The 72,089-nt window shown below is 34.0% G+C and overlaps 2 protein-coding genes and 3 pseudogenes across 2 annotated transcripts; 2 read left to right on the forward strand and 3 right to left on the reverse strand.

The window, feature by feature from the left end:
* Positions 1-4,484: 4,484 nt before the first annotated feature.
* LOC132305275 (uncharacterized mitochondrial protein AtMg00810-like) lies at positions 4,485-5,690 on the reverse strand (annotated as a pseudogene).
* Positions 5,691-12,889: 7,199 nt separating this feature from the next.
* On the forward strand, positions 12,890-17,473 carry LOC132302298 (cytochrome P450 736A117-like). The gene is made up of 2 exons (XM_059799140.1): positions 12,890-13,872; positions 16,620-17,473. The coding sequence occupies exons 1-2, from the start codon at positions 12,937-12,939 to the stop codon at positions 17,232-17,234; spliced, it is 1,551 nt and encodes a 516-aa protein (XP_059655123.1). The 5' UTR covers positions 12,890-12,936; the 3' UTR covers positions 17,235-17,473.
* Positions 17,474-20,453: 2,980 nt separating this feature from the next.
* On the forward strand, positions 20,454-23,831 carry LOC132305276 (cytochrome P450 736A117-like). Its single transcript, XM_059802943.1, has 2 exons — positions 20,454-21,473; positions 23,202-23,831. The coding sequence occupies exons 1-2, from the start codon at positions 20,454-20,456 to the stop codon at positions 23,829-23,831; spliced, it is 1,650 nt and encodes a 549-aa protein (XP_059658926.1).
* Positions 23,832-33,037: 9,206 nt separating this feature from the next.
* On the reverse strand, positions 33,038-35,079 carry LOC132302299 (cytochrome P450 736A117-like; annotated as a pseudogene).
* A 26,540-nt stretch (positions 35,080-61,619) lies between these two features.
* LOC132305654 (small nucleolar RNA R71) lies at positions 61,620-61,718 on the reverse strand (annotated as a pseudogene).
* Between the last annotated feature and the right edge of the window lie 10,371 nt (positions 61,719-72,089).

Raw genomic sequence — 72,089 nt, forward strand, 5'->3', positions numbered from 1 at the left:
TGTTATTTTTATGTTATACTTTATGCTATAAGTAATAATAAGATCTTTATTGTAATAATACGAATCTCTATTTTTACAAAAATGAAAACTTGGATGATAAATTCCCAGCATGACTTTTCAATACTCTCTATTCCTCTTTTAATCTTCTCTTTTCAATACTCTCTATTCCTCTTTTAATCTTCTCTACACGTTAAAAGAATCCTAGTCCAAATTGTATAACACTATAACCTCTCCCTTCCAAATGAGGGTTAAGGTCCCATTAAGGACACGTAGGATATGAGTGTGTGTGCTTGCTTTAAAAAAATTATTTGCCTTGTTACTCTGAAAAAAAAAAGAGAAAGGAACTGAACAAATATGTTATTTCACCACTTTTTTAGAAATATTAATTACAATTTCAATTCCAATTTCAATAGTTGGAGTGTTTTATTGGTGGAAAAGGTGATTCTTATACTCCTGTAATGATGAAGGTCAATTTTGTTAGGTTTTATGTTATTTTTATTTTTACTTTTTTATAATTTTTAGAGAGTTTAATTTTAAGTTTCCTTTTACCATTAATTTCTTTATAATTTTAGTTTACTTAAGCAATTAGTTTCTTTTTGTTACTAATTTCCTTTATAGTTTTAGGGTTTTATTTATTATAAATAAGCATGTATGTAAGAGTAGGATAATCAATCAATTTTGTCAATAATATATCAATCTGTGAATTTTCTTCTAATTTGTGGGTTCAAACTATCTATCTTGTGGATTAAAGATAACGCCGTTCATTGTGAACATTTATCGCTTCTGTCCTATAATCATTTTGTTTCAATACAGAAAAGTAAGAAATTATTTTTATTTTTCTTTTATTTTTTTCATTGAAGTAATTTCAGAAACAAAATTTAGGTTAAAAAAAAATTAAGAATAACTTTTTAATAGAAATGTATTTCAAGAATATAGATAACTCTCTTAATATAAAGATACATCTGAGTACGTTGCTGTTGTCTTTTTTTTTTGGCATTATTATGAAATCCATTGCATATAACAAGTTTTCATAATTTATGTTACATCGATAATGTGAACTGCCAAAAATATGTTATATCTATAATGTTATTATATCTATATACTTCATAAGGCTTAAACAGATTAACTAAGACATTGTGAATGTTTAACAAACTTTGATTTGTAGTAAAATAAAAATATTAATTTTTTAATTTTTACTTTAGTATTCTCTATAGATTTTTAATTACCTGCTTTTTTACTTAGTACTTTATAAAAATAAAAATTTTTCTTTGATACCCGCAATCACACCAAAAAATACTAAATTTAGATGAAATGATCATAATTATTACATTGTTGATTTAAAAATTTTGCATTAACAATTTAATGTTATTGCATTGTTAATTTATAATTGTTACGTGGTAATTTTAAATGCACAAAAAGGACAAAAAAAGGAAAAAGGACAAGTTTGTAATCCATTTAGCCGACCCTAGAAGTAGAAACTACATACTCCCTCCGTCCAAATATACATGTCGTGAATGGAGAATCTAATATTTTATGGTAGTGGAATTTTAATAGTTTTTTTTTTTATTATATTGATAGGAGTGAATTCTCAAATATGTTCTTATTAAAAGACAAAATAGTGCTCTATAATCACTACAGTTGTTTAGTTAAAAGGATAATTTGAAAATGTTATAAAAAATAATATATTTAATTTTGGAATCGGAGATGTCAAAATAAAAAAATGAACAACTATTTTAGGAGGAAGGAAAACAACTATTTTAGGAGGAAGGGCATATAAGTCTTAAGTCGATGACTTGTTTGATCTTAAGTAAAGATCTAGCTAGGATTAGTTGCACAAAAAGGACAAAAAAGGATGAAGGACAAGTTCCTAATCCATGCATTTAGCCGACCCTAGAAGTAGTGAGTCTAAGTAGATGACTTGTTCGATCTTAAGTAAATATCAAGGTTAACTTTTTAATAGAAATATATTTAAAAATATAGATAACTCTCTTAATATGAAGGTACACTTGAGTACCTTTTTTTTTACTTACATTATTATGAAGTCCATTACGTACAGCAAGTTTTCATAATTTATGTTGTATCGATAATGTTAAATGCCAAAAATATGTTATATCAATATACTTTTAATAGCAACTTATTCATAAGGCTTAAACAGATTAACTAAGACATTGTGAATGTTTAACAAACTTTGCTTTGTAGCAAAATAAAAATATTGATTTTTTAATTTTTTACTTTAGTATTCTTTATAGAATTTTAATCATGTGCATTTTTACTTAGTAAGTTATAAAAATGAAAAATTTTCTTTGATATACGCAATCACACCAAAAAAATACTAGATTTAGATGAAAGGATCATAATTATAAGATTTAATATATGAGGAATGCTAATGACAGTTGCTTCATTTCATAATAGCTCTTCTCATTGGCTACTTTAAGTTTCATTAATTACTTTTTCTCTATTCTCAAGGAACATGAAAAATATAACCTATTTCCAAACAAAACTCACATTTTAAAGACAAAACTACCCTTTAAATCCTTTTTCATTATCTTTCTTGTATCTTATCCCTCAATCCATATACATGTATTATATATATATATATATATTTTACTACCTTTATTTATTTCTTTTTTATTTCAATTGTAGCCACTACTTATTTTTTTTCCTTCCTTTTTTTCTTTATTCCCCCCCCCCCCCCCCCCCCCCCCGCCCTTTTTTCTAAATTGTTGCCATTAGCCTTTTTTTTTCCGTCCTTCCTTTCATTTTTTTTTTTTCTTATTTTTTTTCTAAATTGTTCTGGTTTAATAACAAATTTGGTGAACATTCCCTTGTTCTTAAATTATTTTTCCTAAATTTGGTGAACATTCCCCGTTCTTATTTGTTCTGATTTAAAATTTAATAATAATTTGGTTTAATAAATTTTTTTCTAAATTTGGTGAACATTCCCCAATTCTTATTTGTTCTGTTTTTTTTTTTTTTTTAAATAATAATAATGAAATGAAGGACGGAAAAAAGGCTAATGGCAACAATTTAGATTAAAAAAAAGGGAAATAGAGAAAAAAAAAAAGGAAGGAAAAAAATAATTAGTGGCAACAATTGAAATTAAAAGGAAAGAAATAAAGACAGTAAAAAATATATATATACTACACGTATATGGATTGAGAGAGGAGATACAAGAAAGGTAATGAAAAAGAATTTAAAAGATAGTTTTGTCTTTAAAATGTAAGTTTTGTTTTGAGGTAGGTTATATTTTTTACGTGACTGTAAAATGACAGTCCTTGACACACGGATTGAGAGAGGAGATACAAGAAAGGTAATGAAAAAGAATTTAAAGGATAGTTTTGTCTTTAAAATGTAAGTTTTGTTTTGAAGTAGGTTATATTTTTCACGTGACTGTAAAATGACAGTCCTTGACACACACACAAAAATAATTTAAAGTTAGTGCATTGCTAATAATAATTTAAAGTTAGTGCATTGCTAATTTATTTATATATATATTTTTTTCTAGTTGGTACTTACATACAAATGTCTTTTCTAAGACTTGAACCTCTGATTTTTTTTGACGAATAAAAGGTCGATATCGTTAGGCCATTAATAAATTAGTAATTACATTGTTAATTTATTATTGTTACTTTATTGATTTAAGAACAAAAGGGACAAAAAAAAGGAAAAAAGACAAGTTCCTAATCCATGCATTTTGCCCACTCTAGAAGTAGAAACTATATATATGTCTAAGTAGTTGACTTGTTCGATCTTTAAGTAAATATAATGCAGAACATTAATTAATATACGTGGAGTCCATGATATTATATATATAATTGGACAAAGTATAAAAAATTTCCCTCGACTTGTAACCTTTTTCAGTAAACTATTTTGTCTAATTTTTTATCAAAGAATTCCCCTGGACTTGTAACCTTTTTCCAATAAATTCCCCTTATCTAATTTTTTTATCAAAGAACCCCTCTCAACTATCAATGTGGTAAAAAGAGTTGATATTTGGACCAAAATATCATTTTATTTAAATTTTAATTTTTTTGAATTTCAAAAATTAATATCTAACAAACCGTACATCCATATATTGCAAATAATATATGAACGAAAAGCTTATAAAACAAGGGTTCCAGAAATATAAGATTTGTTTAACAAAATTTTATAACCAGAGAGAAATAGACAATCTAAAAATTTACTGCAATAATCTTATTTTATTTTATTTTTTTATAAAATACTTGGGTTATTTGTAAGAATTTTTTTTATTAATTATCAGAAATAGAGAGATAAAAAGAGAGCCAGAGATATATGAAATGTAGATATTCTGTATATTGAAGTGTTTATAATACATGTACAAGGAGAGATATATATAGGCTAGAGATCACCAACGGCTATACAACAATTATAGTAATTATCTAGACTAAGGCTATAATAATGCAATTATGGTAGTAATATAAACAACGGCTATATTCTAATTATGTTAACATCCCCCCTCAAACTCAAGATGGTAAAGCAGAAACCAACTTGAGTTTGGAAACTAATTCCCGAAATCTGCCTGGCGGATGAGCTTTGGTAAAAATGTCAGCGGTTTGATCAGCGGAAGTTACAGAATGAAGGCGTACAGTGCCCCGTGCAACATGTTGACGCACAATATGACAATCGATTTCAATATGTTTGGTGCGTTCATGGAAGACATCATTATGAGCAATGTAAATAGCACTTCGATTATCACAATAGAGAACAGTGCCAGTGGAGTGAGAAATACCCATATCTGTTAAAAGCCATCGAAGCCAAATAAGTTATTGTGTGGAATCAGCAAGGGCACGGTATTCGGCCTCTGTACTGGATCTGGAGACAATAGATTGTTTTTTACTGCACCAAGAAATGAGAGAGTTCCCAAGGAAGAAGCAGTAGCCAGTAGTGAAACGTCGATCAGTCGGATCACCTGCCCAATCAGCATCAGAGTAGGCACGTAACTCAAGTGAAGAATGAGAAGAAAAATGAAGGCCTTGAAACATAGTCCCTTTAATGTATCGAAGGATGCGTAATACAGCAGTATAATGAGTAGATCGAGGTGCAGATAAGAACTGGCTAACAAGATGCACGGCATAAGCGATGTCAGGTCGAGTAACAGTAAGGTATACTAAACTGCCAACCAACTGTCGATACAATGTAGCATTACTGAGGAGTGTACCATCTAGAGGAGTGAGCTTGACATTGGTCTCAAGTGGAGTGGGAGCTGTTTTGCAATCCGTGAGTCCAGCACGAGCAAGAATGTCAGAGGAATACTTGGCTTGGGAGAGATAGTAGCCATCCGAATCAGAGAGAATCTCTAAGCCAAGGAAATAACTGAGGTGCCCAAGATCATTCATATCAAAATGATGACTAAGAAAAATTTTGAGTGCAGAGATACCTGCAAGATCATTTCCAGTAATTATCATGTCATCAACATAAAGTAAAAGAAGAGTAATACCAAAGTCAGTCTTGCGGATGAAAAGACTGGAATCATATGAGCTTGAAGTAAATCCAAAATCTCCAATTGTAGCACTGAATTTTGCAAACCACGCCCTTGGAGCTTGTTTAAGACCATATAGTGCTCGACAGAGTTTACAAACTTGGTGTGGAGAATGGTTATATCCTGGAGGGGGTTTCATATATACTTTTTCAGTGAGATCGCCATTGAGAAATGCATTTTTCACATTCATTTAAAACAATGTCCATTTGCGAGCTGCTGCCACAGCCAATAGGCTACGGACAGAAGTAAGTCGAGCAATAGGGGCAAATGTTTCCTCATAGTCAATGCCATATTCTTGGGTGAAACCCTTTGCAACAAGACGAGCTTTGTATCGTTCCACAGAACCATCAGAATGAGTTTTGATTTTGTAAACCCATTTACAGCCAACAACAGTTTTGTCATAGGGAGGAGCAACCATGTCCCAGGTCTGAGCTTGTGCGAGAGCCTGTAATTCTTCTGCCATAGCTTGCTGCCAAAGGGGGTTAGAACTAGCCCCGCGGTAGGATTGAGGCTTATGATGAGACATGATAGTAGAAAAACACTGGAAATCACGTAAATGACTAGGAGGTTTTCTTACCCGATGAGGAGGTTTAGCAGTAGTGATGATATCTGATGAAGAAGATTCAGTAACAAGACCATCAGATGAAACAGATTCGTTAGGTAAGGCCATTTGTGGGAGGTCAGATAGAGATTCAGTAGCATGAACATCAGATGAAGCATATTCATCAAGTAAAGCCATTTGTGGGAGCTCAGATGGAGACGTTGTATCAGGAGTAGTGGTTGGGATCTCAAATGAGGATATGTTATCTGTGTCGACTGGGAAAAGTTCAACTGAAGAATTGGTAAAAAAAGAAGGAGTAGAAGATGAAGATAGATGGAATTTGGAGAGAGAAGAGAACATTTTGTGTTCCCAAAAGATGACATGACGAGAGATACGAAGACGTTTGGAAATGGGATCCCAACATCTGTATCCTTTGTATTTAATTCCATCCCAAAAAACAACATAAACAAGCCCGAGGCTCTAATTTGGTGCGTTCATGAGGTTGAAGTAAGACAAAACAGGCGCATCCAAAAACTTTAAGTAGGTTATAAGCCGGAAGGATCCTATATAAGCGTTCATAGGGAGATTGATTGCCAATAATATGCATTGGAACACGGTTAATGGTGTATACAGCAGTGAGAGCTGCTTCCTCCCAAAAACGCTCAGGACAGGAACTGGATATGAGAAGAGAATGAACAGTGTCTAAGATATGTCGATGTTTACGTACAGCCCGCCCATTTTGTTGGGATGTGCCAGGACAAGAAGAGTGAGAGATCGTGCCATGTTGGCGAAGAAATTTTAGAAAATTTGTTTCATTGTATTCCATAGCATTATCAGCGCGGAAGATCTTGATGGATCGGGAAAACTGGGTTTTGACCATGTTTGAAAAATCATAGTAGAGTTGGGGTAATTCAGAGCGATTTTTCATGAGATATAGCCAAATAAATCGTGAGTAATCATCAATGAAAATAACAAAGTATTTGGATCCTCCCATTGTAGTGTGAGGAGAAGGTCCCCATATATCAGATTGAATTAGGTCAAAAGGAGCAGAAGTAATAGATGTGCTTTTATTAAAAGGTAAAGCAGGTTGTTTTGCAAGTTGACATGGTAAACAAGTTACATCATCAATTTTAACTGAACCTAATTGACCAGTTGACACTAAGGAGCGTAAACGCCCAACAGACATATGACTTAATCGGGAATGCCATAGGCTAAGTGAGGGAGTAGAGGTTGCTGAAGCAACGGTGGAAACTGTAGAGAGCCGATGAGAAGGAATGCGTAGATGGATGAGCTCAAAGAGACGTCCCACTTTACGGCCTATCCCAAAGGTCTGTCTGTGGATCATGTACATGACAACCAGAATTAGAAAAAATGACATTAAGTCCAAGTTCACATATTTGACCAACAGAGATAAGATTGATTGTAAGTTTTGGTATATGGAAGGTATTTGAGAGTGAGACATTGGGGGTGAAAATTTGACCAATGTGATTGACATGTAAGTGAGATCCATCAGCTGTATGAATTGTAGGTGTATTGATAGCAGGATTATGTTTAGAAAACATTGTAGAATCAGAGGTCATATGATTACAGTAGCCAGAATCAAAAAACCAAGAATTACCTGAGGTAACTGACATAGTAGTGGAAGGAGGAGTACCATTATTAGAGAGAATCTGCTTAAGAAGAGCCTCGATATCATTGGTAGACATCGTTGTGACTGTAGGAGCTGGAGGACAGGACCCCTCAGCAGTGACCGCAGTGAAGGATGAAGATGGGTGTCGTGGCTAGATGAAGTACCTCTGGAAGAATTGGTGCGAGATTGCCAATTCTTGGGACAATCACTCTGGTAGTGACCTGGGCCTTTCTTGTGACAAAACTTGCAGATTCTGGTGGGACAGATTAATAAAGCGTGATCTGTGTTGTGACAGTAGGTACACTCCTTGGGAGAGGAGAAGGATGAAGCTGGTTTCTTTCTGGGATAATGAGTAGCAAGAGCTGCATCGATAACCTGAGGTTGAGATGTATTTAGACGAGTTTCTTCTGAAAGAAGTTCAGTTATAGCATCTTCTAAGGTAGGCAGAGGATGCCGATGAAGGAGAGAGGCTCGAACGGGTTCAAATGAGGGTTGAAGAGCCATAAGAAACATGATGACACGTTAACGATCTCGATAGGTAGTAAACTTTGTACCATCAGTAGCACACGACCAAGTAGGTTCAGAAAGAGATAGTTGATCCCAAATAGCATGTATTTCAGAGACAAAGGTACTGATAGATTGACCAGGCTGTTGAGTTTTGCTGTGAAGATTGGTCAGAAGTTGATATTGATGGGCGAGATCAGTAGTGGTGTAACGGTGCTTTAAGAAATCCCAGATGGATTTTGTAGAATTAAACCGGCCAAATTCAATACTAATGGATGAAATACAAGTGTTGCGAAACCAAGTAATAATTTGATGATTTTTGCTATCCCATTCTTGAAGACGATCACCATATTTTTCTTTTGTTTCTGTTTCGACTTGCACTGGCTCAAAGAGATCACCGGTAATAATGCGCCATAACTTCTTACCTTTAAGAAAACTAGACATAGCTTGAGACCAAAGAATGTAATTTGAGCAACCCTCCAAGGTAGTGCCAATAGGATGAGAAATTTCAGACCGGTCCATAACTTGAAAATATATGAGACTGTGTACCTGGTGAATAGTTTTGATTACTACCCCCAAGAGCTCTGACTGCAGCCCCTAAAATAAGTTTGATTTAGGTCCAATAGCTCAATTGCCCCCATAAACATAATATATTATAAATATATATAATATTTATGGAGAGAGATTTAGGATTTTGTTTTTCTGGGGGAGATAAAATATATATAATATATTTTAGGTAAAGATATTATATATATATATATATATATATATATATATATATATTATGGATATATATAATATTATATATTCTGGGTAAGGTAAAAGATAAAGATATAATATATAATATATTATATATATATACATATATATATATTATATAAATATATATATAGAGAGAGAGAACACAGTCACGGCAGAGAAATATATACAGAGGAACACGGCTGAAGCCAGCGACGGCAGAGGGGCAGCGGCAGAACACGACTGAACGCTGCGGAACACGGCTGAAGTCAGTGATACCGGTTGAGATCCATTCGGTGATGGCGAAAGAATCCGGCTGAGATCGTGAACCCGAATTGGAATAGCGGCGGACCGAATTGGAGCAGCGGCTAAGATCGCGAACCTGAACTGGAACAGCGGCTGAGATCGCGAACCCGAATTGGAATAGCCGGCGATGAAAAACTGAAAGATATGGGTGTTGATGTAGGTAATCGGTTTTGTATAAATTGTTGCAGAGAGTGTGGCAGAGAGGAAGAACTTCTGAAATATATGGGTTTTGTAGATTTTGTAGTTTGCAGTTGCAGAGAGCAGTGCCGGCAGTGAGGTTAGGTGGTGTTGTTCAGATTAAAAATATATATATAAAGATAAAAAAAGATAATAATAATTCATGGCTCTGATACCATGTTAATTATCAAAAATAGAGAGATAAAGAGAGAGCCAGAGATATATGAAATGTAGATATTCTTTATATTGAAGTGTTTGTAATACATGTACAAGGAGAGATATATATAGGCTAGAGATCACCAACGGCTATACAACAATTATAGTAATTATCTAGACTAAGGCTATAATAATGCAATTATGGTAGTAATATAAACAACGGCTATATTCTAATTATGTTAACATTTTAAAAATTATTCATTTTCATATGGAGCATAACATATAAAAAAATTAGCCCCAATAGAAACCGAATATTCATTTCTATTTTATTTTTAAATGGTGAGTCTGTAAAAGAATGAAAATGCTTTGACGCAAAGTATGATATCTCATGAAATCGATCTCTGTTGGCATTAAATTTTTTTTATATATTCGACTCCATATGTAAATGAATGATCATGAAAATTTTCTTACAAATATCTCGAGTATTTTATTTTTTTAAAATAAAATAAGATTATTGGAGTAGATTTTTAGATTGCTTATTTTTCTCTGGTTATGAAGGTTTATTATACAAATTTTATATTTTTAGAATCCTTATCTTATAAGCTTTCCGTGCATATATTATTTATAATTTTTAAATGTACTGTTTGTGATATATGAATTTTTAAAATTCGAAAGAATTAAGATTTAAATAAAAAGGTATTTTGGTCTAAATACCAACTCTTTTACCCCTTTTAAATAGTTGAGAAGAGTTATTTAGTAAAAAATTAGACAAGAAAAATTTATTAAAAAAAAAATACAAGTCAAAATGAATTCTTTGATACAAAAAATAGACAAAGAAATTTTGTTAAAAAAAGACTAAAAGTTGCCCTATATAATATATAATATTATGCTACAATAAGGGAAACATGTGTGGGGTTTAAGAAAGAAGGTGAAGTCTGTATTGGGAATGGGAATTCAGCGAGAAAAGGAGCACGGATATGTATGATAGCGCGGAAAACAAGGAAGATTTTTGTGTGGAAATAGTTGGGCCCATCTTTGGAAATGAAGCATGGAGTCGAACTGAAGCCGTCAATGAAGACTTGTGATGGAAAATTCCTCCGTAGTCTTACTTTTGAAGTTGTAAGACAATTAAGTCTTAAATTTTTTTTTTTAGGATAAATAAATTATATTTTTATAATTTATTTTTAAATAAATTCAAAACAATCTATTTTTTTTTTTTTTCAACATTACCCTTAATTTTGCTTGCTTTCTCTATTTTTCGCTCTCTTCTCTCCTCTCTTCTCTGTTTCAAACTCTCACGCCATACAACCCATAAAGTAGCCATTGTGCTACTTAGAAAATCCATAATCACTATGCCAATAATGACAGGACTAATTAGAGTACATTTCAATCCCAATGGCAAGATCTGTCACATCCCAAACCCCATAATCCAAAACTAAAATGTTTAACTAAGCATTGGAGGTGTTGCTTGTGTTGGGAAACGTGCTAGTTTTAAAAACTTTTCGAGGGATTTAAATTCATAGATCTTGATTCATCACATAGACACAAGTTTTATGCAAAAAAATAAAATAAAATATGATGTATTATTCAACTAAAAGATTGAATACTTACATCAAAGTTTGAGTAAACCTCAGATCTCTCCTCTAAAGTGAATGTTCTCACTTATTGTAGATCCCTTTTACTAGACATCTTTTCCATGGATCTCCATCTTCTTGGTAATGGTCTTGCCTTTAGGATTCACTCATAAGCCTCCTTGAATGACCTTGGAAAACTAGGCTTGTGGGAGCCTCCATTAGATGAGAACATAAACCCTAATTTTCTAGAGAGAGAAAATTTATTCCTTTTTCCTTCTCATAAAAATCACCCCCTAAAATATACATAGACCATGTATATTTATAGGCAACATAAAAATAAAGAAAAGGAAACAACAAATCCTTCTCCATCTCTAATTCATATGTCTCAAATCTAATATGATTCCAATATCAAGTTGGGCTATGAGTGAGAATCCATTGGGCCTATTATTTTATTGGCTACAATGAATTAATAATTGGCCCGGTCCATGGACCCAATTCAATTAATTCATAAATTAATTTCTACTCCACTAAAAGAAATTAATTGAACTCCAATTAAATAATAAATATTGCACTTTGACCCCTCTATGCATAATTAGTTATCGGATAAATATAGCCATCAATTCGACTACTTAATTAATATATTTATTTTGGTACCTTTGATTATTTCTGGCTCGATCACAATAAAACATTTGTTTGACAAAAATAATAATTTAAATAAATAAATATATAATAAATCATTTTGTCTAAAAACACACGAAGGCCTTCGAATTTACTTTGTGATCAACCATAATCAATACAAAATAAATACAAGTAGCAATGATGCAAATATTGAAAATATAACCCTCTAACTATTAATTACATAACTACCCAAAGTGTCGGTCTAAGGATCCCGAAGAATCCGCCGAACAAATCAAAGTAATTATTAATTAATAAAAGAGTCTATACTTTTCTCATGCTTAAGAGTCAAATGCCATGACGGTGATAGGGAGTAATTGCATACGACGGCTCTCGCAATATATCTCAACCTAACGCGGATCCAGTTCAAGTCTTAATTAATTATGAGTCCATCCATAATTACCGACTATGAACAATTTATAATTACTATTTATATATCATGCATTGATTGTCATCACATACATATATATAAATATTTCTTGTAATTAACTGGACACTATCAATTTCATAGTGAATTGAAACATAATACATTGAATTCACCAATTATATAAATCATAAATATTTCAGATATGTCAGGAACATATGTCAATACAATCCAGATAGGAATTTGCTATGTCAGGGCATATAAATCCCAACAGCTTGGTCCAAAAAGGTCGTCGAGGCATCGCTGGAGTCATGCAAGAAGAACAATTCTACCGGATTCTGAGCTCGTCGTTGAAGAGAGATCGGGAGGAAAGAAAAAAAGGAAAAAGCAAGGGTAATGTTGGAAAAATATATTAATTTGAACTAATTTGAAAAAAAATTACAAAAATAGGACTTATTTGTCCCAAAAAAAAATTTTAGGACTTGATTGTCTTTTTATTTCAAAAATATGACTATTTAGGAAATTTTCCTAAATTAAATGCTCAGAAGAAAAACAAGGTTTTTCCAATCCATAGGGCCGCTACCAAATGACTTTTTTAAAGATGCAAGTGCACGAAATTTCTATATATAATGAGAATTGCAAAATGAAATTAACCAACTCAAGTATTCTTTTAGAGCTTTTGCTCTCTGTTATTTCAGTGAGATTTATTTTTCTTTCGCTTCCGCCACATTAAAATATCTAGCTAGGATTAGCTATCCAGAGCAAGAAGTTATGTTGTTCTTATTGCATCTTCCATTTTACTCTCTCCTCCCATTGTTCTTCTCCATATTCTTCCTTTTAAAATGGTTGTCCACTTCAAAAACCCAAAAAAATCTACCTCCTTCTCCACCAAAACTCCCAATTATCGGAAACCTCCACCAACTTGGTGTGTTCCCTCATCGTTCCCTCCAACCATTAGCTCAACAATATGGCCCAATCATGCTGCTTCACTTTGGGGGCAAGCCAGTTGTCATCGCCTCCTCTGTTGATGCAGCTCACGAGATCATGAAAACCCATGATCTCATCTTCTCGAATAGACCTAAATCAATGTCAAGCATTGGCAAAAGAGTTTTCTATGATAAGGACATCATATTCACTTCTTATGGAGAGTACTGGAGGCAAGTAAAAAGCATCTGTGTGCTCAACCTTCTGAGTAATAGGCGAGTTAAGTCTTTCGGTAGAGTGAGAGAAGAAGAAACAGCTCTTTTGATCCAGAAGATCAAACGGGCTTCCTCATCTTCTTCTTCTTCATTGGTGAATTTGAGTGAAATGTTTTCTTCACTTACGAATGATGTGGTGTGTCGGATAGTCTTGGGGAGGAAGTACAGTGACAGCTCAAAAAGTGGTAGAAAATTTAAGGAGCTTATGGGGGATATCGGGGAACTAGCGGGTGCTTTCAATGTGGGGGACTACATTCCTTGGCTTTGGTGGTTGAATAAAATTAGGGGTATTGATGCTAAAGTGGAGAAAGTTGGTGAAGAGCTCGATGAATTCTTGGAGGTTGTGATTGAAGATCATGTGGATAAGAAGAAAAAAGAGAGCAATGGTGGTGGAAGTGTTGATCAAGCTAAAACACAACAGGACTTCGTGGATGTTTTGCTCGAAATTCAAACACAGAACACGGATGACTTCTCTTTTGACAGAGACACCATCAAAGCACTCATCTTGGTAATTCTATCTATTTATTTATTTATTTTCCGTTGTTGGTAAATAACCTTGTCTTTCACATGAGAAATAGTCATTTGCGATGAACATGATAGTAATTGAAAGGCTTAAATTACAAACTACTAAAGTGACCTTTTTTTTTTTAAGGTACTTATTGACATTTAAAAAATGTCACTACAGGAAATATAAAATATTTTAAACAACATGGTTTATGATCGCTTGAGAAGTAAAATAGGATGAGTTTCCAATGACATAAACTTGATGGTAGGTCTGAACAAATTTATAAAAAGGATGAGATTCCAATGAAATACTGTTCTTGCATAGTTAAAGCTTTGACAGAGAGCCTAGAAAATTACTGAAAGTTGGTAATTCTTTCACGACGGTATCATTGAGGCAATTTGTACTGCTTGGACCTAATTTCTTTTATTTGAAATTACTCCTCAAGAAACTATACTGACTTATTGATATCCTTCATTAAATATTTTAACAAGATTAATGACATTTTAATCTTTTTTAAGCATTAAATTTTTAAGTGTTCATGCTTAGGAAGGAAATGAATGATAGCTTTTAACACCTTACCTGTAGAGTCCCTTAGAGCATCCACGGCCAGGGCTCGGGAAAGACCCTTTTCACGAGCCAAACCGACCAGTAGCACTCTACCAGCTTAGTGGAAAATGGACGGGCCCACAAGGGCTAGCGAGCTAGGGCCCAATATTCCGCCAGCCTAAGCCAATCGCTGTAATTTCATTTTATTTTTTTATTTTTGTCTTATTCTCTATTAAAATGGCGTCCTTTTTGAAAGAGTGTTTTTCTTTTATTTTGAAATCTGCCAGCAACGATCAATTAATAATGCCTTGGTTGCAAGTATTTTTGGATAAAAAGCCCAAAAATGGGTTATTAATTTTGAGCTTTTAAAAAAAAAAAAAAAAAATTCATGAATAAAAAATATATTGTCTAGGCACTATTTGTCTAAAAGAAAATGATTTGGGCCAAAAAAAAAAAATTAAAAATCTTTTACTCCCTCTGTTTTAAAAAAAATGTCATGTTTTCTTTTTTGGTCGGTCTAAAAATAATTGTCATTTTTTTTTTCAAATAATATATTTTATATATTTTCATATATATCTTTGTAGTTTAAAATTTTAGACTTGTATATTTAAAATTTAAAAAGATAAATTAATAACTTTTTAAAAAAACAAAACATAAAAAATAAGACATGTTTCATATATTTTCTTAAAAATTTTTAACTCTTAAAAAATGATATCTAAAGAGAATGAGTATTCATGTACAAAACACATCAACATCAATTTGACCACTGCTTAGAGTTAATTAACATCACCTTTGGGCGCATTTGGAGGCAGGATCATATTTTAAAGAAAATTTCATTTTGGAAAGGTCTACAAAATTTGGGGTGGAGATTCGTTGAATATGACAGACATGGGCGAAATGGTTGCCACGCCTTTTGACTTCTTTTTCTCACTTATGGGATTGTCTGCCACCTTGACATTTGTGGCTCCAAATTGCTTTTTCTGGGCTCTTTGTCCCTTCTGTCAGAGACTGTTTTCTGACAAAATTTATTTGGGGCGTGTCTAATAACATGAATGATTCTTAATTTCTACTTTTAATTTTTTAAAATAAGAAATAAAAATAAAAATTATATTTATTAATATAATTTTATTTTTTATATTTAAAAAAATATTTAACACTTAATGAAGAAAAGAAAAAGGAAAAATTTGTTACTTTTTTTACTTTCTACATTATTCATAAGAATTACTTTCGCCATACCTCCTCCACACCATGGCCACCAACACCAAAATTACGTATCACCATGACCTCCACCCATCTCCTCCTCACCATAGCCACTGCCATAACCATCTCTCTCCTCTCCCATACACATCAAAACCCATCAATAATATACTCAAATCAACTTAAACCAGTCACATAAAGACGAATCAGAGAAGATGAAGTCGACTCTCCATCATCGGCGGCAAGCTGTTTTCACGTGGTTTCTCAACGAATTCCAGACATACTCTCTGAGACCCAATAAGCAATTTATCGCTGAATTGAAAAACCCATCGTTGAAGGCTAATTTGATCTTGTTAGCTCAGAGATAGCTTCTTGACTAAGTCGTTTTTGCCGGAGCTGTAACTGAGGTTCATCCATCAATTGGGTCTTCTGTAACTGAGGTTCATCAATTGGGGGGTCTTCGTGATGTAGACCAGTGACCAAGCTTATCACTACTCCTCCTCTCTTATATATATATATATATACACACGCGCATACATACTCTGTATTCATCCTCATCAAACCCAGATAAAAATATATATATATTAGAGGGAGAAAGATAAAAAGAATTTAGAGGGAAAGATAATAGGGAAAACAAAATAATAATCAAAATTATTAAACTTACTTTTTATTTTTTTGCTTTCAAAATATTAAAAATAAAATCTTCTTATTCAACGTCATTTTCCTTTTTTATTTCAGTGCAAGGAATGAAAATTATAATTTTACTTTCGGAGAAAGTAAAAATAAGAAAGTGAAAGCGTTAGTAAATGGGCCGAACAGTGCATAAGGATTAAAGACTTCTCTGAATGTTGCACCAGATTTGGGCTGAGGGAATTATTGAGGGAGTTAATGCGTGGAAGCCTAATTTCTCCTATAAAAGGAGACGCATCGAAAGCCAGAGAAAATGAGAAGATATGTTTTTTGGCTTCGATCGAGTAAACTCTATAATCTATCTTTTTTTCTTGTAGGATATGTTTGCTGCTGGAACTGATACTACATCCACTGCTCTAGAGTGGACAATGACAGAGCTCTTGAGACATCCAAAAGTCATGAAAGAGCTACAAAATGAGGTGCAAGGAATAGCTAGAGGCAAGCCTGAAATAACCGAGGATGATCTAGAGAAAATGCAATACTTGAAAGCAGTGATCAAAGAGTCTTTGCGATTACATCCTCCAGTGCCATTACTAATTCCGAGGGAATTAGCCCAAGATGTCAAAGTAATGGGCTACGACATTGCAGCTGGCACACAAGTGTTAATCAATTTTTCGGCAATTGGGAGAGACCCATTGTTGTGGGAAGAAGCTGAAGATTTCCGGCCAGAGAGGTTCTTGAATGCTTCAATAGATCTCAAAGGGCATGACTTCAAGTTCATTCCATTTGGAGCTGGCCGGAGGGGTTGTCCGGGTATCCAATTTGCCACAGCTGTCTATGAGCTTGCATTAGCAAATATTGTTAGTAAGTTTGATTTTGCATCGCCGGGTGGGACACGAGAAGAGGATTTTGACATAACCGAAGCTCCTGGTATAACCATCCGCAAAAAATTTCCTCTACTTGCTGTTGCAACTCCATGTTCTCTTGATTAGTAATTTAGTGTGCTTGCCGAATAAATGGTTTGAAATTGCACTCGGTAAACCTTTATGACGTGTAGAAAAAATAAGTGCTTAAATAAACAATTAGGAAAAAAAAAAAATAAATTTACAATATTTTATTTTATTTTATAAATAATGCAAGAATTAGAACATAAATAAAGGTCATTCTGCCCTCACAAGATTTACATTGCTCGTGACACATGTCCCTCGGTGTAGGGACGAAGCAGTATAGGCTCGTAAGGAGAGGGGGGAGTGGAGTACACCCAAGTCAAAATTTACGCGAAATACTAAACTATTGAAGCATTTTGCTAATACATATATATTGGTAAGTTTAAAAAATAGGGAAAATTACATATAAATGGAGTCAAAGTTTCATATTTACTTAGAGACGGAGTCAAAGTTCCATATTTCTCTAAAATGGATTGCTGAGGTGGCACATGATTTTTTACTGTTTAAAAAATTGTGATGCCTAAAATGCCCTTCCCTAATAAAAAAGTAGTATCTTCAGTTCAAAAAAGTAGTACCTTCAGTTCAAAAAAGTAGTACCTTCGGAGAAAAAGTAGTACCTTCGCGAGTGTTTAAAAAACATGGTACCTGGACGCCAAAAAGTAGTACCTTCAGTTCAAAAAAGTAGTACTTTCGAAGAAAAAGTAGTACCTTCGCGGAAGGGTATTTTAGGCATCACAATTTCTAAACAGTAAAAAATCATGTGCCACCTCAGCAATCCATTTTAGAGAAATATGGAACTTTGACTCAGCCTCTAAGTAAATATGGAACTTTAACTCCATTTATATGTAATTTTCCCTAAAAAATATCTCTTATATATATATTTTTTGTTTATTCTTTCTCTTTTGATTTCTTTGACTCCCTTTTAAAAAAAAATAAAATGAGCAATATGTTCTTTCATCCTATTCTAATTTTTTTGCCTTCAAAGTTCTCTTAATTTTTCTTATTATTATAATTTTTTTTGGGTTAGATTTTTTTTTTTTATTATTATAATTTTTTTTTTTGGTAAAATGCAAGAAACTTCATCTTATATAAAAATCTGCATCAACTCCTTGTCTATTTAGTATGATCATATAACTTCTCAATATTTGAAAAATGTGTACAAATTGCTCCTTCAATCTTGAGATCCTGAAAAAATACTACGTATTCATTGAGGTTAAATTATGGCATAAAAATTTCATTAAATACCCCAAAATACCCTTTTATATATTTTAACACACTCTACAACCTGTTTAGATCTCTCTTCTTATTCTCTCTCTCTCTCTCAGTTTTTCACCTTCTACTCTCTTCTATCTCCCTTTTCTCTCTTCTCTCACTCTTTCTCTTAAGCAAAAATGGTAGGAAGGCTAACTTTTGATTTGAGGAAGGCCATCTTGGGCCACTTCACCAAAGAATCTCATCACAACAACTTAATGACTCAACCTTTGATTGCAAGACCAAAGTAAGCTCCTTCATCACATGTTCCACATGGTCCTTCCCAGATGCTCTCACCATTCTCATTCCTGCTCTACATCAAACCATTAGCCTCCCGATCCCATGCCCTCACAGAGAAGACAGATACAAATGGGGACCCTCTCTATCTGGGGAATTTTCAATAGCAAATACTATGAAGTTCCTAAACCATCATATACCTTCACTTCCGTGGCCTCATCTGCTGAGATGGTCCAAACCCTCAATTCCTAAACACTCATTTACCTTATGGGTAGCGGTTAAGCTTAGACAGCCCACCTTGAATAGACTTGTACTTCACACTTGAACACATTACTCTGTGTTCTCTGCAATACGAATCGTGAATCACATGAGTCACATGGCCATCTTTTTTTTTTCAAATGTTCCTTTGTTGTTCCCATGTGGACATCTCATCGCTTCATGTACATTGCAGATTCTATGTACTCCAACATTCTTGGATAGAGTTAATAGCTTGATGTGCTCACCACTGAAGAGGGAATAACCTGAATCATGATTTCTCTATATCTAGACTTGCTCTCGCTTCATTAGTCTGTGAGATATAAATTTGTAATTAGAAATTTTTGTTGTCAAGCGTGTATATCTCTCTCCACAATATGTCACACACGTCATGACACACTAGGGTTGATACAGAACCCAATATTTATTAACAACTTACCCCACAAGTTTAGAGCTTTTTGGAAACAAATCGATCTTCAATTTGGGAAACAAATATTGCAGCTTCTTATTTACGTCGATCAAACTAGCTATGGTTTCAATCGATCAAAAGAAGTCAAGTTCCAGCGAGATTTTTCTTGCTCTCAGGATTTCAAAGATAATTCTGTCGATTCAAGTGGGGCTTAGGTCGATCCATCAAAACTTCGATTGAGACAATAATACTTGCATCAAAACTTGTGATTTAGGCTCCACAACCTCAACATTATTTGTATCGCAATAAAATTTAAACTTTACTAAGAGCCAATTTGAAATCTAGTTCTATGTCCCAAGTTATCAAATTTAAAATGTATTTCTATATCTGAATTTTAAAATGTGTTGTTTATGGATATTTTTCTTTTAGAATGTTTATCTTCCAACGATTTCAAAATTATTCTATGAAGTTGCAACAAACTTAAGTATCTTTCAACCTAGAAAGTACCACTAAACTACCTTTCTAGCTCTTTCTAATTTATTTGAATCATCCCGCATTCATCTCTTATATTTAGGGGTCCTGTACCACCACATCCATTGGGAGAATCCAGGAAGTATTTTAGAATTTTTCAACTTGAGAATTTTACAATATTTTGAAGGTGCCCTACCAGAATCTCCCTTGGTAGATAAGAATCCTTTTCCCATTTTCCAGTAATATGAGGTAAATGTTCCGTTGGACCCCACTTTTTCTTTGGTAATGACTCTCACATAATAAGACCACCTGTAGATTTGTCTTCAAAATTTTGGATGGTTCTCAAAGTTTGTGTTCTCTAGCTTTTAAGATTTTGTTTGTTTAGGCTAATTTTTCCTTTGTCTCATCATTCATGTGCATAGTCATTGTCTCTACATGTAAAAACAAATGGAAAAACACCAATTAGAATATGCCATGATTACATTTTTCTAAATTTTACCACTTGCCAAATGCCTTCATCCAAGATAAAAAACCAATTATCATATGTGACGATTAGAATTGATTTTCTAAATGTTATCGCTTGCCAAATGCATTCATCCAAGAGAAGATATAAATAGGGCCCACTTATCCCAGATATAAATATGCCCATTCATCCCATTCCAGTAGTAGAAACTATACACCGAGTAGATTGCTTTGTTCATAAGAGATCCTTTAGATTTAGCTCTCCAGAGGAACAAGTTATGCTGCTCTTATTGCAAACTCTATTTTACTATGTCCCTCCATTGTTGTTCTCCATATTCTTCCTCTTCAAATGGTTGTCCACTGCAAAAACCAAAAGAAATCTGCCACCTTCTCCACCAAAGCTCCCAATTATCGGAAACCTCCACCAACTTGGTGTGTTCCCTCATCGCTCCCTCCGATCATTAGCTCAACAATATGGCCCACTCATACTGCTTCACTTCGGCAGCAAGCCAGTTCTTTTTGTCTCCTCCGCTGATGCAGCTCGCGAGATTATGAAAACCCATGATCTCATCTTCTCAAACAGACCTAAATCAAGCATTCTACGGAGAGTTTTCTATGATAAGGACGTTGCGTTCACTCCTTATGGAGAGTATTGGAGGCAAGTAAAAAGCATTTGTGTGCTCAACCTTTTGAGTAATAGGAGGGTTCAGTCTTTTCATAGAGTGAGAGAAGAAGAAACAGCCCTTTTGATCGAGAAGATCAAACATGCTGCTTCTTCTTCACCGGTGGATTTGAGTGAAATGATTGTTTCACTTACGAATGATGTAGTGTGTCGGGTAGCCCTAGGGAGGAAGTACAGTCGAATATCAAAAAGTGGTAGAAAGTTTAAGGATCTTTTGAGAGATATTGGGGAACTAATGGGTGAATTCAATTTGGGGGACTATATTCTTTGGCTTGCGTGGTTGAATCAAATCAACGGTTTAAATGCTAGAGTCGAGAAAATTGCTAAAGAGCTCGATGAATTTTTAGAGGGTGTAATTGAAGATCATATTGATAGTAAGAAAAAAGAGAGCAATGGTGGTGGGAGTGGTGATCAAGATAAAAAACAGCAGGACTTCGTGGATGTCTTGCTTGAGATTCAAAGAGAGAACACGGATGGCTTTCTTCTTCAAAGAGACAGCATCAAAGCTCTCATCTTGGTAAGTTTACTACCTCGCTTCTTCAAAATTTAATCAACGAAAACATTTTGATTACAGGATGTCACGTACACAACATATAACTAGTCCACGTTCATGAGAAGTAGTCACATGTCATGAACTACTCAATTGACATTTTCTATGGTTATTACTTGCAAGAAATAAAAAATAATTCTCTATGGTTATTGACATTTAAAAAATGTCACTGCACAAATTATAAAATTTATGAAACATATTTTTTAATCGTTTGAGAATTTAAATAGATAAAGTTTTCATGCACAGAGAATGGCGAAAATTATCTCCATCATATAGAGTAGGATTCACGCTGTTTGTGAATAGCACACCTTATGTAAAGGTGATCTCCACCTATACCATGCCATGCATACTATAAAACTAATAACCACGTTAGTATGAAACTAAACTCTGTCCCACATTTATATATCTAATGGTCAGCGCTCTTTAGATTTTTTATTTTGGTTGGTTCTTTCAGGCAGAGCCTGGTTAGATAAAACTATTAAAAAAAGAAATAAAATAAAAAATATAAAAACAAGTGAAGTAAATGAAAAGAAAAGTAACCAACAAGTAGTGGTCTAGCGGTATCAGGCCCCTATTGTTCAAAGGGAGGTTAGAGGTTCGAGTCTCAGTGGAGACATATGTGTTTGAGTACCAACTAGAAAAAAAAAAAAATTATTGATTCTTTATTTTTAATGTCTATTTCATGTAATAAGGTCCATGAATAGAAATGTATACAAGTTGAGTCGTTTTATATTTTAATAATTTTATAAATGAATGAATTTGAATATAATGCTATCAATAACAAAAAAAAATTAATTATTAATAATATATATATATATATATATATATATATATATATATCTATAAAGGATGGACTTTTTAAGTTAATACAGACCCAACAAACTACTCTTTATTCGATTTTCATATCAAACGAAAAACAATTATTCGTAAGAAAAGGAAGTCCTTGTTGGTGTGCAGTTCTTTTAAACCCAATAAAACAAAAAAAGAAGTTGTTGGGTAAATTTTGGAAGCTAGAAAATAATCCCTCCTTTTATTTGAAAATTTTATTTTGGTGTGTTTTGTGCAGAAACCTTTTGGAAAAAAATAGTCAGTTGCGAAAATATTAGTTTCCTTCAAATTTTTCTTTTGAGGCCAAGCAAAATCTTAATAATTTTTGTTTTTTCCTATTTATTTTCTTTTATTTTCTACCTACTTCACACCAACCAAAGGAACCCTTAGGGAACATACTTAGCACGTACGACACGATGAACAATGTTATTGGATTAGACCTACTAGTTTAACGAAATAGTCTAGATGATTTTTTTCCCTCTAGTCATCTAGATGAAAGTTTTAAACGCATTGAATAAGATTAAAGTTTTTGCCATTTCCAATACATTCAATTGATAAGATTTTTTGGGCTAGTCTCTCTTCAATTATACTGTTAAGTCTAAGAATCATTGTCCTAAAACAATTTGTGCTCACTACACATAAGATTATTCTTTGTAATTACTCTTATTCAATAATTTATAGGGACTTTTTGTTTCCCTTTCAAAAATATTTTCACAAGCTTAATGACATATTAAACTTTTATAAGCAATAATTTTTTAAGTGTCCGTGTATACCGGGAAAAAGAAAAAGAAAGAAAAACTCCAAATATTTTGCTCTTTTTTTTCTTTGTCAATTAACCTCTGTTATCTATCTTTTGTTTTTTTGTAGGATATGTTTGCGGCTGGAACTGATACTACATTCACAGCTCTAGAGTGGACGATGACAGAGCTCTTGAAACATCCGAAAGCCATGAACGAACTGCAACACGAGGTGCGAGTAATTGCCAGAGGCAAGCTAGAAATAACGGAGGATGATGTAGAGAAAATGCAATACTTGAAAGCAGTGATCAAGGAGTCTATAAGGTTACATCCTCCAACCCCATTACTAGTTCCCAGGGAATCAACCCAAGATGTCAAAGTAATGGGCTACGACATTGCAGCTGGCACACAAGTATTTATCAATGCGTGGGCAATTGCGAGAGACCCATTGTTGTGGAAAGACGCTGAAGATTTCAGGCCAGAGAGGTTCTTGAATAAATCTATAGATTTTAAAGGGCATGACTTCAAGTTTATTCCATTTGGAGCTGGCCGTAGGGGTTGTCCGGGCATCCAATTTACCACAAGTGTCAATGAGCTTGCATTAGCAAATCTTGTTCATAAGTTTGATTTTGCATTGCCAGATGGGGCAACAGAAGAGGATTTTGACATCACTGAAGCCCCTGGTATAAGTGTCCACAAAAAATATCCTCTACTTGTTGTTGCAACGCCATGTTCTCTTGTTAGTGTACTTGCTACATGATGGATCGAAATTGTACTTGGTAAAGCTTTATGACCTGTATAAAAAATAAGTGTTTAAATAAAATGATAAATTAAGAAAAAAATACCTTTACAATTTTTATTTATTTATAAACAATGCAAGAATTAAAACAAAAAAGGGCATTCCCCTTCCCCAATCAAATTCTAATTTTTTTTCCCTCAAGGTTCCCTGATTTTTCTCTCTCCTCATCCTCCTCCTTTTTTTCTGTTCTTAAATTTATTCTTCTTGCACTCATGTATTATGTATGTATTGTACCATTTTTTTTTCTCTTCTTGCACTCATGTACGATGTATGTCATGTACCAAAATTTTAATTTCAATTTCTTTTTACTATAATTTTTGCGACTAAGGACATACTATTTAAATGTCGATTAATGTATCATTACTGCACTACTATTTTTTTTTTTTTGGCTTGCTGCCTTGTTCCACAGTTAGTTGAACAAAAAATTAAGTTTATCATGTTCAATATTTCCGTTGAAATATTAACTTCATCCAACCAACTCTTGGCCTTTCTCTTTCATCATACACAGCAGAAACATCATTATCATATTATCACATAAACATATATGGAGATAAAAAATCATACATACACAAGACAATATTTTACATGATTCATCTAACTCTAGGGTTTTGTTCTCATAGAGAGAGAAGTTTCACTATTATGTATCAAAGAAGAAAATATACAAACATAGATGTCAAAACCTCACATATTACTTATGCACTCACTCATTCACCTTTTCCGGGCTACATCCACAGAAATTACATGCATTCTTTCATCACCTCACAACATTGATCCTTTCAAACCCTACATCTTTCCCCACTCTCTCATTCTCTTCTCTTAATCCCATTGCTTTATCTCTCCACTTCAAAGTCTAATAGGAGCTTTCGACCCAAACTCAATAGGTAGCCTTTTTCTCAACAAAGAGTTCAGCAAATTTCAATTTTTTCGTTTCTTTTCATGCTGAATATATATATATATATCTTTTTTAAATTTTCATGCTCATATATTTTTTTTAACAATAACTTCTATAGCATTTATGAGAAATATAACATAGTCAACATTTCAATGATTTTCAATTAATTTTCTCAGAGATGGACTAGTGTGCAAAAAGATATAGACAGATTCAAATCTAAAATTCACATAATTAATGCAAATTGTTTTTCATTGTATATATTACAAACCAAGAATCTATTTTTATCAAATCATCATGTGTCACAATTTGCATTCACAAACAGATCATAAATTCACCTGAAAGAATTTTTCACATATATCATCATGAACAAAAAAAAGGATCAAATTTTCCTCAAAACCATAACCAAACCCTAGATTCTCAAAAGCTGATCCAATGGAAACAAATTTTTAATCAACACATTCCATGATCACTCAACCATCCTAGGACTTTGTTTGAAGGTTTTGCACCTAATGACCTTTCGGAAACTAGTTCTATAGAATCAATTGGTACATAATTGACTAACTCCTCTTTCTTGATCCACACAGTCTTCACTTTCAATTTTTGAAAAGATTTTTCAGATTTGACTTTCTTATTAGGCAAATTTCTAACCTTAGAATTATTTTGTGACGTAAAACTCTGATTCTTCTTAGTATGCACCTTATTCAAAGATGAGACCCTTGAGAATGAATGTTAGTAAAACTTTTCTTTTTCTTGCGAAAACAAGAACGTTGGTTATGTCTAATTTTCCCACAGAAAGTGTAACGCAACACATTAGACACATAGGACATATTAGAATGCAAAGAATCAACCAAAATAGAATCAGACACATTTTTTTTTTTTGTTAAAGATCAGACACATTTTGATTAACAGGTTTCACAAAAACTGTATTACCCTGATTATTCGATGAGCCCTTAACAAATCCTAAACCTATTTTATCTGTTGGAGTTATGTGTTTCAAATTTATTAGTTATTAATTACTAAAACTCCAACTAATTCTTAAAGAAGTTTTAGTGAAGTTATAGTGAAGTTTTAATAAACTTTTCTACACTGATGTATTAACGTAGTCTAGTTAATATGTTATTTATGAACATACTAAGTATAGGTTCATTAATGTTATGTTAATTACATCCCCACTTATACTAGTATAAATAAAATACCTACGTAGCCTATGATTGACACACTCTCAATACAAGTAAGGGAGAAAAGGAGATTTGAAAAAGTATTTTCAAACTATTGAGTTTGATTGTGTGAGTTTCATACTTTCAGTTGATCAGACGGAGATAAATACATAGGTTCATGAAGAGAAGTGCAACCTTCATGAACATACAGATTTGATATCTGGGCTTAGTTAAATCCCGGAGATAGTACTGTCATTTGGCTTCTATTGCACGTGGAAGAGGCTTCAACTATCTTCAAGAAGCGATTACACGCCTCTAAACCTCGTTACTCACTGTTTTAATATATTGGTTCCAATAATTTGAAAATAGTTTTCTCTCCTATGACTTCATCTTCGTTGTTATCCAATGGTGTTTCAATCGAATATCGAGGTTTTATATGGTTAAAAAAAAAAAATTTAACAACTATGTGGAAAAGGAAAATGAAATTGCACTGACTAAGTCATGTCCAACTGCTCATGGGTGACAAAACACTATCTAATCAAGTTTTAATTTGATCAATGAGAAGGTCACAAAGTGGATTGAATTGGCATCTCTACCTAATAAAGGGATCAAAATTCTTCCATACCTATTAATTAGTGGGGGAATAGTGCAACCCAATATCCCTATATTGAGAGGCACACAGGCAATTGGATGAAATTGCGTTTCTAGTGTGGCTTCAAGATTATCTTTGAATTTGGTATGTTCTTTGAAATAAACATTTCATTAAGGTATTTCTAAACTTATAAAATACTATATGTTTATATTGATAAGTTTATTAATTTATAGCATGTTATAAACTTAATCAATGAACGTACTGAATCCTTTTATCAATGGATCTGTTAGGGATTGATTGAAAGGTTATGGCAAAACCTATATGGATATAGGTAGCATATGAAAATTTATTGGTCTTTCATCTATGTTGAAAGAAAAGTGATATCTTAGAGTTGATCCCTCCTCGTACTTTTGAAATAAACCTAGTATTTTAACATAAAGTGCTACCTCCTCACTTTATTGATGATCATTTTGAATATATTTATGTTTATTTCTTGAAAGTGGAAAGCTCTAGTAGGTCACTTTCCGACTGATTAGATCATATTTTGTGATGAATAAAGAGATCACATAAGAAGTTTATTGTCTTTCTGGACTTGTGCCATCGGTGGATTGAAACTAGAGCATCTCTCCACATTACAATTAGTCAAAATCATACAAGATCTATGACTAATAGGGGGATCAAATAACAATATAGGAGGAGGACTCTTCAACTTCTAAAGTGGCATGCACAAGCATAATTTCTGATAAGTGATACATCTAAATGAGGCTTTTAGATTTGCAAATAATGGCCTCGAGGTGAGTTTTAAATTCATCAATTTTTCATCTAAAATTCGTATAATTGTCGAAATGAGCCACTCTATTAACGATATGCTTTCCAGTTATAAAACTGATTTTTGGTTATTATAAATTTCTTAATTTATGGCATGTCATATACTTGATTACATGAGTTTAAATTCATTAATCAAAAGGATAACCAATGGTAAGATTCGTGTGGATCAAAGCATTACATGTAGTATATAAACTTTTATTGATGTGTTGTAAAGACAATAATACTGAAAATTTGATCCATTTTGACATGTTATCATTTTATTGATGATACTAATTTTTATCCTTGAAAGCTCAATTTTTAAAACTCTTAAATAAAGGAATAAATGTTTAAGAAAGCAATGATTGCAGCTGAATTTCATATTGATAAGAAGAGATTCCTAGGAAATTCTGGCAATTATTATTTGCCTATAAAGTTCTTAACTTGAACTTTTGACATGATGGATCTTAGGGAGGCCGGTGTGATTATGTAAATGACAGTCTGGGCCTCAACATGGATTTAACTTCACGCAATCTAATTTTATCAGTTAATCTTGATAGGTTCAAAATCTTATCAAAGATGCAGTCTTTGTTCTAATTGATCCCAGATAGGAGTCAGTTTTCAATCAAGGCAGTGCAGAGAATCAACTTGAATTCTCAAATTATTGGTGGTCTTTATGACGCAATAAACTGCACCAAGGTAAACACAACTTGTTGTTAAGTACAGAAATAATTGGGAAGAGATCATTGAATTTCTTTTATGAGAATATAGAGGTACTTGCAGAGTACTATGGATCATGGGTCACATTATTGCAACTACCTAGTTGTTCTTTGCTATGGACGCCCAATGTTCGTACCAACTTAGATCTTCACCTTGGTTGGAGTTATGATTTTTTGGAAATCAAAAGGGTGGACTTATATAACTCATTCCTCGATGGAATCTGAATGTTATTGCACTTTCTCTACTGAAAAGGAAGTTAATTGGGTAAGGATCTCACTGGAGGGTATTCTAATATGAAGTAAGCTTATACCGGCCTTGAAATATTTTCGTGATAATAAGGTTGTGATGCTTCAAGCTCACAACGAGTGTTACAATAAAAAGTCCATACATATGCAGTTGAAACACAATCATCTGGAAGAGATCTTGGCTAATGGATTATCACAGTTTATTATATAAAGGCCAAATCTAATTTGGCATATCCATTGTCGAAAGACATGTGAAGGGACCTTTTTTCCAAGAAATCTAAATGGATTGGAAAGAGCCTGTCATCTATATTGTGATGTTTTGGGAACCCAATCCAGTGATATTTCTCCTGGATTCAATAGGAAAAACAAGTAACATAACAACTTGTGTGAGCAAATCAATGTTCTTTTCCCTATGATGTCATGTGGGAGCTCAATCCTGTAACTGAGGAGGTTGATATTTAGATCTCTTAATGAATCTATAGATTGATTTTCGATTGGAGTGTACATGATCACTTTTGATAAATTCACCGACTAACTTTTGAGGAGGCTGAAACTTGTATCTCTTAATGAATTTTATAAATCGGATTTTCGATTGGGGTGCTCACAATCACTCGTGATAAATTCACCGATTTATCTTGCAATGAGGAAGATGAGATTAAATTCTCTTAATGAGTCCATAACCGGTATTCGGTTGGAGTGTGCAAGGTCACTCTTGATGGACACACCGATCTAAGTGTGGAAGTAGGGCCGCTTCTATAGGATCCAGACAGGCTTGATCCTTAACGATACTCAGAAATATGTATCTGTACACATAGCCGAAACGTGTCAAGCTTCGTACTTTATCTCCAAATAAAAGTGTGTGTGTGGTATTTCTTATTCATCAATGTGGTTCTTTGTTCAAGACATCATTCACCAAGTTCCTAGATGAAATGAAGGGTACTTACACTAGGTAATGGTTCAAGTCCAAAGACACCATTATTGATTCACACGACTGTACCGATAAACAAAAGAAATTTGAAATGAGTGGGGGATTGTTGGAGTAATGTGTTTCAAATTTATTAGTTATTTATTACTAAAACTCCAACTGATTCTTAAAGAAGTTTTAGTGAAGTTTTAAAAAACTTTTCTACACTAATGTATTAACGTAGTCTAGTTAATATGTAATTTATGAACATATTAAGTATAGGTTCATTAATGTTATGTTAATTACATCCAAACTTATACTAGTATAAATAGAATACCTACGTAGCCTACAATGGACACTCTCTCAATACAAGTAAGAAAGAAAAAGATATTTGAAAAAGTGTTTTCAAACTATTGAGTTTAAGTGTGCGAGTTTTATACTTTTAGTTGACTGGACGGAGATAAATACATATGTTCATGAAGAGAAGTGCAACCTTCATGAACATAAAGTTTTGATATCTGGGCTTAGTTTAATCTCGGAGATATATAGTGTTGTCATTTGGCTTCCGTTACATATGGGAGAGGCTTCAACTATCTTTAAGAAGAGATTACGCGCCTCTAAGCCTCAATACTCACCGTTTTAATATATTGGTCCAACATTATCATTCACACTCTTACCAATATTTATCATCTTATTCAATTTGACATGTCTAAAAGCAAAAACAATCAATTTTTCTTGAGATTTAGCCAATTTAAATTCAAGAGCATCAAGATTCCAAGTTTTTTTTCCCAAGATTTAGATTTATTTACCTCCTCTTGAAGAAAACTGATTCCTTCATTGAGATCAGAGTTGATTGAATTGTTTTCCACATTCTTCCTTTTCTCTTCATCAATCTGTTTTCTCAGCTCATCATTCTCTTCTTTGGCTTGAATAAGTTCCTTTGTTAACTTTTTAATTGCCAATTTAACTTCAACAGTTTCTGCAAACAACTTCTTCAATTTTTCTTCATCTATCTCATCCTCTTGAACTTGTTTATCACAAACTTCATTGTTTTCATCATCTAAAATGTCAGAATCAGACAAAGTAACAATATAAGAACATTTATCAAGAAAAGCAACAAAAGAAAAATCATTGCAATCATCATGAGATGATTCATTATCAGTAGAAGTAGAATTCTTAGAAACTGAAACTTTCATTGTTTTTTCTTTATTCATATCATTTTGTTCTTTCTTAGGTTTAGGCCAAACATTTGAAATGTGACCTTTACCACCACAATTCTAGCAAGTAATTTTAGTTTTTTTAGATTCTTCTCCTTTCTTTTCATTAATCTTAAAATTGGAACCCTTGTCAAAATTTCTAGGATTGGGCCCATTGTTGTTCCTTCTCCTTTGTTGATTTTGCAAAAACTGATTAAATTTCCTAAATATGAGAGCCATATCTTCATCAGAATTTTCATCAACAATGTTATCAACCTGAGTTGACTTTAAAGCAAGATTTTTTTTTTCTTTCTGATTTTGACTAAAATTTTGTATCTCAAAATTTTTCAGAGAACCCACAACTTCATATACTTTAGCATTAGACAGATTCCAATGTTCAGTGATGGTTTCTACCCTTATCTAAAATCTCTTAGGTAAAAATCTCAATGTTCATTATTTTGTCTAAGTGACGGAGTTCAGAAATAATTTCAAGAAGACTAGAATAAAATTCAGAAAAAAAAGTCATCTTCTTTCATTACAATGTTTCCAAACTTATGAGAAAGTATTTGAATTTTGGATAGCTTTACTTTTGAAGTCCTTTCATGAGTAATCTACGAAATATCCCAAGCATCTTTAGAAGTTTTACAATAAGGAATTCTAGCATATTCAGATGGAATAACAGAATTAATAATTGCATATAAGGTTTTTCCATTAACATCATTACGCTCAGTTTCAAGTGCAATAAAGAGAAAGTATCTTTTAAAACTTGAACAACCTTACCATCAACAGTCTTTTCCTTAGTAGGAAATGTATAGCCTGTCTCAACAATAACCCAAACTTTACCTCCTGAATTTTGCAAATAAGTTCTCATCTTTAACTTCTAAAAATTGTAATTGTCTTTTTTGAATAAAGGGTCACATTGATTAGATCAACCTTTTTCAAAACATAAGACATGTTGAAAGAATATTTGAAAATAATCAAAAACTTCTCACTAGGATCAACTCAATGTGTAGAGATTGGCTCTAAAACCAATTATGAGTTGTGCAGGGGAAGAAATTGTGAAAAGTTTAAGTTTTTATCTAGAGGATTTAATCACGTGTCTTTCTATTCAATTAGCTTTATTTAAATTAGCAAATAATTAAACAACATATGCAAAATAAAAGCAAGTAAAACAAATAAATTTTGATAAATGACACTAGGATTTTTAGCGAGGAAACCCCAATTGGCATAATAGACCAATTGTGGGAAAACCTCATGGATTGTGCAACCCAGAGCAAAACGATTCACTATATTTGAAACAAAGTATAATGAACTTTGACTCAGGCTCACACCTTGTCGTTGTACCAAAAACCAATTGCCAACAATTCCTGGCATTGCGACGTCCCGTCCAATAGCTCTTGACTCCAGACTTACACTTGATCTTTATAGAAGGATTGCTGGTATATCAAACAACACTCGTCGAATGCTTTGACCCTTTCAAAGTGTGATCGCTTCACCCTTTTCTTTAAGATCTGAATTTGATGTAGAAGAAATAAATTTGTTTTCTCTAATCGTTATAGATGCAATATTTAATAGACTTTGAACACGATCAGAAATTGAACAATAACCTAAAATCGCTCTTGTGTTGATGTGTGTGTTCAAAAATAAAATCAAAAAAATGAAATTGATCTTTTGAACAAAAATCTCTCAAAAAAGCTTTTAAAGAAATCAAAAGTTTTAATGCAAAAAACCACATAGACTTAGATGAGAAAATATGTTTATATAAACTTTCAAAAACCTAGATATGCTTAGAAAAGAAGTTAATTTCATACATAGGTCTTTTGGAAATAAATTTATATCAAATAGGAAGTTTAAACAGAATAGGAAACAAAGTTACCAAAATATGCTGAAGACCTTGAACTGGTTCGGAGTCCTTGAACTGGTTCAAGTTGGCCAGACTTGAATAGAAGGATAAAACACTTAGAAAAATTCCGAAAATATGCAATTTTGAAAAATATACAATGTATGCATGTGTCCTAACCTTATTTAACTCAACTTTCTAAATTGTTGTTCTTACCTTTTCGTAGACTTCAAGCAATCAAACATGAACAACTCTTCAATTCCGCCGCTGATCTCGATCTTGAATTTTAAACTTGAAAATACAACTCGATCAAACTTATTTTGACACTAAAATTAACCAAGTACAAAATATATATCTCACAGTATATTCACGACGACTGTTAATGAGCTTGGATTAGAGTATTGTGTACAAGTTTGATTTTACATGTCTGAAGTCCGTGGTCTGTCCAATCCCAGAAAATACTCTACTCGTTTTCCCAACTCCATATACTTTCTAGGCGAGAATTTGGACATGTGGTACTACATAAATAAATGTGTGTTTCTATAAAGCTCGATCATGTAGCTGTATTCTCTATGATTATCCTATATAAATCACACTTCACTTTAAAAAATCACACATTTATTTTTATCTAGCATCACACTATACTTTTAAAAAATCATACTTTACTAAAAAAGAATCACATATTTATTAGGCTCATGGTGTTGCCAAACAGGACCATAGAGGTTTTATTTAGGATAATCATAGAGAATACCATTTCACGATCTTAACAAAATCAAATACTTATTTTTATCTTTATCACATGTACTAGCTAGGTACACTAGAAAGTATGTGGAGTTGTGACAACGAGTAAAGGATATTTTTTGGAATTGGACAAACCAGAAGCTTCAGTCATGTCCAAATCCTCACTTCTTTCTTCACCAGGCAAAGTAAGATCAAACTTATACACCACACTTGCTAGTGCAAGTTCATTAACAGTCGTGGCGAATAGGACTCCCGGACAACTCCTCCTACCAGCTCCAAATGGAATTAACTGGAAGTCATGCCCTTTAAAATCTATTGAAGTATTCAAGAATTGCTCTGGCTGGAACTCTTCACCATCTTCCCACGACGATGGCTCTCTCGCAATAGCCCAACCATTGATAAACACTTGTGTGCCGGCTGCAATGTCATATCCCATTACTAGGACATCTTGTGTTAATTCTCGGATAACCAATGGGGACGGAGGATGTAACCGAATAGACTCCTTGAAGACTGCTTTCAAGTAGGGCATTTTCTCTAGATCATTCTCGGTTATCTCCTGTTTACCTCTGGCTATTCCTCGCACCTCATTCTGGAGCTTCTTCATGACTTTCGGGTGTCTTAAGAGCTCTGTGAATGTCCACTCTAGAGCTGTGTATGTAGTATCAGTTCCAGCGGAAAACATATCCTACAATAGCATACAATATCCAGAGGTATGAGTATTGTTATCCCGAAAAAATATTATATTTTTTTATTTTTATCATTGTCTTATTCCTTTTAAAATTTCAATAGTCGTGAATTGCCACAGTAGTAAAAAAATTTCTTGTTCATTAACAATAGTCACTTATATATATATTATGTACCAATAAGTGACTAGTAACCTTCCCAAAATAAAATAGTTAAGTGACTAGTATATAAATACTAAAATCACATGCAAAGATGTTCTCAAGGGAGAATTTTTCATGGTAACTTTTCTCATTCATAGTTGTGTTTAATGCATATCATCCACCTGTAATTTCTGTTTGTATTTTATGAGTTAAATCATGAAGTGGTTGAGACAGTTGTGACAACTAAATTAATGTCGAAAACTATTGATTCATTTAGAATCCGCCAAATTTTCAGGTGATTCATTATATTTTAGATAGAGAGGGATGAATCATACTTACCAATATGAGAGCTTTAATGCTGTCTTTGTCAAGTGAATAGTTATCCTTGTTGACTCTTTGAATTTCAAGCAAGACATCAGCGAAGTCCTGTTGGCCTTTATTTTGACCAACATTCCCACCACCATTGATCTCTCTTTTCTGACGATCAATATGCTCTTCAACTACACCCTGAGGAAGTCATCGAGCTCTTTAGCCACTTTCTCCACTTTAGCATCCAAACCATTCACACGATTTAGCCACGAAAGCCATGGAATATAGTTTCCTACACTAAAAGTACCTAATAACTCCACAAACTCCCCCAACACCACCTTAAACTTCCTAGCACCTTCACTTCCACTGTACTTCCTTCCCAAGGCTACGCGACACACTTCATCATTTGTAAGCAAAACAAACATTTCACTCAAATTCACTGGTGAAAATGAAGAAGAAGAACAGCACTCTTCGATCCTCTTGATCATTAGGGCTGTTTCTTCTTCTCTAACAGTGTGAAAGGACCGAACCCTCTTGTTACTTAGAAGTTGCATCACACACTTGCTCTTCATCTGCCTCCAATACTCGCCATAAGGAACAAACGCCACGTCCTTACCATAGAGAAGTTTGGTGGCTATGCTTGATTTAGGCCGGTTTGAGAAGATGAGATCATGGTTTTTAAAGATTTCGCGAGCTGCATCAGCAGAGGAGACGATGAGAACCGGCTTGCAGCCAAAGTGAAGCAGCATGAGCTGGCCATATCGTTGAGCTAATGCTCGGAGGATGCGATGAGGGAACAAGCCAAGTTGGTGGAGGTTTCCAATAATTGGGAGCTTTGGTGGAGAAGGTGGTGGATTTTTTTTAGTTTTTGCGGTGAACAACCATTTGGAAAGGAAGAGGAAGGAGAAGAACAGGAGAAGAAGAGAGTAGAATAAAGGGTTCAATAAGAACAACATGGTGGTGTTGCACAGTTGCAAAATGCTTCAGTGCTTTAATATGGTGTATTTTCTACTTCAAGAAGGCTATTTGGGTACGTCTCCACAAGAAGCAAGGCAAGCTATTTATACACATTTGGCAGACGAATATTTCACAAGGATGACAATTCTGACACCAAACGTGGTTTTTGCTCAACCACTAAACCATTCCCAGGAGAAATTTTACAATAGTCAGGGATATTTGTACACTAGGTGCCCCTGCTCATCCAGCAATACCTTATTATTCCCATTGTTTTAATGATATTGTATTATCAACTCTTTAGATATGATTCACTAAAATAAAATATTTTTGCTTGTGTGACAAACGAGCTCAAGATATAATTGGTTAATGATATGGATAACGGAGTATTACCGATGCACTGAAGTCTCTCTCTTCCTCATCAAAGTTCCTCATTTATCTTGAAACTATTCACTTTTACATTTGTCAAAGAAAACAAAAAGTTTTGATTAAGATGGGTACCAATTGTCAAAATCTCCCGAGCTATTATAGAATTTTTACTGTTTTCTTTCGTAAATGAATAAGCGGAGGGTTTCAAAATAAATGATAAACTTTGATTGGGATGGTTATGAAATTTCTGAATAGAGAACTTTGATCGGAGGGATACCAAATATAAAAATATTCCCGAAATATTATAAAATTTTCTCCAATAACGCTCTCAGTTTGAACTTTCATTCTAAAACGTGTTGGCTCAACAGGCCTCTCAACGTACGGTCTCTTTAAGTAGGCCCACCCTTAATTTTTTTCCACATAAGATGCCGGGACTGGGATCCTGTGTTGTAAACGGGTCGTGCTGTACCAATGCTGTAGTGAAAAAAGAATCTCTGCTGTAAACGGGTCGTGTTGTACCCATACTATAGTGAAAAAAGAAATTGTTTTTAAATTGGTAACTATAGAGTCCAACGGAAACGGAAAAAGGAACAACGTTAAAAAAAATAAAATAAAAAGAAAAAAAAAAGAAAAGAAAAATAAACTGCTTCCGCGTATCCCTACCAAAAAAGAAAAGAAAAAAAGGACTGCTTCAACGCCTCCTCCCTCGTCACCGGCGTACGCCTTTGCCATCTCTCGTCAATCGTCACGGTCTACCTCAAAATAATATAGTTCTACTGGGTTGTTCATGCTCACGGCTGTATTTTCAGGTACTCACCATTTCTCTCTCTCTTTTCCAATGGTCATATGAATCATAGAAGAAGTAAACAAAACTAAAATTAGAATTAGCCTTCAGTTTGATTGCTGGTAAAACGTGGGAAGAGAAAACAAAATAAAATTTTGAATCTTATATTTTTCATTGTTTAATACCTTCCAGAATTAACATATCTTAATTCACGCTTCTGGCTTGAATTGAGTGAAGTTATTCAAATATTGGTTTCCAATCGACATCAAAATGAAATTTTTAATTCCTTTTCCCCTCCATTTTCTCGACAAACAAATGTAGTAAAAGTATTCAGTTATAAATTAGTCATTATTAAAGAACGCAACACACAACTTAAAAAAAAAAAAAAGGCAGTGAAGTTCCATAAATTTCTAATTGGCTCGATTATTCCCGTCAAATTCAAATATTGGAAAAGTCAAATCATTTAGAATCAGAAATTCAACATATAAATTTTGTATGCTGATTTTTCCTTTTTAATTTTCATGCTGTTTTGGAAAGAAAACTCGGTTATTCTGTATAAACCTCTTTTTTTTTCCTTTTTTTCTTTTTTTCTTTTTTTTTTTTTTTTTTTTTTTTTTTTTTTTTTTTTTTTTGTCGAGAAGGCAGAGGAGAAGGATAGAAAACCAAAATTTGGGTTCTTCTAATCTAAATATAATTTTCTCCCATATATCAATTTACAATGTATAATATTCATACTAAAAATAAAGCAAATATAGATAATTGATAATGCATAAAGTAAATTAATATGTGGAATGTGAATAATTTATATTTAAGTAAGACAACTATATAGGATATATATGACCGACGATCATTCACAAATCATGATGACTCCATTTAGATTCTCATTTATTTATTTATTTTTATTTTGATTCTTATATATATATATATATATATATATATATATATATATATATATATTAGTGGTCATACGTTTATCATCGTTATGTTTCATGCAATTGCAGTGACAAAACTCATGCAACTTGAGTGTAGTGAGAATTAGAGAAATTGGGTAATTAACAATTAGCACTTGTACTTGCTAATTAATTCCTTTTCCCCTCCATTTTCTCGACAAACAAATGTAGTAAAAGTATTCAGTTATAGATTAGTCTAAATTATTAAAGAACACAACACATAACTTAAAAAAAAAAAAAAAAAAAAAAAAAAACTCAGTGAAGTTCCATAAATTTCTAATTGGATTGATTATTCCTGTCAAATTCATTTAGAATCAGAAATTTAACTGGAAAAGGCAAATCATTTAGAATTAGAAATTTAACATATAAATTTTGTATGTTGATTTTTCCTTTTTAATTTTCATGTTGTTTTGGAAAGAAAACTCGATTCTTCTGTATAAACCTCTTTTTTGTGGTCGAGAAGGCAGAAGGGAAGGATAGGAAACCAAAATTTTGGTTCTTCTTAGATCCATTTACTTACACCTCCTATGAATACACTATGACTTAGGCAGATTGAACCGTATAAGCAAAAGGCAGTTGATGAAGTGGGGTTATGTAGCTGAAAAGAATTAAATGTTTGATTATGGCTAACAATATAGTCAAGGATAGGCAAGTTATTTAAATTTTTAGCTAGCATTTAAAAATTGTAATTGTATGGTATCATTTAAGAACACAAGGGAATTTTTTGATTGTGGTATTAATTATGACCTGAAAGAGCTTTGAATTGAAACAAAGTTTTGGTATCCTAATGGTTTTAAGATTTGAATGTCATGACTTGAACTTAAAGGTAAGATAATTCTTATCATTTGTGCCTTTTTTTTTTTTCTTTTTTTTTTTTTCTCCAATTTTCATGTCTCATTGATTGGTAAACACCTTATTTGACTTGATAGTTTGTTTGAAATCGAAGTTGAATTTACTTAAATTTCTGTTTTTATTAGCTTACATTCATGTTCAAAACTATTTATGTGCCTTTTCTGCTTAAATCTTGTAGTCAACATTTTTTTTGTTCTGTTATCCCTTATTATTATTATTATTTGGTTGCCCATTGGGTGAGAGTGTGAGGCTAGTGTATCACGGGAGGAAAATCGAATTCAATACCTCCATCTTGTTAGTGTAGGTAAAGAAAAACCTGCATCTTATGAAGTGTAGTTGTTAACAAACTCGTCCACCCTCATGGAATTTGTTATCCTTTTCTGTTTTCCTGTTTGGGGGGTGTGAAAGGGAGGCATTATTCAAGTAATCTAAGCAGCTTTAGGGTGTTGGACAACAACAAGGCATGTGAGCTATATAACGACCAGCATGGGGGGCAATCATGCTTCATATCTTGTTCTATTCTTCCTTTATTCCCATCCTAGCATTTTTCCATTCTCTGACTTCCCTCTGATGTTGTGTTGTGAAATTGGACTATAGAGTTAGTATAAGCTTATTAGTCATTGAGGAAACCTCTTCTCTACATTAGAGTTATCAATCAGATACCCTTGTTCTGTAGTTGTGATTTGGTAAGGGGTGATGTGTGTCCTATGCCTAACTACTACAGCTACAGCTACATGCCAATGATCTGTTTTACAATTTAATGTCTTTTTGTATTGTCCATATCCAATTTTATGATTTCGTAAGTTTGATCTTATGATTTCTGACAACTTGACATTTAATTGTCTGTGTTATAGTTGATATGATGAGGGTCCCCCTTGTATATACTTTTTCTGTAATTTTTTTCTTCCCCTTATATTCAACACATCATAGATGTCTTTATCTTTCAATATGGAATATGATACATATGTTTCAGTATACTTTAGAGCTAATTTGATAGCTATTCTTGGCACCCTCCTACTTCTTTAGATTACCTTCCACCATTTTGATTGGGACTAAGACCAGCGTTACGAACAAATTTTTTTATTTTTTTTTTAAATTTATAGTTTTATGATGGGACGTTCAACTGGTGTAAAACGGAAACGTCAAGCTATTTCCTCGAGTCCTGCACACATGGAAGTAACTCCACATAAGCCGGCCAATTGCTACTTATTATATAGGTACAAATTTTATAAAATATTACTTTGTTAAAATATTTTATGTATATATTTTGTTGTTCTTAATATATTTGATTTTATGTCATGTTATTAGGAAAAAAAATAAAAAAAACTGGTGCAAATGTGGTGGGGCATAACAAGGAGTATTCAAAAGAATGGAATTCGATGTCAGAAATTGATAAAAAAAAAAAAAAAAAAAACCATTTAGAGATCAATACAAAATGAATATGGTGTCTTATACTGAGAAAAAGAAAGAGGAGAAAAAACATAAAAAGCCTAAGGTAAGAATTTCTACATTGTGGGGGTAGTTGATAGTAATATTCAAGGGGTTCTAGTTTATTACAATTCTTTCAAAATTGTTATGTATTTTTACAATGTGGAGAATAGATTAACATCCCCTTTTACAATTCTTTGAAGACTATTTTGTAGTGTTATATTTGGTTTTCTCTCATCAATGATTATTAATATTATAAATTTATTAGGTAGCACATTTATCAAGATACAATTTTTTTTACTTATTATTTTGTAATTTGTTTCTCAGACTTTTTATTTTTTATTTTTATTTTTATTTTTTAAGTTATGTGTTGCGTTCTTTAATAATTTAGACTAATCTATAACCGAATACTTTTACTATGTTTGTTTGTCAAGAAAATGGAGGGGAAAAGGAATTAATTAGCAAGTGCAAGTGCTAATTGTTAATTACCTAATTTCTCTAATTCTCACTACACTCAAGTTGCATGAGTTTAGTCACTGCAATTGCATGCAATATAACGATGATAAACATATGATCACTAAAATATATATATATATATATATATATATATATATATATATATATATATATATATATATATATCGAAATAAAAATAAATAAATAAATGAGAATCTAAATGGAGTCGTCATGATTTGTGAATGATTGTTGGTCATATATATAATATATAGTTGTCTTACTTAAATATAAATTATTCACATTCCACATATTAATTTACTTGATGCATTATCAATTATCTATATTTGCCTTATTTTCAGTATGAATATTATACATTGTAAATTGATATGTGAGAGGAAATTAAATTTAGATTAGAAGAACCCAAATTTTGGTTTCCTATCCTTCTCCTCTGCCTTCTCGACAAAAATAAATAAATAAATAAAGATTTATAAGGAACAACAAAGTTTTCTTTCCAAAATAGCGTGTAAATTAAAAAGGAAAACCCGCATACAAAATTTATATGTTGAATTTTTTATTCTAAATGATTTGTCTTTTCCAGTATTTGAATTTGACGGGAATAATCGACCCAATTAGAAATTTATGAAACTTCATTTTTGGTAAAGTTACGAGTTTTTTTTTTTTTTTTTTTTTTTTTTTTTTTTTTTTTTTTAAGTTATGTGTTGCGTTCTTTAATAATTTAGACTAATCTATAAGTGAATATTTTTTTGTCATACTTCTTTTTTTGTCATTCCAATTCATAACTAGTATAAAAAAATGGGGTAGCCAGAAGCTTAAGCCTACCGTGTCGATTTTATTAATAAAATATATTTGCCAATTTCCTGGGAAATCGTTGTTTCAAAAAGACATTTAGGTTCACTGTTTAACATATTTTGGATTGCAAACATAAATGCAGTTAGTATGGAAATAAATGGAGAAGAAGGTTTCATTCTCACTAGCCGGTATAATGATATACTGTGCAGAAATAAGTGTGATTTTTAGAGAGAGATAGTCAGGGTTTATGAAGAGGGAAAGAGAGAAAGAAGGGGTGAGTACTTGAAAATACAGCCGCACGACAGGAACGAGGGATGCGGTAGAAAGGATATTTTATTTTTCCTTTTTTCTTTTTCTTTTTTACTTTCTATTTTATTTTTTTAACGTTGTTCTATTTTCCGTTGGACTCTACAGTTACTAATTTTAAAATAATTTCTTTTTTCACTACAGCTTGGTATAGTACGACCCGTTTACAATAGAGGATGCTAATCCAAAATGCAGACTCTCTCCCACTTTAGTTTGAACTTTCATTCTAAAACGTGTTGGCTCAACAGGCCTCTCAACGTACGGTCTCTTTAAGTAGGCCCACCCTTAATTTTTTCCACGTAAGATGGAGACTCTCTCCCACTTTAGCAGTTTTATGGTTAAGAGTCTCTGCCAATTGTTTTTCTGTTCTCACGCATTTTTCTACATTTATATTTTTATGTTCTTTTAAACTTCTCATCATGTTTTTGATGTGATTAAGTGGATTTGATTATTACTAATTTTTTAACTTTCTAAGTGAGAAAATCTTGCATTCTAAAATTAATAACTTATTATAAAGTAGCATTATCAAAGAGGGGAGAAATTTATAGTAAATTCAAACACTTTCAATAGTATTAGAAATAAGCCTTGTTCTACCGTTTTTTAATTAATTAATTTTTATTTGTCTTACTTTAGTTTATCTATAAATATGTTTACTCCAAATTTCTAAAAAGAAATAAGAAAGGGTGAGGTAAATAACTCCATTAAAAAAAAAATTAAGGAGCTCTTGTAATGATAAACAAAATATTATAAAATAAAATAAAAATAGATGAATATTTAGGAAATATAAGACCAAATTTTTCAACAAAATTAGTAAGCTTTTATCTCAAAAATCTCAAAAATAAGAAATAATGGCTTATAAATATATATATATATATATATATATATATACATACATACAATAAATTATTGTTAATTATTTTACTACGTAAATATCCTGGAGAAATTTTGCCTTAGACCTCCAACGCCCATGACTCTAAAGTCTAAGCAGCATTAATTTGTCCTAGTTAGAATATTTCTATGTATGGTACAACATTTTTCTATTTATAATAGTGTGTGTGAGAGAGAGAGAGAGAGACGTTATGCGGCCAAAAGAAACGTAAAAGAATTAAGCAGCAACACGATTTAAGCGGGTTTGAATTTAGTATAAATGGGTTGGATCGTAAACGAATTGACACGATTAAAATCCGTGAAATTATGTTAGATTCGGGTTCAACCCGCATAACCCGTATAAACCGTTTAATCCGTGTAAGTAAACGGGTTAAATAGGTCGTGTCAACACGGATACGACCCAACCTGTTTACAATCCACTTAAAATATAAAATAGTAAATTATGAAATAAGGAAAGGGTAAACTTGTCTATAATGGTTTAAAAAGAACACCAAACCCTTGTGTCTTATAACCCTATCGTGTTTCAATGATTCAATATTTTCATTCCAACTTTTCATTTTCTGCCGACAGAGAGTAGAGGGCAAAATTGGTGATCGTATGGCCGCCTATTGCTGAATCTTCAGACCCTAAAGTTTGTCTTTCTCATCTTCAACCTCTCAACAATTCATTCACTTTAAGTCTCATGTGGTAGGGTGGCATTTTGGGATGACAGGTTGTGTTCGGGTCAACACGAATATGATTAGAGTAAACACGAATATGACCCAATTAATATTCGTATGAAATAAGATAAACACAAACACGACTCGTTTATTAAATGAGTAACACGACATGACCCGTATAACCCGTTTAATATATGGATCGTGTTGGGTTTAATATGACACGACCCAATTAACCCATTTATGAAGTTGGTCAGGTTGGGTTTGAGACAACCCAACCCAATTAACCCATTTAAACGATTAGTGTTAGATTAAATATGAATTCAACCAATATATGACCAGCTTAAACATTGTATTTCTATTAGTGTCAACTAGTGTTCTTTTTGCAGATTTTTTTGGTTTGAATTTCAAAGTTCATCTTGTTCTTGCAAGACTTCAACCTCCTCACCACTTTCTTCTTCAATAGGTTCAACGTCTATTTGAATATCAGTAGCTTCCATCTAAAAATTGCAGCAAAATAAAATAATAATCAGAAGAGTTGCAGCAAAGAAAAAAAAATTTAAACGAATAATACAAATTAAACACAGGCACAAATGAAGATTGACAAAGAAAAAACCAGAGAAGGCAAAAAAGGCAAAAAAAAAAATCATTTTGTATGACATGTATACAAAATATAGCAATCGGCGGGGTGAGATTCAGAGAAGCTCAAACTGGATCTGAATAATCTTCATCCCATATATAAATGGAAATGAAGGGATACGAGAGAGAATGAGTAGAGAGAGAGGGACAAACAACTGGCCTGTGGTAGTTCAAGTTCACTGCAACAGGCTTTTTGTTAAGATGATCTCACAGAGACCACAAAACCAAAACGCTAGCAAATCCAAATTTCTCAACAAAGTAACACATAATACTCACACACAACAGAGATCTGAGCAATGAAAAAAACCCTCAAAAACCCAAATGAAAATAAACAAACCACTTCGTATATTCAGTATATAGTCAAGAAATGAACGAGTTTATGGAAGAAAAATAATCTGAGGTATTTAGGGGTGATAAAGACTTTTGACTCTTGAAATATTATTTAGGGGCATTTTAGTAAATTGGTAGGGGTGAGGGCATTCATTTAATGGTCGCACCAGCTATAAAGGGAAAATTGGACTAAAAAGTACAAAAATTGACGTATTTGTACTTTTGCTAGGTTGCTTTTTCAGCGCGTATTTGGTACATTGCATTTTGGTAATTATGCCTTTCTAAGTGGTCATAAGTTAAATTAACTCTAGTTTTTTAAAGTATAAACATATATGTATAGTTTGAAAAGAAACTCGCACAGTGAAATTGTCCAACCAGATATTTGAACTCTCAACTTTTTATTTTAAAAGATAAAAAAATATTATTGGACATCAACGATGGTCCACATCATTCTTATGCAGCGTAAAAACGAATCAAAATGATACTTGTCAAACAAATGCCCCTGAAAATGTCAAGGCTTATGCACTAAAAATATTTTCATTGTGTACGATTCGAATATGACCTTAGAAAAAAATTAAGGGGAGGGAAAAAATACGAACACACCTTGTTTGAAAAATTAATACTCTATCAACTTGACCAACCAATCAATAATACTCATTATATAACATACAAAGAGCATAGTTATTTTTATTGCATTTCCTTATATTTTACTATATGATTAAATTTGAAACTCACAACATTTTATTATGCAATTCAAATGTGTAAGAGCAAAATCATATTCAAAAGTTTTGATTACATACTGGCTCCGTTTATTTTGACGTAAAATATTTATTTTGTTTATTTTTATTTTTTCTGTATTTGGTAAAGGTTTACGTTGAGGTTAAAGTCGAATCCATCGGACCAGGCATGTAAAATAACTTGCTGAAAATTTATCGATAAATTATTTTTGTCAGATTTTAATATATTCTTTTTGTAAATATTTTACGACAACCAAATACCAAAAAATAAAAATAAAAATATTTTCTTAAAAATATTTTATATCCAAACAAACAGAGCCCTAATGTTGTCATAAACCCCAAGTGAAATGAAAAGACATTTTTGGTACAAATTTGTCAAGATTCTGTTGGTAAATATAAATACTTCATGTGACATTTAAGATATAACAACCCTTATACTAATATGCCATGAGATAATTAATAATATGCTAAGAAATAATTAATTAAATATACAACTATATATTTAATTAAATATGCAAAATAAAGTAATAAATTAATAAATAATAAATAAAGAACCTGGACCGAGGTTAGTATTGAATACTATGCCCTTCAGACATATTCGACCCGCTATGGTGCTAACAGACTCAGTGGCGTCTATCTCTCAGGATACAACGGTTTGCATTCACTAGTAGCAGTACTACAAACTCGTGGACACAGCGAACCTCCTCCATGTAATACTTTTTCTGACTAAAAAATGCATCTATACTATATAAATGTTGAATTGGGTGTAATCCGAACCAAATGATTCGGACCAATCTTAATATGGCTTGATGAAATTAGATTAGGGTCTAAGTGGCTCGAACCACTTCACCTCTGGTTTGAACCCACTTGGGTTGGGTTCAAGTCTAGAGAGGGAGATAGGAGAAAATGAAATGAATGATTTGTAAATGATCTGAAGGAGGTATTTATAGGCAACAAGATGCCTTTTCAGGTGGGTGCAACACTTTGAAAAAAACTAAAAAGTAGTTTTTAAACAATGTACCTTTTCGGATTGGGTGTGTCTCTTTATCATTGGACACAACTATTTATATGTGTCTATTCATCATTGGACACAACCATTTATATGTGTCTCTTCACACTGAACACATCCACTCCAATTGGTTGCAATGGTTCACATCGTGTCTGTTCACCAATACACACATCCACTCCAATAGGTTGCAATGGTTCACATAAATAGTTATGTTTGTTGGTTTTGAGTTGCATCTTTTCATCACATAACCAACCAGTAATCGCACATGTTCAATCAAAGGCATCATTAATAACTAATCAAACAATTTTCATTCACAATTTCTAACAATCGCCCACGTGAATGGAAATTGGCTATTTAAATGCAAAAGATGATCATGCAGACACTAGAAAGAGTATAGTTGGAAAGTTATTGCATCAGGATAGGTAGCTCTTGGTTTTAAACCTTCCCTAGTGTATTGCTATCGGATTTACTGGCTAACCAGTGAACACGATGTCTTGAACTGTTCAGCCGTTTGTGTAAACCAAGACAATAACAAACACACAGTACCTTTCCTTACAAAGTTGGTTCTCATTGTTGTATTCATTTTGGCACTGAACAAGTCTTGGTATTAAATGAGTGCTCCAGAAAACTTAGCATTTATAGTTCTCATAGAAGTGGCCCCACTTCACCCTCATATAGGTGACTTCTTATTAAGAGTATCCTACTATACCCCACTTGAATTTTTAAGGTATAAGAGTCATTAAAAGCGTAGCTTATCCTATTCCTCGCTGTAGGTAGCATTGTCTCATCATAGAAATGGGCAAAAGATTTATATCTTCCCAGTACTTCTGGTAAGCCATTTAGAATTTCTATTGTCCTTTTGAACCTAGATCTTGGGATCTCCAGTCAACTAGGTTCGGTTTCCATTAAGATGACTCGTTAGCTTTTGGTTTTAAACCCCATTCCCCTCGATGATCTGTACAATTACTTTCTAATACAACCCTCAATTTTATATGTTGGCCACATAGTTGTATATAGAAATATTATACTCTGCAGAGGTTTCCCCAACTGAGAGTAAATGTATACTTTGTGCCTTAAAATTGCTTATTGTTAACAATATCATTTTCTTTAGTGGCACAAGTGTAGACTTACTTTGAAATGTCATCTAGGTAAAGTCTATTGACTTTCCTATTTGATTTATTCAAAGTTTCTAACTTTGAGTTATATTAAGAACATACAACTATACCTTTAATATTAAAGACATATCTACTCATGGATTTGAAATCTTTAATATCTCACATCCAGATTGCATCACTGTTACACCTCCAATTTAATTAGATACCTTGATCTATGCAATATTGGACTTAGGGTGTATCTCAATTACCCAATTTATTGTTTTTCAGTAATCCTATCCTGGATTGAAAGTGTGCAATTAATCACAGTTATTAAGATGCCTTGTAATCTCAACCAGTGATATACTTTGACTAGTATTTATATTTGAGATTTACATCTACAAAAGTTAGCTAGGCTTTTGTTATTATAACTAGTATTATCTCAATCTCACTCTATTGAGAATATACTATGTTATTAGATGTTCAATCTTTCATTTCAAATATACTAATTAGTATATTATTAAATTTTTAAGGCATACAATGACTTATGAATCACATTCATGTCATTATCTTGGTAGTAGCTTTAATCCACTCAAGGATTTATAAACTTGCACATTTGACTTTTCAACTGGAATAAATAATTCAGCTTTTTAGTTGGAAATAGAACTCTTCTAGTTGTTCCATAATATTTTATTCGTAGAAAATAACATGTACTATTGTTATAATACTATAAATGATTTTTGGTTCTATCCTAAAACTCTAATGATTTGGAACACCCCACATTTATAAGTATTTCTCTTAAGATGAGGTGACTTGTAACAAATTTCATCAATGGATAATATCTCCCCACAACTTTGGAATAATCCTGAAATTTTAATTCTGATGTATTTATTATGATTTTCCAACTCTGGAAGTACCATATATTAAATACTTCACCTCATTTACTTTTTCAAGGTTCCATATCCGCTTTTCAACAAGCATGTATAATAGTCTCTAGTGCATATGAACTCACTTTATCACTTTATCTCTAGCTTATTATTATAATAATTCACCGACATTACTATGAATTAATGCTAGAGATATTAATTAGATTGAGCTCTAATTAATATTTGATTCTACATTTCTTATATTTATGACTTGAGTTATATATGTTTAGGTTTATGTTAAGTCAGTCATATTAGCATGTCATAATCTTTCATGTGTCATACACATCACGTAACTCAATAATTTAAGCAAATAATTCTTTAATTATTTAAGCTTTGGATACATCACCACATAGTGAGCACTCACTTCTCAAGTATTATTACTATCTTAGATTAAGCACACTCTTCTCATATCTCACTAGTAGGTTATGATAAGCACTCACTTCTCACTAGCTTGAAGTTAATTTTGCTCAGTTATCAATTCTAGTAGCTCATAACTTTAGTACACACTTATCTAAGTAGTATACCTTCGTAATATTGGAATTTGTTTTGAAAAATATTATCCAAAAATTATTACTTGTAAAGTAGTATTCTTCCCTCCTATAAGAGCAAATATGATGTATAACTCAAATAGCTTATAGCTAAAATGGTTATTCACCATCCTCTGGTTTTTTTGTTTTTTTTTTTTCTACCAAGTTGAGAGTTAAAACCAACTAACGTCTCTAAAGTTCTTTGCACCTCAATGATCACTTTAGCTTATAGTTAAACTAACTAGTTTTCAGGTCAGTAATATTTTAGCTTTTAGCTAGTTTGATTTAGCTTGTCTCAGTGTACTAGCTTAATGTATCCATAACATTTTTCATTGAACTCTTTAGAGCTATCGAAAATCTCTCTCTTATTCAGCCCATTCAAAGCTATATATGTCTTAGACACTAATATAGATCTTTTCCCTTAACTATCGGTACAACTGACATAACTGGACTAGTCAATTTTTGTTTGTTGTATTACATACACAAACTAGTCATGAACTCGTACAAATATAATAATATCACACATTGCATAAATTATATTGTAAAATTGAATTACTATACACACTAAGTAATTAAACTCCATGGTTCAACATTATAATAAACATTTATAAAAACAATATTAAACTCACATAAATAAATATAACAATATAGTTTAATATTATATTACATGATTAATTATATCACATAATTAATCTAAGAAATAATAATAATCAGGAGAAGACTTTGTTTCCTTAAAGCTTTATGACTCATTCTCCAATAAATATGTTAGAAAATCAGGATCAAAAGATTTAGACGTTCTAACACTCTTATTACGTATAAGTTAATCCTTATTTTCATTTTTATGATTTATGCACAAGAAAACGAGATGCACTACTATTATGAGCATAACCTATCAAAGGTTTTATGTAACGATCCACTCCACTACATGGTATGATATTGGCCGCTTTGGGCTCGAGCTCGCACTATTTTGTTCTTGGGTTTTATCCCGAAAATGCTACATACCAATTGGAGATAACACCACCACATAAAATCACTTCACCTTTCCCTTACCTAAGTGATGTGGGACTATGCACTTATAGCTCGCCCAATGTGGTAGCTTGCCAGTGCCTCTTGCACCCGTCCACAACACACTCACCTACAAGGTCGTCACATTTTAGGTCACACTTTAACTTTTTTAGGAGTAGGAACTGTAACCTTAGATAGACACCCCTACACTTTTAAGAATTTATAAGAAGGTTTTCAACTTTTCCATAATTCATATGTTGTCACATTTTTTTTAAATGTATTTTATTGAGAATATAATTTGCGAAAAGTAAAATTTCTCCCCACAAATTCTGAGTTAAATCAGAACTTATCAATATAGGATTCATCATTTCTTAACACCATGATCTTTTTGCAAAGTTGATTCTCAACCTCTTTTTTGTAATGTTTAAACATTTCTAAAGTTTCATCTTTACTTCGTAGCAAATATATATAACAATATCTGGTGCAACTATTGATAAAAGTAACAAAGTACCTTTTTTCACCTCTAGTTGGCACATGTTTAAGATAATGTAATATACTTCATAATATCATATTACAAATTTAAAATAATTCAACCAATATTGAATTATATAAATAATTCAATAATCTACTTATATAACATGCTTCAATTTTACATAATATTGAACACATCAATATTTAGTTTATTATCATATAATAATGTATATAACATTATTTTATTATATATCTCAATTATTAGTAAAATCTCTACTTTTTTATATCTGAAATAGAAGCATATAATAAATTCTACGCAAGGAAAGATCTGTCTTAAGATTGTTGGTAAATATATATGCTTCACGTGACATTTAAGATATAAAAACCCTTATACTAATATGCCATGAGATAATTAACAATATGCTAAGAAATAATTAATTAAATATGCAACTATATATCTAATTAAATATGCAAAATAAAGTAATAAATAATAAATAAAGAACCTAGACCGAGGCTAGTATTAAATACTATGTCCTTAAGACAGATTCGCCCCGCTATGGTACTAACGGACTCAGTGGCGTCTATCTCCCAAGATACAACGGTCTACATCCACTAGTAGCAGTAGTACAAACTCGTGAATACGGCGAACCTCCTCCGTGTAATACTCTTTCTAACTAAAAAATGCATCTATACTATATAAATGTTGAATTGGGTGTAATCCGAACCAAATGGTTCGGACCAAATCTTAATATGGCTCGATGAAATTGGATTAGGGTCTAAGTGGCTCGGACCACTTAACTTATGGTTTGAACCCACTTGGGTTGGGTTCAAGTCTAGAGAGAGAGATAGAAGAAAATGAAATGAACAATTTACAAATGATCCGAAGGGGGTATTTATAAGTAACAATGTGTCTTTTCGGGTTGGTGCAACCCTTTGAAAAAAACTAAAAAGTAGTTTTTAAGTAAGGTGCCTTTTCAAATTGGGTGTGTTCCTTCATCATTGGACACAGCCATTTATTTGTGTCTTTTTACATTGGACACATCTACTCCAATTGGTTGCAATGGTTCACATGGTGTCTATTCACCAATAGATACATCCACTCCAATAGGTTGCAATGATTCACATGAATAATTATGTCTGTTGGTTTTGAGTTACATCTTTTCATCCCATAACCTACCTGTAATCGAACCTGTTCAGTCAAAGGCATCATTGATGACTAATTAAACAATTTTCATTCACAATTTTTAACAAATTCCTCAAACACTCTGGTAAGATTACAAATTTGTCTTCTTCAAAGACTGATTTTTCTCACCTTGAGAAATTCCTGTTCAAATACTGTGATAATTTATCGTATGGTGACATGATTTAGACATATATGACTTGTAATATTAATGTGGGGAATTTTCCTGATGGGTGCATTTAAATTTTCATTGTGTTTGACTGTTATTTGGTTGAACGAAAATTTTATACCTTGCATATTGCTCTAAATTAAATCATAGTAAGAAATATTTACTGAAACTAGATGGAATGTGAGTGTTTTCTATTTTTAAGAAAATTAAATTTTAGTGACCAACATATCAAACAAAATTGTTTTTAACGAATAATAAAAATAAGAAAAATAAATAGTAGTTAAATTTAAAACTTAAACGCTAATAAGTGACTCATGATTTATTCTGTAAGTATCCTATTAGTGATTACAGGGTTTAGTACTCACTAAACAGTTGGACAAGAACCCTATTGTTTCAGTGTGACCATCTGATGTAGAGCAATGGCGAGGAGTCCATCCATTACAGCATGCAATTTCAATGTCGATCTCCTCCTACTGAAACTAGATATTGAATTTCTATGCAGAGTACGGGACTCCATCCTTTTGTGATGCTTTGATAATCTTCGAAAAACTACACTTTTAGCGACACCAAATGGTGGAGGATGTCAAAAATAGTTTTTCTCAATTCTGACGCCCACCAATCCGACGGAGGAAGTTATGAATGTGAGTAAGTTTTTGCGCGATAGAGGAAACAATCTCTCTTTAAAATGGACCCCAAGGTCGGGTAATGGGTCAGCACAAGCAGCGTGCAAAATGGCTCCATTCTCATGGGATAAGTTGGTATGTTGGGATTCAATCCCTAATTTTGTCTTAAAGGCTCTATTTGCATATGCCTCTTTTGTTTTGTAGTTTTGTTTGTATTGTTGCTTTCGATAAAAAAAAATAATAATAATAGAAAAAAAATAAATTGCCGGGCATTGGAAATACATCACCCACAATAATTTTCCCTCCTTTTTTTTTTTTTTTTTTTAATTTTCTTTTTCTGGGTTCCTTTTTTCCTCGCAAGTGGACCTAAATGACAATGTTTAGCTTAAATTGATTTTTTTTTTCGACGGGGCATTGGAAATAATATAAACCACACCGTGGTGTCGCAGATAACCTTTTTTGTAACAGTGAAATGAGACCAACTTGAATCTGCCTTAGGTATATTGTTTTGATTTTTTATTAAATCTAAATCCAATCTTAAAACACCCCTCTTTTGCACTATTCATAGTCGTCAAAATCAAATAGATTAGCATAAGCCTTATGACCTCACCATTAACCTATATATATAATTGAAAGTAGAAAAATAGAATAGAATCAACCCTTTTAAGTCTTTGTTGCTAATTATTCCACTCAAGCAAGATGAGGAATTAAGGAGACGTCATCAATATGACACAATATGAAGTCACCACCAACACAATAAAATGTATGAAACAATTATAAAAAATATAAAATATAAAAAAGTATTGATATTATATGTGTGTATATTTGTCAAACACTGAAACATATGAGTCTGAAATACGGGTTCATTTTTCTTCTCGGACTATATAGCCACGATGTGATGAGTGGTGAGAGAAACCTAGCGTATATCTGGACATCGCCAACCAATTTAGTTTTGACTATTCATCTTTCTATAAGACACTTCAAAATAATTTTATTTAATTTTTTATTAAAAAAATCTATTTTTTTTTTCTTTATATGTTGACATAAATTGAGTATGATATTTTGTTCAATATCGAGAATCCGTATTAATATGATTACAACATCTTGGATTTAGTATTCATTGAAAAAAAAAAAAGAGTTAGTATACATTGAGTACGACCCCGAGAATGACTTTATTTTGTTATATATATATATATATGATGACATAGTAAATTTTATTGCATTTGATCATATTTTATTTTGGTCAAAAAAAAAAATTCATATTTTATTGAATGATTAAATTTGAAGCCAAAATATCTCCTTTATTATGGGATTCAAATGTGCAACGGGCATAGATAAATTTCTAGAAGTTTTGACTACATGCTTAATGTCATCATAAAGCCCCAAGTTTTTTTTTTTTTTTTTTACCCTGCTAAGAAAACAAGCCAAATATCATACTGCATCTACAGGCAAGAATATCGGCCATATAAATAGAACCAGAAATACATTTAACACTAACGTAATAGAACCAACCAAACTTAACTAACACCCCTCGTAGTCAAGATCTAAGTCTTGACAAACTAGAAAAAGGTGTAAGTTACATTAGAAGAACCAGCACCACTACGCCAATCCAAAAGCGTATCCATTACGCCAATCCATCGGAACCACACACTTCATAACTAGTCTTACAAAGGAAAGCTGCAACTCAGTAAAAACACACACCTCGAAATAAGATGTACAACCCGTCTTAGAAATATGTTTAAGGAAGTCAAGGGAAGGGCCCCATAACAAGCAAGGAATATCAGCAACAAATGGTGGGCCAAGGGTAGAAGGAAAAAGACGTCTTGCGTCTTCCTTACGCTCAATCAACCGAATCATTACCTTGGGGACCACTAGCTACCAAACAATCGGAGAAGAGCAAAGGAACACCGGCGAGCCTCCATCACCATTAAATTCCTCTGCAACATAACACCAACTGGGAGCACAACTATCATCACAAAAACCACGCATCAGCTTTTTACTAACTTGACAAAACATTCTGGCAACACCCTGCCACGACTCATAGTCTATGGCCGCCGGAAGAAACACAGTGCTGATCATCTTAGATAGAAGGAAGCACCAAGCAAGCTGCACAGACCCAAGAAACTCGCAAGAGCCCTAAACCGCTCCCCAACTTCATGTGAGTTGTACGCAGCGGAATGCATATAGGAAAGTATTAAGTTTTGAAAGATAGATCTGTGTCGTTACCAACTTTACTTATTTTAGCAGATAAACGATTAAGTGCATGCAATAAAATAAAGCAAAGTATAAAGTTAGAGACGACACTAGGATTTTAGCGAGGAAACCCCAGTTGATAAAATATGTCAACTATAATGGGAAAAACCTCGTGGACTTGTGCAGTCTAAAGTAAACCAATCCACTATGCTTGAAACAAAGTATACCGAACTTTGACTCTGGCTCACACCCTATCGTTCTACACCACACCAATCGCTGACGATCCTCTGGCTTTGCGACTCCCTGTCCAACAGCAACTTGACCTCAGGCTTACACTTGATATTCGTAGAAGAGTAGCAGGTAGATAAGACAACATTTCACGAATGCTCCAATCCTTCTAAAGTGTGATTGCGTTTACTTCTGTTCTTCAATCGTCTGAATGATGTAGAAGAAAATCTGTTTTGTCTGATCGATGTTAATACAAATGTATGATCACGATCAAGATTCGAACACCACAACTCTAGACTCACTAGGTGAATATGTGTGGGTTCTAGGAAGACAATAGAAAAATCAATTTTGATTTTATGAGAGAAATAAACTTACTAAGGCTTTGAATAATATCTGAATTATAATGTAAAAGCCGTGAATAAACCAATGTATATGACATGGTTTATATAGAGTATAGAATGACCTAATCCCTCTGAAAATAGAGTAAATTTCATGCATAAGATTTGGTATAATTCTAGACCAACTGGGAAATAAATCAGAATAAGGAAACTCCAATTGTATTGCAAACAGGACATCTTGAACCGGTTCAAGGAAGCTGAACCGGTTCAGGTTTGGCAGTGACTCAAACTTGAACATCTTGAACCGGTTCAAGGTTGGCAGACTTGGATTTCGAATTCCTTCAGCCTTGGTTCATTCTATGAAAATTGTAGACTAACATGGAAAGTGTAAAATGTCCAACCTTGTTCATATTCCTTCCTAATGTAGTGTCCTTACCCTTTTCATCACAAACTCTTCAAGTATGGTAAGTTTGAACTCCTTCCCAGTTGTGGAATTCCTGTTGAACTTGATGACTTGTAGAACAAGTAATTTAAATTACAACTCAACTTGAACTTATTATGTCTACGATAATTGCCAAAAAAGAAATAATATCTCACACTTCATCCCCAACAACTGATACACCCCCAACCTCCAAGAAAGTGGACATGCCGGAAGCAGACCTAGAACCCATAACAGAGGCACCAAAAAACCATAAAAGATTGAAGATTTAGTCACCAAAGGCTTACCGGCCGTAGTACGAAAAGTTGCAACACCTAACCAGTCCCCAATTTCCATGGCTACTACCGCAACTCTTAGGATTAATTGACCCGTTATGGAAACCCAAATCAACAGCGTGACTAGATAGAACCCAAAACAAGCCAGAGACATAGGCAAATCTAAGAGGGAAACTAAGTAAACCGACACAATACCAGGATCAAAGGGAAATAGCGGCGAAAATTGGACTATTTGCTGACTACCTTTCAAAACCCTCAATCCAAAAACCCACAGGACACAAGAGGCCAACCTAGCCGACCACCAGCAGAACCAACTGGTTAGATGTTTCAGGGAAGCCATCCCATCAGAATGTACCAGAGGGAAGAAAAAGAATAAACTCTGATACACAGAGAACCCTCTACAGTGAGGAGAAACCTTTACAGTGGGAGGAGAATCGAGTGACTCAAGTTTAATGGAAATAAGTTTGGGTACAAATAAAGACAACAATTGGTTCTTTTTCACATATTTTACTAGAGTATCATTGATACATTAGTTAATAACAAAAAAATTATATTTTGAATTCACCTACTTTAAATAAAAATACAATAATTATATAAATGTGTAAGTTAACTAAACTCTCAATTTAATAATGTTATTGTCGACATTAAAATTTTATGGACTTTTATTTTGACAAATTGACCCATTAAATATGGGTCCCATTTTTAATTAAATTATTTAATTGGCCCAAATTTGTTCCACTTAAATTATTTAATTAGCCCAGCCCAGATGATTAAATAAAAAGATAATTATTTCTAGTAAAATATATTTAAAATAATTATTTTATAGATAATCATCACAATATAGCCGGCTCGGCCCAGTTATGATTTTGTCCTTATCAAGAGAAGACACATGTCATTATTCTATTAATCCAAAAAGCCTATAAATAGAGGCTTGAAGGAAGGAGGAAGGGGTCCAAAAATTCAAAGATTCAGAAATCAAGAAGGTCTAGAAATTTAGAGACTCAGAAATCCAGAGGGCCAGAAATCCCAGAGAGAAATAGAGAAGCTCTGCCGACATTCATCCTCAACATCGAAACATGAAAGCGAAGAGCAATAAACACATCAAATTGTGTTGTTCTTCATCAAAATTCCACGGTGATCAACCATAAGCACATCCAAAGTCGTACTGTTCTTCACCAAATTCAACAAATTCTCTCTGAAGGCGAAGAACAACAAGCACATCCAAAGTCGTGCCGTTCTTCCTCAAATTCAATAAAGGACAACAAGCACATCAAAATCGTGCCGTTCTTTCTCTATGATTCAATAAGTTTGACGAATCACCACACAATATTGCCTGAGATCAAGCTTCATCAGCCTTCGATCAGAAATCATTGGCAGTCTTCTTCAACTACAAATACTTGAAGAATATTGTCAATAACCCGATTCAAGATTAAGCTCCAATAGCCTTTGGATCTAACCAACCAAAGAGATCAAATCAAAGGATATTTTCTTTCTTTTGTAAAGAATATCTCAGAAGATTGTACTCAAATTTTAATAAATTAATAAAATTTTGTTTGCTCCCTATTTTGTTCTTTATTTGCGGACTACAAAATTTGCGTGTACAAATTATTGGCACGCCGGTGGGATATCCTCTGCTTCTCATTTCTTTCTTTTACATCAAATCCTTAACAAATTCATCGTCAGATTCTATGACTTCCATCAAGATTCAAAAGAAGAGCAGGAATACTACCAAGACATCGCAGTCATGATGGACAACATCAATATCACCACAAAAGGTGACAAGAAGGTTGCAACTTCGTCAAGTGGTACAAACATATCTGCAAGTTCAATGATGTGGAGCATGGTCAAAGCATCCGTTCCGGCCAATAGTCAGCATGATGCGATGAGAGTCGATTCCTCTAAATCTGTCAAAGTAATAACTCAAACTTATACCGCCTTCACCTCGCAGGGGGCAAAGAGGAAGGTTCCTACAACACCAAAGGTTACTCCAGTCACAAGTTCAAGTTCAAGGCTAGTCTACCCAACGCCGAAGATTTTTTTTTGACTTCGTCACTATGCTAGTCATGATAACGAGTACTACCTCGTACGAAGAGCAATTGACGACTATGGCCTGTGAAATTGAAAGATTATAACACTCTCTTAAGGAGTAAGATCTGAAAATTACCTTGCTGACAAAAAAGTTAAAATTGCATGATGACAATACTGAGTCAAGCAAAGGCCGAATTCCTCATTCTAATTCCATACCAGAGAACACTCTAATTGATGATCAAAATGACATGTTCGCCAATCCAACAATTGAAGCTACCTTCGTCAGCTCACTTTCTGTCCAACAACTTCAAGACATGATAGTGAATTGCATAAGAGAACAATACAGTGGCGTTCCTCAAAGTGCTCACATGTACTCAAAGCCTTACACAGAAAGAATTGACATCTTAAAAATGCTAGTTGGGTATTAACCTCCAAAATTTCAACAGTTTAACGAAAAAGGCAATCTTAAGCAACATGTCGCACACTTTGTAGAAATTTACAGCAATACTGGTACAAATGGAGATCTCCTTGTCAAGCTATTCATTCGTTCCCTCAAAGGGAATGCATTTGATTGGTACACGGACCTCAAAGCTAGAGGTATTGACAGTTGGGAGTAGATGGAACGAGAATTTCTCAATCGTTTCTATAGCACTCATCGTATTGTAAGTATGCTAGAGCTTACAAACATAAAACAAATGAAGGGTGAACCTGTAGTTAACTAGATCAACCATTGGCGAGCTTTAAGTCTTGATTACAAAGATCGTTTGTCTGAAATTTCTGCAGTTGAAGCATGTATGCAAGGCATGCATTGGGAGCTTCTTTACATCCTACAAGGGATTAAACCTCGCACATTTGAAGAGCTTGTTACTCGAGCCCACGACATGGAGCTTAGCATGGAAAATCGTGATACTAGGGAAGATGTTCTTGATACACCTGACAACCTTTAAGAAGATGAGGAAAGTGAGTCTGAAGAAAAAAACAATATATTTACTAGGATGACGAAGTAGCTTCATCTTTTATTATAAGCATCATCTCAAGAGACTTGCATCAAGAAACGCACCATGCTACAACAATGACTTTAACCGAAAGTGCTAAATCATTGGGGGCATTAAGTCAAGGAAACCAAAAAGAAAACCCTCAAAGTGATGACGAGATAGTCCATACCCTTCAGCATAGGTTTGGATTGTTGTCTGATTCTTGCAAAGTTGAAAAATAATTAAAATTGAAGTGTTCCCTGATACGAGCATAAACTATCGATGATACTCCCTGACACGAGTATAAAATGTCTAGCTGAAAAAAAAAAAAAAAAAAATCAAGAACTCCTTGATACGAGTTTAAACTGTCTCCTAAAAAACAAAAATGACACTCCTTGACATGAGTTTAAATTGTCTACCTGAAAAAAATCAAGAACTCCATGATACGAGTTTAAAATGTCTCAAAAAATTAAACTACGTGATGACTTGATCACTGTTTAGGGTACGTAGGTATCTTGGAGTTCTGTTCCAAGTTCAGTCAACCCAACCAAAAACAAAAAAACAAAAATCTCAACAATGCTCCTTGATACGAGCGTAAATTATCTTCAAATTTTCAATTACTCTATGTCAAACTCAAACTTGGAATACTTCCAAGCCTTCTTAGAGAAGGTAAAATCAACAACGCTCCTTGATATGAGCTTAAATTATCTTCAAATTTTAGGCCAGTCCACACTGAACTCAAGTTTGGACTATATAGGTGATGAGCACTGAAAAGTGCGTATTTAAATCCCTTATGCTTAGGCATTCTAGCACCTTTATCTATCTTACTTTACCGTTTTAGATTGATTTCGCATTATTTCCATTTTCAGGCACTTATCCCGAAAATAAGCTAACTCAGCCAAATAAGAGCTTAATTGAAGCAATTCTGCGATTAAACAAAGAAAGGAGCAAAGTGGAGAAAGAAAGAAGCAAATGAAGCCAAAAGTGGGAAGCAGCAAAGTTCGATCGATCTAAGTTTAAGGTTCGATCGATCGAACAATGATCGATCTCATCACTTTAAGATAGATCCGAGCCTTGGCCCAAAAGCATAAAGTCCAAAAGTTCGATCGATCCAACACCACCCTTCGATCGATCGAACACTTTTGTCCTTATTCAAATGATTGATTCTATCCACAGCTGTACCACCCACTAACCACTTTTGTCATTTTCCCAAAAATATCTCCTGAAATATCTTGGATTTGTGTTTTCCTAAAAAGCTCAACCAGTTGGATCGATCCAGCCTAAGTTCGATGGATCTCAGCCAGTTCAATCGATCTAAGTCCAAGGTTCGATCGATCGAACTTCCTCCAGTGCGAAAAAGTTAAATTTCCATCTCATTGAAAGTTGTCTTTTGTCCAATCATTAGGGAATATTGTGTGCACGACCCCAACTCATTTTGGGTGTCATTTTAACCTACCTCTATAAGGATAAGGATTGCTTTTTACAAAGGGGAGACATACATCATTCTCATATCATCTCTAGGAGAGCAACCCTAGAGGAAGAGGAGGCTAGAGACACCATTGGAGATTCTTCATCAACAAGGAGCATATTTTAACCATGGAGTTAGCCCTTGAGGGTTGGAGCATCATCACTATGAGTGGCTAGACATCCTCTTGGGGCTAGAGTTAGCCCCAAGCATGCTTTCTATATCTTAATCTTATGTATTATTGAGGGATTAGTGTTGTAATTAATGTTTTGACACTTTGATATATATATATCTTGTTTATTCAATAATTTATGTGGTTTAATGCTTCCAATTGATCATTTCATTCTATCCATATGTCTATGTATGCTAGAATAGATGTTTATGTGTTTGTCTCTAGATTTTGTGTTATTGATGCATGTCTATGTGTATTGATGCTATAGATTTGGAGATTGTCAAAACATAGTGCTTTAAGGAATGCTCTTGTGATTCTCTTGATGGTTCATACTTATTCCTTGATGGATTGTGTCTCTTCCCTAGTTTATTCTCATGCTAGTAGTGTAGATGTAGTGTAGTGTTAAATGGGAGGATAATCCATACTTGTTATTTGATGATCCAAGCTTTTGAATGTAAGTAGCATATGTCTTTATCCTTGTATTATATTTGGATTGTGAGCTTAATGAAAGGATTAATGACCTGTTTTGATCTATTGTGCCTTTCACATGTTGTTTAGACAATATATGCTTCATTGCTTAGATATATTGTGCCTTTCACATGATGTTTAGACAATACATGCTTGACTAGTTATCCTTGCTTGTTGAATCAACCAAACACACACACACCAATATTGCAACACACCATTTGCCCTCATTAATCACTTGTTAATGATATAGAAATGCATTGCTTAGTAGTGACCTCTAAACCCCAAGATCTCTCTCTATTACTTAGTCTTAATTGCATTCTTTTGTTATCACTTAGTTTAATTTAGTTGCTCTCTAATCAACCAACCAACCAATTGTTTGATCACTCGACCTACTAGCCCTAATAATAATTCCACGACATTACTCGATCCTCACAAATCCCTTGGGACGATCCCTACTCGCCTTAGCTATATTTATAGTGAAAGGTAGTAGTGGTTTCTATAAATGTAAAACTCTTGGCCCTCGCCTTATAATACACACACTCACCAAGCTTGGTGTGGCGGGGCACAACACCCAGGCCGCATCAATTTTTGGCGCCGTTGCCGAGGATTTAATTGATTAGATTAGGCAACGTCGGAATTGCGGAATCAATTAGGATTAGTACTCTTTTGATCGTGTCTTTACTTTATTTTTATTTTTCTTTTTGGTTACTTATTGTGTTGTTCTTATTTGACAAGGTGCATTGTTGGAGAGGAAGTAAGCAAAGGAGCATTCAAGCTAAGCAAGTAAGAAAAAAAGCTTAAAATTCTAAAAATTTGATAAGCTAAGCTTTAAATTTGGAGTTGAAGTGTTAAAGGATCTTTGTGAGACTTTCTTTACTCAATCCCTTAGTTAAATCGTCGGCCCGCGTAGAGGCTTATTTTTAATTGTTCGTTGCATCATTGTTGCTAAAGTATAGGAGTATGAATTAAGTATTTGTGGAAGAAGTCTAATTGCATTGTTGTGAAGACATAGTGTTTGTCATTCTTTGTGCTTGTTGTGTTTTGCATTGTGCATGCACAGACGTCGTTCATTGAGACCAACTCTTGTCCCTTTTGATTTGCATCTTAAATCTATCGTTAGAAATCCTAGGGGAAGAGGAAGTTCAAATAGAGCCAATCTACCAATGGATAACCATAATAATAATCATGTTGAGGACCTTGGTCACATAGACCAACAAGGTATCCTTCATCCGAATGTGCACAATGAGAACATACAAGTACTATTACGCATACCTAGGCCATCCATTCACCAACCACCACAACAACAAGGCCAAGTTCCATATGGAATGCCAAGGCCAATGTATGCTCCACAATCTCCCATCAATAATCAAAGAATTCAAAACCAAGGTGTTCATGTTGCACCTCAAGTAGGTAATCCACCTCTTGCTTTAAAAGACCATTATGTGCCTAACGAGTATAATGCACCTACATGCATCCAATTAGCTCCATTTAGAGCACATCATTATGAAATTAAGCCACAAACCATTCAAATGCTTCCTAACTATCATGAACTTCCAAGTGAAGAACCTTACAAGCATTGGATAAGTTTCTTGAAGTATGTTCCACCATAAAATATACGGATATGCCGGAAAAGGTTTTAAGACTCAAACTTTTTTCATTCACCTTAAAAGACAAGGCAAAATATTGGTTTAACAATCTTAGGCCTTTTTTAATCACTCATTAAGCAGAAATGCAACAAGAGTTCTTGAAGAAGTACTATCCGGTTTCTAAGACCAATGTCATGAGAACCTCAATTCGAAAATTTTCACATGGAGATGGAGAAACATTTCATGAGGCATGGGAACGCTTCAATGAATTGCTTAAGAAGTGTCCACATCATGACATGCCCAAATGGCAATTAGTTCAATATTTATTCGAGAGCTTATTGGACAACTATAAGGGCATGGTTGATGCTTCCATGGGTGGCTCATACATTAATAGGCATGAGGATGACGTGTGGCGTCTTTATGAGAGCATGAGTGAAAATTCTTTGCATAGAACACTATCATCCAAGAATGGTAGAAATTCACAAGGTAGGAAGAGTGTTGGCTTACATCAAGTCGACCATTCAAATGAAATAGCCGCCGGAATGAAATCTTTATCTCAAAGGTTTGATCAATTTTTGATTAACCAAAACTCGGCGAACCAAGTATCTTCCTTCCCTAACCATTCTCATCGTGCATCAATTGAAACATGTATGACTTGTTCTAGTGTTTTTCATTCTACTTCTCATTGTCCTCACGGACAAGTCCAAAATGAACCTAATGAACAAGTCAATGCGGCTTTTGTGAACCAAGGGAACAATCCTTATGGTACTCATTATAATCCAAGTTGGAGGAATCATCCGAATTTCTCTTGGAAAAACCAAGGAGAGGGCTCAAACCCTTCCCAAGGCGGTTTTCAAGGGAAGTACATTCCACCTCCACTTCAAAACCAAGGATCCCAAGGTTATCGACCTTATCAATCACAAGGGAATCAATTTTCTAATTCTCATTTTCCTAACCAATCTAATTCCCAAGGAAATACTAGAAGTCCCGCCTTTGAAGAAAAAGTGTTGAATGTTTTGGGCACTTTAGAGGCTAACACTCAATTGCTTCATTCTCACTCTCAATCTATTGCGAAGCTAGAAACCCAAGTAGGGCAAATAACAAGCACTCTCAATACAAAAGAGAAGGGAAAGATGCCTATAAATACCCCACCTAAGTAACAATGTGTTGTGGAAACCCATCCCTCATCAGAAGGCCACACCATTGAACATGTTAATGCGGTGACTACTTTGCAGAGTGGTAGGATTGTGGACAATCAAGTTGGAATGTCCAATGAAGAGAGTGAACCAGTGCAACCTCAAGTTGTCACCTGTCTCGTTTCACATCCCATTCCTCCTTCATTACATATACATGATCTTGTGAATGAGAAAGTCTTAAAAAATGTGTTTAAAAAAGAAATTTTGAAAAATGATGTTGAAAAGGTTTTGGTGAAAAATGATTTGAAAACTTCTTGTGTTGAAGAGAGTTTAAAAGAAAATTTTGAAAAAGTGTTTGAACCAAAGGTTCTATTTTCGGATACCTTAAAAGGATCCATTTCAAAAGACAAGCAAAAGGCAAAAACCAATGAAATTATGGAAATGTTTAGGCAAGTGAAAGTTAATCTTCCACTATTGGATGCAATCAAGCAAATTCTGGTTTATGCCAAATACTTGAAAGACTTGTGCACCCAAAAGCGGAAGAACAAGAGCCAAGCACCAAGAAAAGTGGTTTTGACCGAGTAAGTAAGCTCAATTTTGTAACATAACACTCTTCCAAAGTTTAAGGACCCTGGTTCACCCACTACATCATGCATTATTGGTGATCATATCATTAATCGGGTGCTTCTTGACTTATGAGCAAGTGTTAACCTTCTTCCATACTCGGTTTATGTCAAATTGGGCCTAGGTGAATTGAAACCGACGTCGATAGTTTTGCAACTTGCCGACCGATCCATTAAGAAGCCTAGGGGAATAATTGAGGATATTTTGATTAAAATTGACAAATTCTTCTTTCCGATTGATTTCGTTGTCATAGACACGGAACCGGTCACCAATCCTAAGAGCCAAATTCCCGTTATCCTTGGCTGTCCTTTCTTGGCAACCGCTAATGCCAACATCAATTGTAGGACGGGGATAATGAAGATCTCATTTAGCCACATGAAGGTGAAGTTGAATATCTTTAAACCCACACCCAATTCATTTGACAAATATGAAGGAGAAGTTAATGTTGCAGATAAATGTCATGATTTTTAATGTTATGATCTTCAATGTCAAGGAAATGAGCTTTTGTGTAAGACCAAAACTTCCAAAGGATTATCTTCAACCTTGCATTCTGAAAATATTATTTCAAATTCTTGCTTTGAAAGGGCATGGAAGCCCAAAGGTTGTGATTGCATAGACAAGGGACCAAAGGTTTCTTTTGAGCTTAATCCAATAAGTTCTTCAAAGAACCATTTGTTGGGTGGAGTTCAAAGCATCTATCACCCCAATAAGGAGGGGATGCATTATAAGATCTTTTATCCAGGCTAAAAGAGCCTAATGTCTTGCTAGAGACGTTAAAAACTAGCAAAAGCATTCGTAGGGTATCAAACCCTATTCCTCCCCTATTTCTATCTTTCATTTCATTTCTTGTGAAGTCTAGATACTTGTTTTTGGTTCATATGCATTGAAAGGAACTTTGGTGAGGATTGCATGAGATTTCATGTCATTATTGAGCATTCTGCATAGTTCGATCGATCTCAAACCTGAGTTCGATCGATCGAACTCCATTCTGCATCCAACACTTAGAAAAATTTTCGACCTGCAAAAACTTGCATCTAAATCACCTCTCTGTCCCATCGTTCGAACCAATTCCTAGATCGATCAAGAGACCTTCGATCGATCCAACTTCTAAGTTCGATCGATCTCATGATTCAACACTTAGAAAATTTTTGAGCCTGCATCAACTTGCATATTTCACCTCTCTGTCTGATCGATCGAAACATTCCAAGATCAATCTGAAAGTTCTTCAATCGATCCAACTTTAAAGTTCGATTGATCTTCAAGTTCTAACACTTAGCCAATTTTCTGAGCCAGAAACCTGCATTTTTTTGCTCTATGTCTGATCGATCGAACTCTTATTTTGATCGATCTCAGTTCTTCATTCCATTATTTTGACTTTGTTTTGACTTTTCAAAATTTCAAAAATCCAAAAATATTTTCACTTTTATTTTATTTTCATTTCATTTCATTTTATGATATTTTTCAAAAAGTTTTTTAAAAAATTCAAAAATATTTTATTTTAATTAGTTCTTAATTATTATTATTTATTATATAAAATTAAAAAAAAAAAAAACAACCCAAAAATATTTTATTTTATTTTAATTTTAATTCCAATTTTCAATTTTTAATTTTGCAATTTTCAAAAAAAAAAAAAAATATTTAAAAAATCGAAAAATACTTTGAAGAGAGTTCATCAAAGTCCGATCGATCGCAGTTGAAGTTCGATCGATCGAACTCTGTTGGGAATGTTTTTAAAAATAGAATTGAGGGTTCTCAAGATCGATCATTTAGATCGATCTCACCCTCTCTGCAAACCTAGTATCCCCTCTCTGCGTCACTGTGCATCCATCTTCGTCATTGTCTCCGGCGAACCTCCGGCGTCATCAAGCTCACCCCGAATCACTCTCTCTCTTTGTTGTATCTCGGATCTCATCTTCTTCGTATCATTTCCACTTTTCTCCTTCGTCGAGGTAAGATCCAAGGCACCATGATTGATTTTTGGCTTAGATTTCATGTATCCATGCTTTAGATGTCGAATCCATACTTATTACATAATCAAATCTACCATTGTTGAGCTTCGAAGCACTGTATTTCCATATATATATATATGTGTTGCTTCGTGTATATATTTTGCATATTTTGGGATTTTAATCTCATATTGGGAGTTTGGGCTTCGTTCAGTGATGGGTATTGTTGATTTGATGTGTTGAAGGGCCCACGAACACGTTCGTGTGGGCCCCATACTTCCAAAATCACAGATCTATGACCTTTGAGTTTTCAACGTCGCACAGTTCGATCGATCGAACTTGTATCTTAGATTGATCTTGAGAGATCGATCGAACTCATGTCTTCGATCCATCGAAGTTATGAGATCGATCTCACTTATTTTCGATCGATCCAACTTTTGTGATCGATTTCACGTTTTATTATGATCGATCGAACTTCACAGATCTCACACACACTTAATTCAGCATATCTTACGTTCATGCTATCATATCTATGCCCAATGCCTGTGATATTCCACATTGGACGCATTTCATACTCGCATTGTTTAACATGTTTCATATTCTACCACTTGCATAGATTCATGTCATATTTGTTTTGTGTAGTTTACTTGACATATATGTTTCTATATCGTGCTTAAAATTTCTTATTCTGGCACTAACTCCCATTACAAGCTTTTCCTTTTTGCAGGCCATGGTTAAGAGGAAGACCGTTGCCAACAGGAAACACGGGCCCACCCGACATATTAGGCCACGGACAGAGGAGCCAGCAGAGCCCTCTTATGCACCGGAGGAGCCAGCACAGGCTACCCCACCTCAGTCACCATCTCATAAGGCTGAGGATGACCACATACCATCCACCTCTGCGTCTCATCCTACATTCACTCCATCACCATCTCTACCCCATCATGGAGCTGAGCATTCACTTATACCAGCTCAGCCAGCTCATCTGGAACGTGATAGGCCCGTGCCTCGATATGCGCACATGACGATCGACCATAAGTCAGAGTTCGACACGGCCTTCTTCTCTAGATCAGTACTGACCCGATCCGCCTACTATAACATCATACAGAGGGGCCTGGCCACTATTCTTGCCCCCGTCACAGAGCCGGTCTACCCACGGCTGGTACGGTTGTTCTACCAGAACCTCCGACCATCGCTGCGTACCACAGCAGAGCTAGTCACTTCTGTCGATGGCCATCCGATCACCATCACAGTGGACTCTCTAGCCCGCTCTTGCTGCTGTCCACACAGATGTCCTCCAGAGCTTTAGGACGCATATCCGAGGCTATACAGGCCTTCCTATGCCGACACGACAGTTTTTCTCATAGGTCATCATGCCAGTGGCAAAACCTTCGCCACCCAGACATTCCTTCCCGACGACCTATGGTTCACCAATTCCATTCTCTATCGGAATATATACATGGCGGGGCACAAGATTCAGAGAAGGGGCGATTATCTGACAGCGCTCTACTCCTTCTACACCGGGCACTGGGTGTCCATTCCCGCGCTCATTTGGAGAGTGATAAGGAAGCTGTATGACGAGTACATCAGCAAGGAGACGCCCAGACGGGGTAAGTCTCTTCCTTTTAGCCACCTCATCACCCAGATTCTCATAGATCAGAGCTACCCTATCCATCCTCGGGAGCACCCCGAGAGAGGTTCCTGTCACTTCTTGAAGAAGGACTGGGATAAGAGCTACCGATCCATCATTACTCCCCTGCAGGACCACGTAGTAGTAGCTGTAGCGGAGTTAGAGGAGGAGGAGGCACGGGCACAGGCCCAGGCACAGGCACAGGCACCAGCAGAGGCAGCAGCAGCACATCCCACAACGGACAACGTACCAGTCGATCCAGCTGCCGAGCATATAGATATCGACTTAGAGCGCCCTGCTGACGACACAGAGCAGTACTCTCCAGCTAGGTCGCCCATTCATGAGCAGGAGCAGACTCAAGAGCTTTCTTCTGATTCATCTATACTTGAGGCTCCAGATCTGACCCTCGGCTTTGGAGTACGTCTGTAGATGCTTGAGGATACTGTTGTTGCCATCCGAGCTGAGCTCACAGCCCACATAGCTGATTTTGCTGCCTTTCGCACAGATGTCGCGACCATGTTCTGAGATCTATCTAGAAACATACGCGGAGCCTAACCTGCCCGTCCTACCTCATCCTCCTGAGCTCACAGTCCCTTTTATCTCATGATCCCTCTCTCCTATTGATACTTTACTTTTGTCACTGTATATTATTATTCTTACAGCTGGTCTGTCTTGATATTTTTATTGTACCTGCACTTTATCTATTTTATATATCTATTTTTGCTATGGATGTCATATGATTATATTCTCATATCTGTATGTTTGACTCCATCAGGTGCATCACAGTGACTTCAATGAGAGAGTGCTACACAATTTTCAGGACCACCCTTACACCTCTCTCATTTCTTTATCTGTTTACCCCATTTACACTTACATGTACACTGTGCACTGATTATCCCATTTTGTTATCTGATGAATTTATCCAAGTGCCAATTTTCAGGACTACAGTTCATCCCAAGTTTGGGGGGGCCGTGCCACCCACTTCGGATACTTCAGTCCTGATCTTTCTATGCCTTAGCTGCACTGGTATACTCTTTCCTTTGTTCTCTTTGCACATTGAGGACATTGTGCCATTTAAGTTTGGGGGGAATGGTGCTTTAAAGTGTTAGTTTTAAATTCAAATTTTGAGCATGACTTGTGTATTTGAAGGATATTTCTATGATTGGTTCGTATCTAGCTATAATTTTGATCTTTTGAGGACTATATTGCTTAAAATTTAAAAATTGCTTGACTTGAGACTCCAATACTCCTTGTATGCCTTGTGGAAGTCATTTAGGAGTAAATTTTTCGAAAGATTGATATCTTGCTTACATTTGTGGTCCACATCATTATGATTTTGTGATTGTTTTGAGATTCACTATAGTATTCTACACTAGCACAGGCGCACACTAGCATTCATTTGTGGGGTACATACTTTGTTGATTATTGAATTGGTTATATAAGATCGACGAATCGATTTCAATTATAAATCAACCCTTTTACAATAGCACAAATCATTGTAAAATAGGGCTATTCGTCAGGTAGGTCGAACCATTGGGATTGCTAGTTTATGGCAACCAAGGTCTTTGAAATCACTTTTAGAATGATAAAAGGGGGATATAGAGTTTTGTTGATTTGTCACTTAGTCACTAGAATTGAAATGTGCTTAAAGCAATAAATGCAAGGAATTTAAGAGGAAGAAATCTAGAAAAAGTGGTCTAGGGAATTGAATTCACCATCAACTATGTAAACATGCTTGCTTACAAATAACTTGGGGGCCAAAATATACATGTAATCATGATGTGTAGAAACGCAAGACAACTACAATATCTTCAAGAAGTTCACACATTCAAGAATTAAGTATAATCCACTAAAGGTTGGTATAATTCATCTATCTAAGCTAAGGTATAGCATGAAATATCCTTCCTAAGCTATGAACCATCAAAGTCCTCAATTTGTGTGATAAGTGCACATGAAGTCAAAAGCTAAGAATAATCCATCAAAAGGGAGACCCTAAGCTATAAACTATCAAATCTTCCATATAACATGCCATTAAAACCATTTCATATTCTCATCTCCATTCTCACTGAGGAGATGTAAGCCCTATAATCATGAAAACATACAATCTAAGACAAGATAATATATTTAACACAATCATTTATTGAATTGAATAATATTTACAGCATGTGTAAGTCTCTAGAATATGAAAAGATTACATAAACACTTCATTCCCCAAATCAAAACAAGATTATAGCATGCTTACAAAGAATGGCTTCATCACCTCCTTAGGATAGGGAGTTAGTTGCTCATGGATGCAAGAGAAGAAGGATGAGAGATGAAAACCCCCTCCATTTTCGTGCTTAGAGGACCCAAAATACCCAAAACCTCAAGAACTCTACTTTCTCTCTCTAAAAACCTTCCAAGAATGAGAGATATCTTTTTACATCATACAAGCCACCAAATATATCCTAAAAATCTTATCTATCTCCCCCAATTCGTGGCTTAGAAATCCCTAGAAGGAAGCCTAGCCATTCATTTAGTCAAAGGGGACAAATTTGAGCAAAAATCATGGAGTGGGTGAAGAGATCTCTGTAAATCGGCGGGCGCCTGCAGGTGCATGAGCTCGTTGCCCATTTTGGCGGGCGCCAGCGGGTTTCTCGCTGGCGCCCCCGGATGTTCCTCAGTTCTGTGCACCTTTGGTAAAAAGGTCATAACTCCCTACTCCAAACTCAAAATGATGAAAAGTTTGATGATTTGGAAAGATAACTCAAATCTCTAAGTATGTTATGTTTTAATAGAAGTCCAATTCTTAAGTTTGGTGGGTTGAAAATGAAGAGCAAAGTCGAACTTCACTGCTGCCAGGCTGTTCTGCGCACCTTTGGTAAAAAGGCCATAACTCTTTACTCCAAACTCCAAATGAAGAACCATTTGATGATTTAGAAAGCTAATTCAAGGCTAAAAGTATGCTATGTTTTAGTAGAAGTCCAATTCTTAAGTTTGTTAGGTCAAAAATGATGAGCAAAGTCAAACTCCACTGCTGCCAGGCTGTAAACTTCAACATTGCACACTTTGATATTCAAGAACTCATCAAAACATCATTTTTATTCCTTTTTGGGAAACAAACCTGAAAATATATAAAAACATGCAAATGAAGATAATCTATATAAAATAATCAAATAATGGACTTAACTAATGCAAGTAAGGGTGCTTGAATATACAATATTTGGCGCTTATCACACCCCCAAACTTTCATTTTGCTAGTCCCTTAGCAAAACTAGAATGAAAACACTTAATGAAATGACAATAAATCTCCTCTTTCGTGAGAGCGACGATTGCATTTAGCATATGCAACAAGCCTTTTAAACCCCTAGGCATCCTTAGAGGACGAGTGAAGTCTCGTGATGGTTTAACAGGAATGTTACCCACAAACATCAAATATGGTGCATGAAGATGCACAAAGCTCATTTTCAAACTTGGAAGATAGAGAACATTGGAGATGGAATCATTATGAAAACTACCTTATGTATATGAAGCATTGATAAAACAAAATGGGTAATCATCTTTCAACTCTCATGTATTAATATCATAGTCTATATAAATACTTCAATTGTCATATCTATAATAGAAATCATCTCAAGCTTCAGTTAAAGTGAACCGGATTCCCAATATGCAGTTTTTACTTTCTTTCTCCAATTTCAAAACACAAGCCTTCAAATAATTGAATTTCCCTTTTAAATAAGGTCTCTAAGGCATGATTTATTTAAAATACACACACATTTTATTTATTTATTTACATACATATTATGGTCGTGCAATGCCTAAGTCTTTCAAGCTTTCTAACTAACCCATGTAACAAGTGTTAGTCCAGCAACTCCCAAACCAGATGGCTTTAGGGTGCTAAGTGTAAAGACACTCCTAGGGCTTAATAACTTAAGTTAGCAAGGCTACAAACTCCAACGAACCATATTTATTTATTTTTATTTCTGTGAAAGACTGTGCAATGCCTAAGTCCCTTAAGCTTTCTAACTAACCCATGTAGCAAGTGTTAGGCCAGCAACTCCTAAACCAGATGGCTTTAGGGTGCTAAGTGCAAAGACACTCAAAGGGATTGATGATGAGCACTGAAAAGTGCGTATTTAAATCCCTCAAGCTTAGGCATTCTAGTACCTTTATCTATCTTACTTTACCGTTTTAAATTGATTTCGTATTATTTCCTTTTTCAGGCACTTATCCCGAAAATAAGCTAACTTAACCAAATAAGAGCTTAATTGAAGCAATTCTGGGATTAAACAAAGAAAGGAGCAAAGTGGAGAAAGAAGGAAGCAAATGAAGCCAAAGGTGGTAAGCAGCAAAGTTCGATCGATCCAAGTTCAAGGTTCGATAGATCGAACAATGATCGATCTCAGCACTTCAAGATAGATCCAAGCCTTGACCCAAAAGCATAAAGTTCCAAAAGTTCGATCGATCCAACACCATCATTCGATCGATCGAACACTTTTGTCCTTATTCAAATGATTGATCCTATCCACAGCTGTACCACCCACTAACCACTTTTGTCCTTTTCCCATAAATATCTCGAATTTGTCTTTTTCCAAAAAGCTCAGCCAGTTGGATCGATCTAGCCTAAGTTCGATCGATTTCACTTACTTTCGATCGATCCAAGTTCAAGGTTCTATCGATCGAACTTCCTCCAGTGCAAAAAAGTTAAAATTCCATCTCATTGAAAACTGTCCTTTATCCAATCATTAGGGAATATTGTGTGCACGACCCCAGCTCATTTTGGGTGTCATTTTGACCCACCTATATAAGGATAAGGATTGTTTTTTTAAATATATATATATATATATATATATATATATATTATTTTCATATCATTTCTTGGAGAGGAAGTTCAGAGGAGGAGGAGGTTAGAGACACCATTGGAGACTCTTCATCAATAAGGAGCAGATTTCAACCATGGAATTAACCCTTGAAGGTTAGAGCATCATCACCATGAGTGGCTAGACATCCTCTTGGGGCTAGAGTTAGCCCCAAGCATGCTTTCTATATCTTAATCTTGTGTATTATTGAGAGATTAGTGTTGTAATTGATGTTTTGACACTTTGATATATATAGATCTTGTTTATTCAATGATTTATGTGGTTTAATGCTTCCAATTGGTCATTTCATTCTATCCATATATCTATGTATGCTAGAATAGATATTCATGTGCTTGTCTCTAAATTTTGTGTTATTGATGCATGTCTATGTGTATTGATGCTATAGATTTGGAGATTGTCAAAACATTGTGCTTAAAGGAATGCTTTTGTGATTCTCTTGATGATTCGTGCTTATCTTTTGATGGATTGTGCTTC

Source organism: Cornus florida, unplaced genomic scaffold (assembly GCF_030987335.1).
Source record: "Cornus florida cultivar Cherokee Brave unplaced genomic scaffold, ASM3098733v1 CherokeeBrave_3.0.0_Hap2_Chr04, whole genome shotgun sequence".
Classification (NCBI taxonomy): domain Eukaryota; kingdom Viridiplantae; phylum Streptophyta; class Magnoliopsida; order Cornales; family Cornaceae; genus Cornus; species Cornus florida.

Excerpts from the sequence above, each read along its gene's own strand:
- LOC132305276 (XM_059802943.1), top strand. The coding sequence starts at position 20,454 with ATGCCCATTCATCCCATTCCAGTAGTAGAAACTATACACCGAGTAGAT. Across the intron at positions 21,474-23,201 it reads GCATCAAAGCTCTCATCTTG|GATATGTTTGCGGCTGGAAC; the intron begins GTAAGTTTACTA and ends GTTTTTTTGTAG.
- LOC132302298 (XM_059799140.1), top strand. The coding sequence starts at position 12,937 with ATGTTGTTCTTATTGCATCTTCCATTTTACTCTCTCCTCCCATTGTTC. Across the intron at positions 13,873-16,619 it reads CCATCAAAGCACTCATCTTG|GATATGTTTGCTGCTGGAAC; the intron begins GTAATTCTATCT and ends TTTTTCTTGTAG.